We start from the raw sequence: 68,867 nt of genomic DNA, 5'->3' as shown, positions 1-68,867 counted from the left end.
GGCTCCGCACAGCGCAGGAGGTCATCCAGGCCAGCGCAAGCAGGTACCCGTACCGAGAGGGGGGGCCCAGGGAGGCTTCCGGGGTGGCTTTCCGCCCGGCTCTTCCGGATCTGACCCAGATCTGGGTTTAAAACCTTTCCCCCGGAAAAGGGCAAATTGGCCCCCCCTCAGGGGGGTTTTCCCTTCCCAAAAATCCCAAAGGGGGCCTCCCCGGTCTATCCCCCAATCCCGGGGGCCCCCCTCCCAGGGGCGCTCCACCACAAGGCCCCTTCCCGCCTCCGGCCCGGACAGTGCCGCCCTGCCCTCGGCCCCCCCACCCTACCTCCCCCACCCCACCCCCCCTGTGGCCCCGCCCCCGACCCCACACTCCCCCTGTCCTCCCGCTCCGCCCCGCGGGTTTCGCGGGGAGGCTCCGGAACTCGGCCCTGTTAAGAACCTTCATGACGCCCTCCTTCCCTGTCCCCAATGGGCCTCAACCGCACCCCCCCCTGGCGGTGTTCCAGTTCCACCTCCCCTTCCCAAGCGGAATGCGCGTGACCGCTGAAACGAAACCTCGGCCTGGCCCGCTCAAACTCGTCCTCACTCTCACATTCTCCTTCATCCATAAACCCCACCCCCACCCCGGCCCGCCTTCCTCCCTGCCCCCATTTTTCCTCTTTTTCTGCTTATAGAAACTCAGGAAGGCCAGAGGCGGCAGGGCACCGCGGCGGGACTCGCTGAGGTCCTGCGCGGCCGCGCCCTCTCGAGGCCCCCGGGAGAGGACCGGTTAAGCCCCCTTGGCCTGCCTTCCAGCCTATTCGCCTGATAGTTCGGACTGGGGGCAGGGCCTACGGTAAAGGGAAAGAAGGCAAGCGTCTTCCCCCGGCTGCTCTCCTGGTCCGGAGAACCACCCCCGCCGGGCCAGCCCTCGAAGTGCCCCGGCGGCAACATGCCGGACGCGGATGCAGCGCCCTCCACGGGCTCAGAACCCCGGGCCCCGGCCAAGCCCATGCCACGCCCGTCCTTGTCCCCATCCCCATCCTAAAATGTGAAACAGACCGCGAAGGAAGGACGCCGTCAGGGTCCGGCCCACCGGCCCTCGCGAACCTCGACAGGCCCTAGACCGTCAGGAGGCCCCTGGCCCAGTTATGGGGACCGTGCCCACTGGTCTCCCGGCGCCTCCCCCGCTAGTTCCGGGGCCGAGCTAGCCTTTGTCCAGAGTTAGAGCTCCGGGTGGGGCCGCTGAGGGCGCCCCGGAGCCCCCCTCTGTCTGGCCAGCATCGGCTAAGCGCCCCTTTACCGCACCGCGCTCGCGGGGGGAAGGGGCACCCGCCCTCAGGGAGCCGGATGGGAGGCAGCGCCGCCCGGCGTCAGGGGAGCGAGGGAGGCAGGATGGGGGGCCGCGGCAGAAACCAGGGCCCGGGGTTCGGGGAGGGTCGTGGGAAAAGTCCCGGAATCCTGGCTCGGCGGGGGGGGGACCACCCCCCCCCCATGCAAATGAAGGATGAACGGTTCCGGCGCCGCGCCATCGGCACCAGGGTGACTCATCCCCACCACCGCCTCCGGCTCAAATCCTGAATAAGGCGCCCGGGCTGCGGCCCGGGCGGGGAGCCCAGGGCGGGGCCCGGGCTGCGGAGGCCGGGCGGGGAGCCCGGGCCAGGCCGGGGCTGGGGGGGGGGCTGGGGGCCCAGGGCTGCGGAGCCCGGGGCTGGGGAGCCCGGGGCTGGGGGCGGGCTGGGGGCCGGGGCTGCGGGAGCCGGGCTGGGGACCAGGGTGGGGGCCCGGGCGGGGCCCCGGGGCTGGGACCCAGGCCGGGGCCGGGGCCCCCACCCCCCACCCGGGGCTGGGAAACCACCCCCCCAAAACCCCCTACCACAAGGGGAACCCAAAAAACGGGGGAAATCCCTCAACCCCAACATAAAACTCTCAACCATCTCCACCAAAACAAAGGGAAAACGCTGCAAACCTCAAAACTTTAAACCCTTTTAAAAAAAGGGGCCCTCCTAATACCTTTCTCCCCTTCCCCACCCCAAACTTCCCCCGGCCCGTCCTCCCCGTCATAAAGCCCAAACATGGGAAAACGGGAAACAAATAACAACAAAACCACAATTAGGCTGGGGGGGGTCCCTATCCTGGGGTCTACGTAAACGTCCTCCCCACAGCCTGGCCCACCTCTGTGAGGATGAGCGTCTCTGCTCTCCGGCTGCCTTTTTTCCTAGGGCCGGGCGTGGTTGGAATCCGCCCCTGGGCCCTTGGCCCCAGTGAAGGCCCTGGGGTGGGGCCAGACTCAGGCTGCGGAGAACCGGGGGGGGGGCCAGCATTACATGGGGGTCCCAAGCTGGGGGACAGGTGCTGATCACTGGGGTGTCTCCCCTCTCAGTCCGATTCTGCCAATGAAACTGATGGAGTAAGATTTTGTGGCCCCCTGATTTGGGGAGGAGTAGGTGATTCTGCATTTTCTGGCTTTGGAGCCTGCCTCAGAAAGCTCCCACACCCAACCGGATTCTGAGCCCTCCCCTCATAACCTCCTGGCCTCCCAATGGTCGCCCGATCAAACTGGAGACAGCCGAGATCCCGACCCCTCCTCAACTCACTGCTGACTGGTACCCTGGCGGCAATCATCTGGCCAAGGAGAACCACATTCCTTCCTACCTACAGCCGCAGAATCAGCCCATCAGTGCCAGAAGCTGGATGAATGTCTCCTTGCTTCTCTGCTCGTTTCCTTTAGAAATCCAAGGCCGCTTTGTAAGGTTACAATAAACTTTGCCCCTTGATAGGAGATGGATTCAAGCCTGCAAATTCTTTTGAGACGCCTCGGGACACCGGTCTGTGACCCCGTACTTTTGGGGTCCCCTTTCCCAACCTCAACAAAATGATGGGAAGAAATACACGTCAGTACAATTGGCTCCACAAGGACAGGACATGGGAGATGCAGCAGGATGGGGGCGGGGAGAGGATTAGCTCAGGATGAGTCAAGTCTGGTTTGAGAGCCAAGAAAATGAAAGCACGCTTGGCAGCCCTAACAAATGGAGCGGCCGGAACAAGGGAGTGATGGCCCTACCATCACTGGTATTGTGCTCGTTTTAGGAAGGGCGGTGAGATGAATGATTATCTGTGGGAGGCCGATCGGGTGAAGAAAATATCTTTTGCCAAACAGGAGTAGATCAAGACCTCTACGTGGAGCTCAGGATGAATTAGTTTTCCCTGAATAATGAAGGAAAAAACAACCCGTATTTGATTAAATATTTTCTTCCTCCTTTTTAGAGGGAATGATGGTAAAGAAATTCAAGTAGGATTAGAAATATTCACTGAATTTATAGCTATGTAGAGCTCTGAAGAGGCCACTGATGAAAAAAAGCAATTGTGTGAAAATATTGAAAAAGCAGTCCCACAGAAAGCAAACATAAGATCAGAGGAAAGGTGGCTGGAGTGCTTCATGACCTGGGAACCCTTTTTATCTCACATGAATTAATATTTGTAAAGTTTTTAGGATAGTGCCTACTAGGCACTTAATAAATGCTGCTTCTCTTCCCCTTTCCTTTCCCTCCCGTGATTCTAGGGTCTTCCCTCGGCTGATCATCTCTAGGCCATCAGGTCTACAGCTTGTTTGTACATAGTAGTGTCATCAAAAGGCTCCTGGAAGCACGACAGGATTGGGGAGCAAGCCTGGAAGGAGCTGCCGTTGCCCAATGCTTCCCCAGAGTAGAGTTATAGCCAGGCCTCCTATAAGTGACAGAAGAGTCCTTTATTCAGAGATTCTCAGGAGAAGAGGTGTGGTCCCCAATGGACACTCCTTCCCTTCAAGGCTCCCTTTGGTCCGAATTATAATTAGTCAGATTGTCAGTTACCATCCTCCATATTGGCCCATTCCATATACCAGAAAATGGCGGATTTCTTCTCTGCACAGGGGTGGAGGGGATCAACTTTGCAGAAGGCTTGGGTCCTGTCATGGACCCTTTTATCAGGAACTTTGTGGTCTAGCCAGTGGGTTGGAGCAAGAACAACAGCTCATCCAGCAGTGATGGGGGAAACCTAGGACTTCGAGGTCCAAACAGGAGATGGGAGAACAGAAGTAGCCTTTTCTTGGGAGACTTGTGATTGCCCCCATTATGTCTCTCTCAGATCCATTTTCTTCAATATCCCAGTCACCCTTCCTCCTCCACCTTCCATCTCTCTCCCCCTACCATCCTAATTCCCTTGGAGGGCCTTAGTTGGAACTTTCTGACTGTTCAAACATTTCACTGACTCAGTGTTTTTATGCATAGTCCTAGAGATGTGACTGGCTCCCAATCTTCACAAGAAATTTTCTGCCTTTCATCCAATGGCTCAGCCTTGTGATCCTTCCCATCGATTGAGGTCTTCTCCTTACATGGTGGTGAGGTAGAGGAAAGTTCTTTAACACCAGGCTTAGTTGAGTGGTTAGCTGGGTTTGGCATAGAATCGCTCCTCTATATTCACAGGGAGCTGTACTGCCTTCCCGTGACTTGCAAGATTCTAGGATTTTCCTGTCAAATGTCTAGTGTGTGAATAGTCGATGTGCTGTGGATATTATCCCCAATTGCTCCCCCCAAAAATTGGACCCTCACCATTCCCATCCCACTCTGGGTCCCTGGGATCCAGGGGGTCCCGGGACCCACAGTCCACAAAGATCTTTCACAAACTGTCAGGACATATCACACAAGAAAGAAAGAAGTCAAGGTTGGCTTAAAAATAAGATACATTGTGTGTTCTCCAGTTAGGATGAATTAGAAACTCTATTTGGTTGTTCTACACATGTGTGGAGCAGTGGATAGAGTACTGGGCAATCAAGAAGCCTCATCACCCTGAGTTCAATCCAGGCTCAGACCCTTCCTAGCTGTGGGCCCCTAAACAATTCACTTAACCCTGTTTGCCTCAGTTTATTCATCTGTAAAACAAGCTGGAAAAGAAAATGGGAAATCGCTCTAGTATCTTTGCCAACAAAACTCCAAAATGGGATTGTGAAGAATCAGATACGACTGGAAAATAAGAATAAGTTTTTCTTTTGATATGGGAAGTCTGATTTTCTTTTCCTTTCACCTAAACTTTTTTTTTAATGGGTGGGGGCTCGGGGAAAGTTTTTTGCAAGCACCAAGAGAGACCTACTTGAAGATCTTTCGCCTGAGAATTTTGTAGAAGGATATCTGTATTTGGAAGTTTTTTTTTCTTTTCTGAAGCAATTGAGGTTAAGTGACTTGCCCAGGGTCATACAGCTGGGAAGTGTTAAGTGTCTGAGGTCGGTTTTGAACACAGGTCCTCCTGACTTTAGGGCTGGGGCTCTAGCCACTGTGCCCCCTAGCTGCCCAAAGTGGCAGTTTTTAAAAGAAGAAATCAAAACCATTGATAGACACATAAAAAATGCTCTAAATCACTATTGATCAGAGAAATACAAATGAAAATGACTCTAAAGTACCACCTCGCACATAGCAGATGTCTAATATGACAGAAAAGGAAAATGACCAATGTTTGAGGGGATGTGGGAAAATTGGGAAATTAATGCATTGCTGGTGAAGTTGTGGAGCGATCTAACCACTTTGGGGGAAATTTGGAACTACGTCCAAAAAGCTAGAAAACCATGGATTCCCTTTGACTCAGCAGGATGACGGCTAGGTCTGTATTCCAAAGAGAGAAAACCAAAAAAGACCCATTCGTTCAAAAACATTCCAGAAGGTCTTTGAGTGGTGGCAGAAAGGTGGAAGTTGAGGGGATGCCCCTCGAGCGGGGATGGCTGAGCACGGGATGGAATACGACTGTGCTCTAAGAAAGGCTGATGAGGAGGCTTGCCAAGTGAAATGAGCAGAACCAGGACACTAGTGTCCAAGGGAATAGCGATGCTGCCACAGAGGGTTAACTGTGAGCGACCGAGCGATCTGCAGCAGCAAAATGATCCGGGGCCATTCTGATGGGCTCATGATGAAAAATACCACCCATAGGGGCAGCTAGGGGGCGCAGCACCCCCTGAAGTCAGAAGAACCTGAGTTCAAATTTGGCCTCAGACACTTAACACTTCCTGGCTGTGTGGCCCTGAGCAAGTCATTCAGCCTCAATTACTTCAGGGAAAAAAAAAAAAAAAGATAAGAAAAAAGACAGAAAAATGCCATCCATCTCTGGGAAAGAACGGATGGAGTCTGTGCACTTTTTAGCTTCATTTTTCTCCTGTTTGTTGCCTGGGCTGCGTTTTCTCTCACAACACAGCCTGGAAGTGTTTTGTGTGACTTCCTACGTCCTTCTATGTCCTCTTTGATTGGGGCCAGAACTTTGACGATTACTAACAAATGGGGAACACATCCCAGTCCGCAGTGGGAAGGGTCGGCGGTGGGGAAGGCCTCCAGGCTTGGGAATGCCCCGAGAGCCCCCTTAGGCCTGTCCAGAAAGAGCCCAGGGGGGGAGTCCCAGGGACTTGTCCCCTGGGCCCTTGGTCCATGTCACTGGATACGGGAGTGGGAGAATTCGACCCAGACCCCGGAGGAGGGCAAAACACGGGGACCACCATCCGGGGAGGAAGCGGACTATAAAAGAAGGTTGGCCTGGAAGCAGTCCAGGATTTTCATCCGTTAACGTTTCCCAGGTCCCAAAGGGGCCCACGACAACGTCTTGGGGGTGGGAGGATCCCGAGCCCTGGTACCCCATCTTGGGGATCAGAATTCCGGTGAGGGGAAGGCCCAGGAGGAAAAAACCCCAATTTTTTCCCCAGGGTGGAACCAAGGCAAGGCGGGGGTCCTCCGCCCGGACAGAAGGCCAACCTGGACTCTTGGGAGGTGGGTGGAAGAGCCTCCGGCCCCTTTGGGGGCGGGGGCAGCTTGAACCCGGGCCCGGCGGGACCAGAAAAGGGGGCCCGGGGGCAGGCCACTTGCGAAACATGCTGGCCAGGAACCTGAAAAACAGGGCCCCTCCCTCCCTCTCCCTCCGTGGTCAGGGAACCTTTTCCTTGACCCCACCCACCTCCCCTCCCCCCCCCCATCATCGGCCCTTCTTCCTCCCCCAACACGGGGGTACCGCCGGAGGGGGGGCCTGTGCCATTCCCCTCCCCCTCCTCTGGGCCCCCTTCCCCAGCCCCGGCCTAAAAACACGGTTCCTGTTTTGGATCCTCCTGGCCACTTCCCTTTCCCCTGGAGGGCCCCTGAGGGCACCTTTGACAGGGAGGACAAATGGGGGAGCACTGAAAAAACTGGGGTCCCCCCTTGGGCTCCCTCCCCTTTCAAATCCAAAACCAATCCCACACAAAATTTCTTTGGGTTTTCCCCTCAGGGTTAGCTTTACCCAAACCTCCCCTCCCTGGACCCTCCTGTCCCTTTTCCCGTCCTGCAGACTCCCCCCTTCCCTACCCCCATCCCTCCACTCCAAAAGGCAAATTTCCCCAGGTGTGACGTGTCTGTTCCCTGGGCCTGTGCCCCCTCACTGGGCTGGGAGCTCTTTGAAGGCAGGGACCTGGTCCCGGTCTTTTTCCCCCCACTGCCCTGGGAAGTCGGGAGGACTAATGGGGCCCTGTAAACATCCCCAAGGACCCAACCGGGGGTGGGGGCGACTGGCCGGGGGCATAACCCCCCCTTCTGGCTCCCTGTTCCAGTCTCCCAGACCAGAGGCACCTGGGGTCATGTCCAGGGCCTCCTCCAGCCTGGGACCCCGTCCGCTCCCCAGGCTGTCTCTAGGGACTGGGCCGGACAAACCAGATGGGGGAGGGGTATTCAGACCAGAGCATCTGGACACTTCCATCCTCCCAGCATGATTCTAGAAATGTTTCCCCTCAAGCCGCCCGGGTGGCCCTTCTGGGGGGGGCCTGCCTCACCGGGCCTCCCCGAAACTTTTCCCTACATGGCAGGCGGATCCTGGCGGACCGTTTGGGGGCGGGGGAGGGAGGGGGGTACTGTCCAGGATCACCATCATAGGACTGTGTTTTGCCGGGGGGTCAGTCTTTGCTGCTGTGGCCTGGAGCTTGGAGATTTCATACCCACTTTTATAGAAAGTGAGTCCGCTTTCACCGGAGGCTCCGCTGCCCCGGTCCCCTGCCATAGCTCCACAGGACCAGCGGACAGAATGCCAGGTGAATGTCCTTGGGGGCTCCCGCCCTAGGGCCTTCCTGTTCCATTTGTTTGAGATGATAAAGGTGTGGGGGAGCAAATTTAAAAGCTAAGGAAAAAGCAAAGACCTTGACAGACCCCCCCTGCCCTGAGTAGGGCAGAGGGGCTGCGAGCCCCCGGGGGCGGGGGGAAAAAGGGCGGCCAAATGGTCCCCGCTCTTATTAAAAACCTTTTATTTTGGACAGTGAGAAAGGTCCCCCTCTAGTGCGGCCCTCCTTGGCCGGCACTCCTAGGCTCCTTCCCACATAGATCCAGAGCCACCCGGCCCGGAAAGCCCCTGCCCCGGGCCTCCACCTGCAAAGCTCTGGAACAGGCCAAAGGCAGATGGCACCGACTCACAGCACAACATAACAAAGACCGCACAGCTCAGGTTGCATAGTTAGCCAAGAGAAGCCCGGGCAGCTGCCACCTCCTCCCGCCCGACCCAGCACCGTGGACATCAGTGGCTGGGAAGCTCCCCAACGGGGGTCGCAGCTCGGTGTGGGTCAGAAGGTGACAAATGGAGAAGGCTGTGCCCGCCCATCCCTGGCTCCCTCACCTCCATGTCCGCCTCATCGGCCTCTCCTGGTGCCCCGAGGATGGGATCATCCCTTCCGCTGGCCCAGCGGAGCAGGGGAACCTTTCTTCTCGATGAACAAAGACACTGCTCGGAAAACCCGATGTGGAGCGACAGACACCCTCCCAGACGTCTGAGAACAGCCCCTGACACCCGTCAGGCTGGGGACCAGGCCCTCCCTGCTTAACCCCCCCCTCACTGGGTTTCCAGACCCCCAGGCATCTCTCATCCCACCCCCACAGGAAAGGGCGGCCCAAACCCAGCCCTGTGGGGGAAGGCCCCTTTCTCAGGCTCAACATAAGACTCAACTCAGGGACCTTTTGGCAAGGGGCTTGGGCCAAGCCTTTAATCTTTTCAATCCTTAAATTCAAATGGCAATAAAAAAAACCTAGTTTTCCTTTTTCAAAATTTGCCCCTTTTCGGCCTCCGGCCTTTGCTTTTAAAGGTAGTGCTTTGACGCCGTGTGTCCGGCCCTGGCTGACCCGGTGGGAACGGAGAGGGAATCTCGAGGCAGCCGGAGAAGAAACCCGGGGGTCAGAAGGGCCCTCCAAACTCGGGCCCTTGCACCCGCCCGGGCCCAGGCTTAATTTCCCGGCCGGGGCGGCCCTTCCTGCCGGGAACTTCACCTTCTTCCTCCGGTCCCGGGGGCAAAAAAGAACATGATTTGGGTTGTGTCCGGAAATCCATCCCCAGGGAAAGCAAGTTCCAAGGTCTGTTGGTGACTTGAACTGAAAAACATTAGGATCAACATTCATTCACAGACATTTAAGGCAATGGGGTCAATCAATCACTGGTTGGATGAATGGCTGAAGGCTGACCACCCACGAAAGGAGCGCCCGTTCTGGGCCCGCGTCACGCCCGCTGGAGGCATTTTGGAGGAAAGGTTCTTGTCCTGTCAATACAAATTAAAGCAAAACACCGGTTCTGAACTCTGCTGGACTGCACGTGACCTGGGCTCTCCCGTCCCCTCTTCTCCACCAGAGATCTCCAGGAGAAAAGCGGGACAAGGGCCACTGATAAATCGTTCTTTGGGAAACTAGTCCAGATGGCCTTTTTCTGCAGTGAGGGCAAAGGGCTGGGGGGAATGAGGGCCTGGCCCGGGTGACCAAATCGGAGGGCCGTTCCCAAAAGTCTCAAGGGCCGCTCTTCTTCCCCTGTTGTTTGGCACGAGGGGGGCCCCGGTGGGGAGGACTCTCTACCACAAAACGGATGCCATGGAGGTGCTTTTTTTGTCCTTAGCTCCCAGAGGGACGGAACACCCGGGTCGGGGTCTCCCATATTGGCAGATCAAAGCAAGTGGGTTTTGGTGTGGCCGGTGGCAAGAACATATCACACCCGAAGGGTTCCGCCAAAGGGCCGTAAATGAAAAAAGCTCCCGAAAGCTCGGGGTGATATCCACTTTGGGGCCATTTGAAAGGGACTTGTAGAAGTTTTTTTGGCCTCAAAGAAAATGGGGTTTTGAGGTTTAAAAGGGCTCCAGATGGCGGTGGGGGCGGGGAAGCATGGGGCCACGCCCCGGGCGGGAGGGAAGGGATCGGAAGCCCGATCTGTGCCCGCTGCAAAAACACCAACCCCACACCTCCCCGCCTGGGGACATTCCCTGGAGCGCTTGGGCCGACAACCGGGAAACCTCCGGGCCGGCCCCGGATGGAGTGAAACGGAACCGGGGAAGCCCGGAAAGATTCCCAGGGAAGGCCGGCTAAAAGGGAGTCCGCCCCGCATCGGGCCCCCTTCTTTCTGCCTTTTTTATATATTCAATGCTCATAAAATTCCTTTTTTTTTTTTTTAAAAGAAAATAAAGTTAAAAGATGTCTGGAAATACGCAGTATACAAAAATTAACTTTTATCTCAAAATAACATTCCAAAGGCACTTCATTCAGTAGGAAAGAAACTCAGAGTCCGTTCAACTGCTCTGTGCAGGAACAGGAGGGAGAAGGTCTGGATGTCAAATCGGAAGAAGGACAGTCAGGAGCAGGGGTTCAACTGCTGAAACACATCAAGATTCATTCATTTTTTTGGTATGTTTTAAGAAAAAGCGATCCAGGGAAACGTGTTTCTATTTATGAAATTCATGAAAAGAGGTCCTTTTAAAATAGTGATTTTCTTTTCCTTTTTAAAAAGAGGCATGATCAACTACACCGCAGGAGACAGACAGGAAGCTCGGCGGGGCCCCGAGGGCCGCCCGCCAGCCCGCCCGCCCCTGCTCATCTTCCTTCCAGGTCTGGCAGAGCCCGCCTCCTCCCAGCGTCCATTCCCAAGCGGAGACGGCGGAGATGGTCGGAGCCCGCGTGCGACTTCAGCAGCAGCCACGGCCGGGTGGAAGGAGGGACGAGACCAGGGCTACCTGGGGCCGAACTTCTGCAGCATGCCGTAGACGTCCTCCTCTCGGCTCAGCCCTTCGAAGAAGGGGATCAGATCCAGCAGCTCGGTGTCGTTCATGTCGTCAAACCAGGACTGCACGGGAACCTGGAACAGAGCCCGCAATGGCCGGTCAGCCAACGCCCGGGGCCTGGGGAGGCCACCGGGGCCCGGCTCGCTTACCTGCCTCATCTCTGCCGGGGGCTGGACTCAGGGCCTCCAAGACCTCTAAGGGGACCCCTGAGGAGCAGGCTTGACCCCCTTCATTTATCTGCTTTGCTGACAAACTCTGGTCTTTTCTGTTGCGACAGGGGGGACCTGAGCCCGCCAACCCAGTGACTCCCCCCACGCCGTGGCCTTGGAGGGGCTTCCTGGAAACGTGGACACGGTGACAGATGTGGAATCAGGGAGCCATTCAGGCACTCTGAGCCTCTTCTTGCCCAGCCCCCACCCTACTCCTTTCTCTTGGGGAAGCCCATCACCCAAAAGACTTTCACCTCTCCACCTGCCTCTTCCCGACGGACATTTTATTTGGGGAGGGCCCTCCTAATATCAGGAATCGAGTGGCAAAATGGGAAAGGAAGGGACGAGCCCTGCTCGGGCTCCCCCAGGAGTCACGGGCACGGGGAGACGGCCACACCCAGCCCCAGGTGGGGGAGGGAGCATTCCTTCATCCAGAACATTTCCTGTCCCTGAGGCCTCCCAGGGACTCCCCAGACTGACATAAAAAAGGGGAGCGGGAGGGCTGGGTTCTGGGTTACTCTTCCCCGCAGCCCCCTGACCCCACCTTCAGCCCCTCCAACCACGGCCCAGCTTCTGCACTTCCTCTGTCCCTTCACTGAGAGCCTCGGTTTACCCACTGTCATAGGGGAGCACTGGCCTTGGGGGCCCCTTCTGGGGCTGGGAAGTAGGCAGGTGGCCAAAGCGGGGCCACAGGGCCTGGGGGGAGCTACCGGTGCCAACCTCCCTGACCACGGTGCAGCCCCTCCTTTAAATGCAGAAGATGGGGCCGGGCCAAGCCCGAGGAGCCCCTGCCAGTCTGGGAGGGGAGCTCGGGGAGGCCTAAGAGCTGCAGAAGCCTTCACTGCTCTCTGGGTGGAAGATGTAAGAGGCTGGAGAGTTGTCGATGATGATCACTTTGCTCAGCTCCCGCCCAGCTGGCTCGGTCCTCCGAGTTTTCGTGGAAACAAGGACCTGGAAGAGCCGGGCCGAACAGCCCGCTGGTCCAGCAGGCTCGCCACGGGTCTCGACTTTAGGGAAAAAGAGAGGTTGAGGGCGGGCTGGGGAGGGGCCGCCTGGCCCGGCCTGAGCTGAAGGGGCGGAGGAGGAATAAGCCCTAGCTCTAGGAGAGCACGGAACGCGAGGGCCCGTCACCACGGGCATGACGTCTTTGTCTGGTCTCATATCTGAGAAGACCATTTCCTAGACTCCTCGAGGGCCACCGGGGGACCAAGGGGACACGGTGTACTTTTCCGTCTCTTATTCCTGGACAGACCAATAGAAGGGGCCAGGGTCCAGGGGACCGGAACTCCACGAGGTCCTTCCCCCTAACCAGCAGTCACCCCTTGGATTGAGGGAGCAGGAAGGGCTTCTGCCTGAGAGAGGCCCGAGTGGGGCCCCTGGGGAAGCACTCCCTCAGGTGGCAGTTTCTGCCAGTCCCTAAGGGCTGGAGTCAGCTGCTGAGCCCTCAGTTCAGGGCAAGCAAAGGCCGGGACGGCACGAGCCCGTCCTGCAGCTCAGGGGCCTGATCCTGGGCCTCTGAGGGCCACAGAGCCCAGACAAGTGACCACAGCATGTTCCACGGAGGAACAGAGCGGGAGGGAGGCCAGAGGCTGGCGGGAGCGGCCGCCCCCCGAGCCCTGGGCCCCGCTGCCTGCCGAGGCTGCCCAACCCCCCACGGGAGGGATGGCTCACCAGGCCTGGCTGGGGAAGGGAAGGTACGTGCTGGAACGGCCGGACTCTTCGGCGCCGAGAGCCCAGCTTCTCCAGCTGTGGCCCCACATGGGGCCCCTCAGAACTGAAGGGGGGGGTCGCAAAATGATGCTTTGAATTGCCTAGTGTATGGCCTCTGGGCAAGAAGGAAAAAGTCTGGGGGAAAACCTGACCTGCCCAAGTCCAGAGCGTGTCCGGAGCGTTCCCTCGCGGGGCCCAGGCCCACACCAACCTCCCCTCCCTTGGGCCCGTCCCGTCCAGCCCACGTCTGTGACACTGCCCAGCCAGCTGGTCCCCAACACCCTTGCGGCAGTTGTGCCGGAGGCGGGGAGGCCCCCAGGAGCAGCTGTGGGCGGCCAGCCGGCAAGAGCGGCCCAAACAAGGCAAAGGCTAGCCATTGCTACCCGCACAGGGGCCCCCATTGTCACTCTGCCTTCCAGGACCCAGGATGCCCCAAGAGGAGAGCTGGGCCCTCCCTTCCCCCTCTTCTCAGACCCAGCTCTCCAATCAGGCAGATGGGGTGGGGGGGGGCCCGCAGCATTTATTTGGGGTTCCATTTCCCATGGCTCTGCTAGACCCTGCGAGAGAGAAAGGGGGCCCTCCCGGGGGCTTCTGCACACAGACACGGCAGCCCGAGCTCTAGCCTCAAAGGGGCAAGCGCTTTTCCAAATGAGTGGGGGCCCCCCGGGGGCCTCCTCCACGCTGGGCCCAGCAGAAATTGGGGAGGGAAGCAGCTCCCGGGCTGCCTTGGGATGCCGCCGGTCCCTGGCCTCCCCCACGTGGGGTCCCTGCCGAGGACGCCCCCAGAGCACCTGCCGGCTGAGCTCATGCCCTTGGCTGTGGGCAGCCCGCGCCCCTCAGGGGCTTCCCTGGCTTCCCCGCCCCGTGGCAAGGCCCATGTGTTCCTGCCCTGCAGAGCTCCCAGGGCCGCCCTTAACCTCTTTGGGCTGCTTCTCCGTGGGCAGTGGGAGCGATCCCCCAGTCACTAACGAGTACTCAGCGGGCACTATGGTCGGCTGGTGCGGAAGCAGGCCCAGCACCTGGACACGGGCACTTTGAGGGGCCAGAAGCCCCCGGCACCCCTCCCCACTGTCCGGCTCGCTCCCCCCACTGCCCGGCTTGCCCCCCAGGGTGGCCCCCCGTAGCTCCACCAGGAGTCCCTGCCACGGCAGCACGGCACTAATCCCAGGGTGCACCTTCTGTGGCGCGCCCTCGAGGCCTTAGGGGCTCCTCTGTCTGACCGCTGCTAGGTAACCACAGACCGCTCAGCCTGTGTCTCAAGGCCCCCAGCACCAACAGAGGCCCCATTGTAAGCCAAGCCTGGGTGGGCAGGGATCCGGTCCCCATGGAAACCCCCAAGGCACATGCTGCCGGAACACACCCCTGCCCGACACAGAGGGAGGGAGGAAGGAGGAGGAAGGGTGGAAGGAGGAGGGAGGGAGGGAGATGGAGGGGGAGGCATTAAGAGGCCCCCCAGGAGAAGGGCAGAGCCCTTCCTCCAGAATCCAGCCCCACCCCCTGCCCTCAGGACAAACCTTCGCCAGGCTGGCCGTGAAAAGCACACACTCAAAAAGCTGTCCCATTCTCTGAAGAAATTCATCCACGTGTGGTCGTTTCAAAACGTAGACCTGGGAAAAGAGGGGGCCGATTAGTGACCAGGACCGGGGGAGGCTGAGCAGGGGCAGGGCCGGCCCTGGGCCGCTCCCTCAGAGAGAGCCCCTGGCCTTCACCTGGCCGGGCCTGGGAAATGATGTGGCTGGGGGAAGTCTGGCAAGCCCCCCTCCTGGCTCATTCCTGGGGCCATCTTTGCTACTCTGGAGAAAGGAAGGGCCCTGACCGTGGCTCTGTGCTGCAGGTGCCAGCCTGGCTCCCTGTGCCCACTGTGCCAAGCGCTGTGCCAGAAGCAGCGGCTCCAAACGCATGATCCATGCTCACAAGAACTTCCATTCTGAGGGGGAGGTCACGGAAGAGGGGCCTCAACGACAGTGGGGCTGGGGTCCGAGCCAGACAAGCGGCAGCCGGAGAAAGGGAGCGCCTCCTCCACGCTCCGGCTCCTTAGAGGAAGCCGCCTCGTTCTTGCCTCCGCCCCGGCCTGGCCAAACCCACACCTCGGACGGCGGAACCGACAGTTCCCAGAGCCGGGCCCGGGAGGCCCCACACCCGTTTCTGTTTCACATTTGGGTGCCAGGGGACTCGCGGAGGATACAGTGGACAACGGAACCACGAGACGGGTGGGCACGATGGGTCGCAATGGGCACCGGTGGAGGAAGCTCCTCAGTCAGTGAGACCCCAAGTCCGCGGAAGCATTTGAAAATGGAATAATTTTAGTGCCGCTGAATCAGAAGCTGCATAAGCTCAGTGGGGTCATACAGGGAAGGGAACCGAACACTAAAAAGGTGACTTAGCCAAGATCACATAGCAACAAACTAGAAGACCCAGGATGGAAATCCGAGGCCTTTGGCGCCCAAGCAGAGGCTCTGTCCATGGGAGATCCCGGGCTGCACCCCGCACCTCCCCCTCCCCCAGTATCGCTGCCCTGCATCAGTCTGTGAAACGAACCTGGGCCTCCTGCCCAGCTCCCCTGGGCGCCAGTGCTCAAGCAAGTTGGGGCCACAGGGATGCTTCCCATCTGTGGGAGGGGGTCTGCTTCCTCTCGGGTTGAGCCATGAAGACCCCTAAGAAGGTGTGGACTCACACCTGTGGACCTGGATGAACTCAGCTAGAGAGGGGACCCCAGGCCAAAGGGGAAGGGGGTGGGGGAAACCCCCAAAGCAAAAAACCCAAACTCCCCAAACGCCAGAATTTGCAGCAATTAGAGATGGAATTCTAGTCTTTTTCAAACTGGAAAAACAAAAAAGAGAGGAGGCATTCAAGACCCCCAGACCAGTGAGCTCTGAGGCCTGCTCAGGTGCCAGAGCCCAGCCAGACACAGGGAGCCAGAGGAACCTCATCTCCTCTCTCTGAGCAAATCAGCTCTGGGCCCGGCCTCTGGCTCCCTCAGACACTCACACTGGCCTGGGCCCGGCCTCCCCACTCACCGGCCTGGGCCCAGTCTCCCCTGCATGTTCACACTGGCCCGGGCCCGGCCTCCCCTGCATGTTCACAGCGGCCTGGGCCCGGCCTCCCCTGTGCGCTCACACTCATTTGCGGACAGAGCAGGCTGGAAAGGGCTCGGCTGCCTCTCCCACTCTGAACTTTTGCAGGGATGTGGGCAGCGTGGCCCTTGTCCGTGGCCTGCAGGGAAGACCTTTCACATGACACGGTTTCACTATCCCCGCCTCCGCAGCGTGACTCGCCCATGCAGGCTGGGCCCCCGGCCAAGGGCCGGCTCCTGCTCCTCTGCGTCAGCCGGCCGTCCTCGGGGGTGTCCACCGGCGTTCCGGGCCTCCCGCCGCTGGTGCCGCTTAGCGTGGCCGTGCCCGAGTGCAAGTAACCAAGAATAGGCCAATGAGAATGGGCCCAGCCTATCCTGGATTACTTGAACCAGGTCACAGCCTTTTCCAGGAGGACGGCTCCCGTGGCCTTATCGACGACGTGGCTTAGCTCGTGGTAAACTCGGCCTTCGGTGACGCTTGCCACAGCTGCCCCGGCCTGTGCCGCATCCCAGCTCCGGTCAGCGCCCGGGCCCCTCCCCCAGCAAACGTGGTCTCGGGCCTCTCCCCCGGAAGGTATTCTAAAGCACCACCTCTTGCAGTGCTGACATGATTGCTTTTGGGAAACAGAGCCTGGCTTTCCTTGGCTGAACCCACACAGAGGTCACAGGGGGCAGGGGCACGGGGCAGCCGCCGCTTAGCCTGAGTCCAGCTCCCCGTAGTCTTGCTGAATTGTGGGGAACAGACAACCGTTCTCCCACAGCCAGCGTGCCCCGTGACTTTCTGTGGCCGGGTATTTCGAGTGGCCTGAATGACCAGTGGGCGGCGCGTGTTACAAACAAGAACGAGACTATTTTTGCCGCTGCCACAAAGGCCAGGCGAGAGACACTGCCACGAATGTGCACACCTGCACCCGTCCCTGGTTTAAACACTGGAGAGAACGTGGTCCTTGGAAGTAAACCTGGGGCCGAGTGCCCTCCGGCTCTGAGCCGGGCGAGCCTGCCTCCCAGAGCATCCCCGTCTGGAGGTCACCCCGAAGACCTGCAGAGAGCGCTCCCCATCCAGCCCAGGTGTCGGCCCAGCCTCCTTCTGCGGCTTCAGGCCGGGGCAGGGGGATCGTCTCGGACGCAGGAAGTTTCCCTCCTCCCCATGGCCCCCGACTCCACCCCATCACAGACTCATGGGTCAGTGGCGGCGGAAGGGACCCAGAGGCTCTCCCTGGGGTCTGCGGCAGGGCCCCCAAACACCCCCCCCCGTGCTGTCTGCATTTGACCCCAGCTCTGCGGTGTGTGATGGGTAGCCAGGCTGTGCCAGCTCCCAGGGGCCCCTCTGCTTTGGTGTCCCATCGGCAGCTTTGAGATTGAGTCCCAGGACCTGAGACTCACCCTCCCCGAGCTTCTGCCCTACAAAAGTCCGTCCAAAAAGTCGGCCTTGAATTCGAAAAGAAAAATCAGCCATCTTGTTCCCTCTGCCGTCACTCAAATCCCTCCAAGTTCTACTTGAGGAATAAAGCCCAACTAAGGGTGGGAGAGCTGTTTTTGTTTGGGGGGCCAACGATTGCAGGGCGGGGGGGCCCAGAACGCTGCTCTAGCTGAGGCTCCCACTTTCCCCCCATGGCCGGCCCGCTGCTCGGGCTTCTGGGCCGAGAACGCTGCTCTAGCCCTCCACCTGTCGACAGGCCCGAAGCAGGGAGCGCCTCCTCCATTAAGGGAGGCCCCCGTGGCCCCATCCCCACCCGTCCTTGGCACTCCAAGCCCATGCATGTTGCCCCCGGGTCACACCCCCAGAGGGAAGGGCCTCCTTCACGCCTCTGCTTACCGCTGGCTGGGCAGCCGGGCCCAACGAGGCGGGGCAGGCCCGGGGCCCTCCAGGGACTCAGCCCCGAGTTTTCTGCCTGCAAGGCCCCCGCCCTGGCTGCAAGGGTCAGCCACTCACCCAGGTTCTCTCCCCCTGTTTCTAGATCTGTGAAATGGAGCTACCAGCTCCTCTGAAAGGGCTCTGGCCAAGTCCGATATGAAAACGTATCCAAGGGGTTAGAGAAGGTCAAGGAGGGACAGATCCGAGAGGAGGGACGGCCACGGCCCAGACCAGCCCCGGGCGGCCTTCTCTCTGCCGGGGGCCACGGATAGACATCGCCTGGCCCCTCCAGCCCAGGGAGAGGAGGGGTCCTTGCCCGAGCTCAGACCTGGAGCCCTATGCCGTGGCAATGCTAACCGGAGCAGGCATGTATCCAGTGCCTGGGGGCCGGGCACGGGTTGAAGGGCTCCTCACACATTCTCATTTGATCCCCATGACACCCCTAGGCGCTATCACGTCCATTTTACATTTGAGGAAACTGAGGCAAACCGATTAAATGACCTGCCTGAGACTCCCAGCTCGTGTTTGAGGCCAGACTCAAGCTCGGGATGTGGGCACCGCTCAGGGACCAAACCCCACCAATCCCGGGTGAAGCTAGAAAGGCCAGAGACCTGTCAGAGGCAGGTCTCGGAGAGGAAGGTTCAAGCAAAGCCAGCCCTCGGCCGACTGAACCTCGCTCCGTTTCCCGCACTTGGTCTGGTTCTGAGGCTCGGACCGAGCCGAGGTCAAGGGGCCTTGGCGTTAGAGCCGAGCGGACGGATGGGGCCGAGGAAGCCGTGGCCCGTGGGGAGTGGGCGGCCGTCAGAGGCTCTGAGTGCGAATCGGGCAGTCAGAAGGAAAGATGCCCATCAACCTCCGACCGGACATTGGGGAAGGGAAACTGAGGGGGGAGGGGTATCTCCCACCCACCTTGCTCAGCCACACCCAAGAGCAGGCAGGGGAACGTCCATCTGGGGCTCTCGGGATGATCTCCCAAGCCAGACTCATGGGTTAGCCCAGAAGGTCCCCAGCGAGGGAGGGGCCAGGGCCTCCTGGGGCACATGGGGCATCCCGTGGCTCCTCCCGGAGGCTCCAGCTCTTCCCAAGCACGGCCCGGGTCAGGGAAGGAGGGAGAGGTCCAAGGGGAGGGTGCGTGGCCCCGGCAGGAGAAGCGCTGGCCGCACTGCCCGGCCCGGGTACTTACTTGGTGTACGGTTCCATCGATTTCAACCGGAACAATAAAGTCGGCGTTACTGATGGGCTGGACAAAAAGAGAGAAACAGGAGTGAGCCCGGAGGCGGCTCAGAACCATGGGCCTGGTGGGGCGTCCCTCGGGGGGCGGGAGGGGCCCGAGGCGGCCTTTCCTGAGGGTTCCCTCCGTGATCCCGGGGCCCCAGGAGACACCTGAGCAGCGCCATGAGCCTTGGCTTTAACCCCAGGACCCGGGGCTGGAGGGGGGCGGGGCGGCCCTTCCTCTTCAGACCCAGGTCCTGGGCTCCGGGAGCCGGTCAGAGACTGGCCTGAGCTGCCCAGCCACAGCCTCGGACCCAGGACTTCCCAGCAAGCCTGGCCCTGGTCCGGAGTGGGGTGCGAGTCTCCCCCAGGGCTGTGCCCTCCGTGGGTGCCACGTGGCCGGCGCCCTAAGTCACTGCAGGAATGGGCCCAGTTCCTGGGACTGGGTGCGGGCAGACAGAGTTCAAGGCTTTCTCCCGCCCAGGGTCCGAGCGCCTCCGGCCTGCCCTGAACCCACCTTGGCTCCTCTGCCAGGAGGGCGCAAGCTAAAGGCTCGGGGCCCGGCCCCAGTCAGAGGGAAGACCCTCACCGGTCCGGGTCTGGGCGCCCGGGGGAGAAGAGAAGGCCTGTGCCCTCAGCGGCGGAGCCGGATCAGCAGGCAGCAAAGCTCAGGGCCCACAGCCTCGCCGGGAGGCCTCCCCGGTCCCGGAAGCAAGCCACCGCTTCTGGGACCTGGCCCGGGCCCTCAAGCCTTCGGCGCCTCGCATCTCTCCACTCCCTGCTCTTCTGCTCCTCCCTCTTTCTTCCTCCTTCTCTCCTTCCCTCACTCTCCCCTTCCCTTCCTTTATTTTTCTTTCTTCCTTCTCCTCCCTTTGTTTCTTCTCTTTCTCCTTTCTCTCCCTCCCTTCTCTCTCCTTTTTTCTTCCTCTTTTCCTTCTTTCTTCCTCCCTCTCTTCTTTTCTCTTCTTCTCTTTGTTCCTCCCTCATTCTTCCTTTCTCTCCCTTTGTCTCTTTCTCCCTACTTCTTCTTCCCTTTTTCTTCCTTCTTTCTCCTTTCCTTCCTCCTCTTTCCTTTCCTTTCTGTCCCTTCCTTCCTTCTTTCCTTCCATCTTTCCTTCCTTCCTTCCTTCCTCCCTTCTCTTTCCTTTCCTCTTTCCTCTTTTCTTCTTTCCTCCCTCCTTTTCTTCCTCTCTTCCTTCCCCTCTTCTTTCCTCTGTCCCTTCTTCTTTCTTTCTCCCTCCCTCCTCCTCCTCTCTCCCTTCATCGGACCTTCCATTCATCGAGGACTCCGATATCCCGGACTTTCCATTCCTCGGGCTTTCCCAGTGCTCCCAGGCCTTCTCAACACCCAGATGGGGGTAAGGACAAAAGCCACCCATTGAGGTTAAGGAAACTCAATAACAATGGAAACGCTCCTTTAACCTGGGAAACCTCTGAGATACAAGAGGGCACCATCCCGAGGCTGGACACCCCCTGGAGCGCCGGGCCAGCCCAACCACGGCCACCCAGAAACCCCGGCCCAGTGGCCAAGAGAGATATGACAAGGTCCCATTTTTGGAGACGAGAAAGCAGTCGGCCCGGCCCCCGGCTCCGCCTGGCAAGTTTGTGGTCATTTCGCCCTGAGTCGATACCCGGGGAGGTCTGGGAAGCCCCGGGGGGCTCCTGGTGGCCCCTCCCCGCGCCCCACAAGACCAGGCTCCCCCGCTCACCTTGAAGGAGCTGTGCACCAAGGTCTCATCGAGGTCGATGACCATGCACTTCTTGCCGTAGTCCGACAGCTTCAGCTCTGGGAGGAGGTACTTGGCGGACGGCTACAGGGAGAGAGACGGCCCACGGTGAAATAGCGCCACCGGCGGGTGGCCGGGCCAGCGCTCACCTGTGCCCCTGTGCCAGGGAGCCCTGAGCCACAGGGCAACCCCGACGCCCCCACAGAGCAAGTGGCAGGCGGGCTCTGCCGGGGCTCCTGGGGATGGGTTCGTGCACGTGCTCACACACAGAGACGGCCTCGTGCATGCACATGCACATCTCCACACATGCACTCACACGTGCACACAATAATCACACACATTCGGCCCCACTGCACACACGTGCACACCTCACACACACATGAGCATGTAATACTCACACAGAGACAGCCTCATGCACACACATGCACACCTCACACACACATGAGCACACAATACTCACACACACAATGACCTCATGCACACACGTGCACACACTCACACATAAGTGTCCTGTGCCCTTCCCCATTCCACCACTCTGTCCACCATTCCATGTCTTCCTCCAGTTTCCACCACCGTTCCTATCCACTCCTTCCCTCATTCACCTCCACATCCCTGGTGGCTCCCAGTGCCACCAGCTGGACCATCCCCTCCATGTGCCCTTGTAACAAGCTGGCTCACACTCTTCCTGCTGAACACACTGCTGGGGCTCAGGGCCCGGGATGGAGACGGGGGTTCCAGGGGAGACCCCTTAAAGTCAGGAGCCAGCCACGGGGGAGGAATTGAGAGCAAGGCCCCAGGCACGGGGTCCCTCTGGGCCCTTCAGGCCCATGCTGGCCGCCGGCTTCTGACTCTCCAGAGAGGTGTGGGCCGGGCCGGACCTCCGAGGCCGCCTCTCTCCCCAGCCTGTGGCAAGAGCGCCTGTAAACCCCGAGTGGCCACAGGAGGCCGCGAGCAGAGTGTGTGTGGGGAACCTGGGGTGACTTTGGGGCAAACTTTCCCTGGGCCTCCGTTTCCCCTCCACAGCATGGACCCCGAGGGTCTCTTAGGCCTTGCTGCTGGGGGTGCCCGCCCTGGCTGAGGGCCTGGTCCTGTCGGCCCTTTGCCCCGTTGGGGCAGGAACTGTCCAGCACACCGGGTAAGCAGAGAGGGGAGGCTATTTGCCGTCCCCCAGCTCAGACCGGACCAGGGCAGCCACCCGCCAGAAGAGAGGAGGGAGAAGAGGCCAATTTAGGCTCCAGGGGGACAACAGCTGGGAGGGGCCTCCCGCAGAGCCGCTGGTATCTGAGTGTGGGGGCAGGAGCAGCACCTTCCATGGGGAGCACTCCCGGGCTGAGCCCACACAAGCAGGTTTACAATGGAGCCATGGGAGGAACAGCCCAATGACACACGGGAGTTGGGAGCAGAGGGTTTGGAGACGAGAGCTTTGGGGAGGAGGACCTGGGGAGGTCTGTGAAGCCTCCTCACTGTGGCGGCCCCTGGGGGGGTCCTCAGCCGGCTGCCCGAGCCCCTTGCCTGTCATGTCGCCCGCTCTAAGGGGGCAGAGATTCGCGCCCAGTGTGGAAAAGGCTCGGCCCCTGGGAGGGCGGCCATCAGAATTCTCCTGGTTCACATTCAGCGAGAAGCACAAAGCCGGGCAAGTCGCCCCCACCCTGAACGCTTGCCCACAGGCACTGTCTGACTGCGGGGGCCAAGGGAGGGACTAGAGTCCGTGAGACATCCTAGGAAGCCCAGGCCGTCCCAGCCCGGCCGCTTGTTCCCAGACATCAGCCTCCCTGGGGGTGGGGGAGAACCCTCAAACGGGGAAAAGCCAGTTCTGGGATGCCTGAGGCAAGCCCCAGAGGATCATGGACAGAGGGATCAAAGCCCTGGCCCAGGGTGGAAGGACTTCCCTTGGATCCTGTGGGGGGTTTGGGGAGTAACAAGGCAAGAGGTCCCATTTAGGACCAGAATAAATCTCAAAGAGGCCCCTGAGACCAAGTGCCCAAAGGCCAGGAAGTGAGCGAGTCAAGTCACAGAGGGGGAAACTGAGGCCAGGAGAGGTGGTGCCGTGCCTCAGGTTACACTAGTGAGCGGCGGGGATGTGCCCGGCCCACTCTGCCATCCTTCTAACGGGCGCCCAAAACAGGGAACGCCAACTGGGCCTGTGGGACAAGGACAAGGATGCCCAGTCAGTGACCGTGTCAGTGCCCGCGGGGCAGCCTGGCCCAAGGATCGTGCAGAGGCGTAAGTCCTCAGGGCGCTCCGAGACTCTGAGACTAGCAAAGGAGACTGGACCTGCACTGCTGAGGAGGAGGAGAAGCAGGGAGGAGGAGGAGAGGGACTAAGAGGAGGGGGGGGGTGAGAAAGAGGAGGAAGAGGGAGGAATAGGAGGAAGAGAGGAGAAGAGAAGGAGGAGGAGGAAGAGAGGAGAAGAAGAGGAGGAGGAGGGAGAGGAGGAAAAAGAGGGAAGAGGAGGAGGAGGAGAAAAGGAGAAGGAAGAGGAGAATAAGGAGGAAGAGAAGGAAGAGGAGGAGGCAGAAAAGGAGGAAAAGGGGAGAGGGGAGGAGGAAGGGGAAGGAAGAAGAAAAGGAGGGAGAAGAGGAGGGGGAGGAAAAGAAGGGAGGGAGGAGGAGAAGGGGAGGAAACAGGAGGAACAGGAGGAGGGGAGGAAGAGGAAGAGGAGGAGAGAGAAACAGGACGGGGATGAAAAGAAGGGGAGGGAGGAGGAGGGGGGAGGAAGAGGAGAAGGAGGAGAGAGAAACAAGAAGAAGAGAAGAGGAGAACGAAGGAATAAGAGGAGAAGAGGAGGAAGAAGAGAAGGAAGAGCAGGAGGAGCAGAAGGAGGATGAGGAAGAGACAGAGAAGAGGAGGAGAAGGAAGAGGAGGGGGAGGGGAGGAGGAAGAGGGAGGAATAGGAGGAAGAGAAGAGGAGGAGGAAGGAATAAGACGAGGAGAAGAGGAGGAGGAAGGGAAGGAAGAGCAGGAGGAGTAGAGGGAGGATAAGGAAGAGGCAGAGAAGAGGAGGAGAAGGAAAAGGATAGGGAGGGGAGGGAGGAATAGGAGGAAGAGAAGAGGAGGAGGAAGAGAAGGAAGAGCAAGAAGAGTAGAGGGAGGATAAGGAAGAGCAGGAAGAGTAGAGGGAGGATGAGGAAGAGGCAGAGAAGAGGAGAAGGAAGAGGAGGGAGAAGGGGAGGAGGAGGGAGGAATAAGGAGAAAAGAAGAGGAGGAGAAGAGGAGGAGGAAGAGAAGGAAGAGCAGGAGTAGAGGGAGGATGAGGAAGAGGCAGAGAAGAGGAGGAGAAGGAAGAAGAGGGGAGGGGGAGGAAGAGGAGGGAGGAATAGGAGGAAGAAGGAATATAAGAAGAGGAGGAGGAAGAGAAGGAAGAGTAGGAGGAGTAGAGGAGGATGAGGAAGAGGCAAAGAAGAGGAGAAGGAAGAGGGAGGAGGAGGAGGGAGGAATAGGAGGAAGAGAAGAGGAAAAGGAGGACCTCCACATCTGTGCAGAAGGATGTGCCACGTGGCCAGAGGAAGCCCCTGGTCTCCACGGGGCCCACCCCTGTCCAGGGCACAGCCCTAGAGAATTGGGACCGGCTCTCCCTAAGGGCCGCCGGCAGCCTGGGAGTCTGACCCCCACAGGATCCTCAGCCCCGCTTTACGGGGCGGGACATGGTCTCAGAGAGCTCGAGCCACTTGCCTATGGTCAGCCTGGAACCCAGGGCCCCCGACCTCACGTCTCGGTCATGGTACTGACGGACGCAGGGGAGGTAACCAGAGCTGCCGGGGCCCGGCGCCAGGCCGGAGGCCCCTCCGGGCGCTGGCACCCTGGGGACACACCCCCTGGGGGGGCCCAGCATCACTGGCCTGTGTCGTGAGCGCTCCCTCCTTAACGTCCTCTTGAGGGCCGCCCCCAGAGCTAAGAGGGCTGAGCCTGGGCGGGATGGGCATTTCTGCAGGCTGAGGCTGAGGCTGGAGCGAGGAAGACGGCCCCTCGGGCTTTGGGCCGGGCTTTGATTCCTGAAATTGGCGCGCTCGCCGTCCCTGTTTGAAACAACAGCTCCATGTCACAGCTCGTGGGGCGAGCCGCCTGACTAGGGGCCGAATCGCGGCCGGAGCCCAGAGCAAGCGCACCCGGGAACGGGAGGGAGATACGTACACTCGGGATGGGGATGACTTGCCGCTGGTCGCCCTGTGGAAAGAACAGACAAGGTCCAGGTCAGTCTTGCAGCCTGCTGGGGGGAACAGGGGCACACGGGGGCACAGGCCTTTGCCTGTGGGACACCAAAGAATAGCAGCCGGAGGCAAACGTGACGGCCTTGATGTTCTTGTGGCCAATGGATGGGATCACTGAGTAAGCTCTCACAGACACAGAGGGAGGCTGGGCAGGGATGCAGGGTGAGCTGGAATCAGGCACTGGTGGCCCTGGGGGCACTGACAGAACCAGGGGGCACTGGTGGCCCTTTTCTTGGGCTGAAGGGCATCAGCGTGGGCCACTGTGGGAGCCAGCGAGGACCCCAGCCCTCGCAGTGCCCTCAGCTCCTGCCCAACCTGGGGTGCGCTGGTAACTAAGACCCCATCAGGACTAAAGGAGGTGGGAATTCATCATCCTCTGGCCAGAATCGTCCCCGCAACCCACAGCCATGTCAGCGGGCTGGGGTTTAACCATGCCTAAAGTCCCTAGGAAGAAGAGAGGACTTTGCAAACTTGGAAATCCTCTCCTGAGTCCCCCCTCCCCCAAACCTGGCTCCCCACTCTGGCGCTGCGCCACCAAAGATGCCACAAGCACTCCCCTGATCCCCCTGGGGCTTCCAAGTCTGTGAAGAAGCAAAGCGATCCCTGAGAAGGTCCCCCTTCCCTTCAGGGTCTGTTTGGGGCCATCAGCCCCTAGTTCGCCAGGAGGAGGAGTGGGAAGCATCTTAGGCCTGCTGCAGCCATAGAAACAAACAGTAAACAGCCTTGTCTGCCCCTGAAAGACTTGGAGCAGTCGGACTTCAAGCTGGAAGTCCCCGGGGGCCTCCTACAAGCAACTTGGATGCCATCAGGTGACTTATCCCAAGTCACACAGCTAGCGTGGTAGGAAGGTCCGGGTCTGGAACCCAGGACTTCTGGGCCCCAGACAATGCTCGGGGGCCACACGGCGGCTGCCAAGGCTGTTTGGGGGCTGAGGATGCTCAGGACCGGGGAGCTTCTCTTCTACAGAGTGGAGGAAGCAGAGCCTTCCTAGAGCCGCGCCACCGTGCCCTACGTCTCCCAAATGGCTGGATCAGGGGGCCAGGGTGTTGGCCACATTAAGAGCCGTAAGCCCCAAATGCCTTTATCCATGGCAGGAGGCCCGGGGCCAAGCACAGCCTCTCTGCTTCTGCACTAAGGGGTCTCCATTTCATTTCAAGGCCCTGTATGCCAGCCGGCCCGGCGGGCAAAGCTAGGGGGTGGGTGGGGAGGCTTCGACCTCAGAAGCACATTAGACTGTGCCGGTCCACGTCCGGCCTTCAGCTTCAGCCTCCATTCTCCCTTCCCAGATGAACTTGTTCCTAACAGATTCCTCGGGGTGCACTGAAACAGCCAGAAAGGCTCCCCACCTGCCCCCTCTGAAAAGGGCTTTTGTTTTCTCTGCCCTCAGCAGGCCGGCCGGGCAGTGCCGCTGGAGGAAGTGGGCTGAGCAGAGGCCCTGCCTCAGTCACTCCCAAATCCATTAAAGGCTTTGTCCCTGAGGCTGAGTGCCAGATGGGACCTTGGGAATCATTAGAAATAAGAGCCTGTGTCTCATTTATAGCTGAGGTCTTCTTGTAGTGGTGCAGAACTGGAACCTGAGCGGCTGCCCGTCGGTGAGCCTCAAACCCCGAGCCTGCCTCGAACCCTGAGCCCACCTCGAACCCTGAGCCCGCCTTGAATCCCGAGCCTGGCCCCAGAGGTCTGGGGAGAACTGACCTTCTGAAGCCCCCCGTTCTCCTCCACCATCGGGGGCAGCACATTTGTGCTGTGGATGGCTGTGGTGTCGACATTGTAGTTGCGGAAGCAGCAGAACAAGGAGCTGAAGATGCTTCGGCTTCGCTGCTTCTTCAGGCTGATGCTGCTCTGGGAGGCTGTGGGGGAGACAGAGAGAGAGGGGTGAAGGCGCCTGCCACCATGGCAGAGGGGGAGGGGACTCCATGTGGAGATGCCCAAAGAGCAGGGTTAGAGGCTCCTCTAGTGCTCACATCCGAGACACTTGGGGGTCCCTGCCCCCCAAAACCTTTTAAATAAAAACCCATGGATAGGGCGGTGCCCTTGGTCCGTCCCCCCTCCCCCCAGAGAAGCGAGAGCTGCTCCCACTGTCTGTCCCCGGGGACCGGCATCGTTCAGAACCGGCCTTGCTGCTGGTTGGGGACGGGTCTGAGCCTTGGGAGCACCGAGAGGCTCCTCGGCACAGGAGTGGGGCAAGGGTTAGGGAAGGCGGGGGTGGCCCCCTCCCTGGAAAGTGGGCCTTGGGCTGGGCCTTCAGAAAGTCTCCCCAGAGGCAGCTCAAGGAGGAGAGCATTCCAGGCCCGGGGACCGAGGTGCTTGGAAACCAAAGGGTGGATGTGGCCGGGAGCAACCGCTGGGATGGTGAGGGGCCGGAACCCGGGGGGCCTCCAACACCCTTAAAGCCCAAAGGAAAATGTGCCGGGCAACAAAGGAAACAGCTCTCTGGAAATATGGGTATACATGGAGGCCAGGAGGGATGAGAGGTCTCCGCTACAGCAAGCCTGGCACAGCAAGACTGAAACAAGGAAAGGGCCCGGAGCAGGGTGCCCGCAGGGAACTGGGAGGGGAAGGGCCCGGTGACCCCGGGGGGAGAGTCCCCACTGTGAGCGGGGGAAGAGCCCAGTGTCCCCTCGAGGAGAGTCTCCCCTGACGAGCAGAAGGGGCACACTTTGGCTTAAAGTGGTGACTTTCCCGGGGTGGGCTTGGGCAGGGACTGTGTGTGTGTGTGTGCAGATGTGTCATGTACCTGGTAGTGACCCCCATAAGGATATGGGCCCCGCCCATATAACACACAAACGTGAGTACCAGAGGCCAAGCTGCCCCACAAGCCCCACATGGTGCCTCTGCCCACAGAGACCCCGTGTGGATGGCAGCGACATGTGGAGCACAGAGGGGGACAGGGACCCTAGAGGCGGGACTATCTGCCCTCACCCATTCGGGCCCTCGCTCTCTGGATGCATGCCCGGCACACGGGCGCAGCCTGGCTCCCGCCAGCTTCCTCTCCGGCTGTCTGGGCCCCAAGAGCCTTGGGGAGCCCGACACTGAGCGGCCGATGCTACCCCTGGCTCCTCCTTGTCCCCGTGGCCGCCGTCGAGGCCACAGGCCCGCGCCCCCGGTGAGCACTGCCACGGTTTCTGACGGGACCGGACTCCGGAGGTCACGCGCCCACCTGGGCAGATGCTATGAGTGATCTTTCACCTCTGCCTCTGCTCCCGGGATGTTCAGTGACCCTCAGTGGGAAACACGTCCCCCACCCGGCTTCACTGTATTAAGTAAAAGCACAACATTTGAATGCCGGAGAGAAGGCCGAGCTCCCGCAACATCCCAGTGTCCCAAAGCATCGATGCCCACAAGCTTTCCTTCCCCACACAGATGAGCCCCCAAATCAGCTCTAAGGAAAAACAGGTGCAGACCCCGTCTTCCTGGCGCCCGCTCAACCAGCACCAGGGTAGGGCTCTGGCAGGACTCCAGCGCGCCTCTAGCAGCCCTGCTGGGTGGCTGGCTATCTCTCGGGGGGACAGGGCCTTCCATGCTCCCAAGAGGCTGCCTGAAGGAGAGCTGGAAGCCAGGAAAACCTGGGTCCAAGACTGCCTCTGAACCGGCCAGTCATGCGACCAGGGGAGCCTCGGTCTGCCCTTTGTGCTTGGACCAAACAGGGTTCCCGGGAGCCTCGAATGGCATCACGTCTCCGGCCACCCTTCCTGGGGATTCCCTTTGGATCCTTTGTATTATCATGACCCCGGCACAGGCTTCCAAAGGCTTCTCTTCACCAAGCGAATGTTTCCACTTGCTGGGTTCCCCCCAAGCTCACAATCTCCCGACTTTATTTTTGTTTAAATGTTGCAACCACAAATCAGACGCATTTCTTCCTGGGGAAGATCTAAGGCCCCTGAGCCAGGCGAGCAGCAAAGGTGGGGCGGTGAGCAGCACGCTTTCACTCCCTAGTCTGGGAGGGAGCGTCCCCTGCTGGAGCCTGAGGCTCCTGGAGGGCAGCACCCGCTGTGGGGGCTTCTCTGGCAGGGCAGGCTGGCACCACTCCCCGCTCCGTGAGGGCTGGCAGGGACGCCGAGGAGGGATTCTGCTTCCCACCGCCCGGCCGAGGCGGGATGGAGGGGGGACCTTTCCTTGATCCTGGAACACGGAGACAATTGCCTGAGCCGTCCCTAACCACCAGCCGTCCCAGGTAGAAGAGCAGGCTTCCCTGCTGTCCCTGCACCAGGGCTGGCTTGTCCAGGACATCCCATTCTCTGCTCTGGCAGACGAGGCGGGAGCGTCGGGCGGTCTGAAGATGCTTCCCTTCCAGATCTAGGCCCCTGCATCCCCTTCAATGACGATGATGGATCGGCCGCCCCGGGGCCCGCTCGGTCCCGCCTGGTTCCCAGGTGAGCATCTCGGGCCAGGGATGCAGTGAGCCGGAGACAAAGCCCAGGGGCCTTTGGGCGCGCTGCAGGGAAGTTCCAGGTAAGTCTCGGCCTGCCCAAAGTGCTCATGCTCCTCTCTTGGGGGAGAATCACCCCTGGCGGCTGGCAGAGTGAGGAAGAGCTCCCCACTCTCCCAGGGAGCCAGGGCATCCACGGGCACCAGGCAGGGCACGGTGCCCACCAAGGGTCTGGCCCTGTGGAGCCGGACCAGGGCCGAGCTTCCGAAGTCCAAGTGCTCCCGGGCATCCAGGAGGCGAAGCCCCGCGGGTCGCCCAGGATGGGCTCGGGTGGGCCGAGGAATCCCCAGGGGCTTAAAACTGGGCCTGCGAACCGGACAGCTGAGCCCCAAAGCCAGACACAGCCCGTGGCCCGATGCCCTCGTGGCCGGATGTCCAGGCTGCCGGCTCAGACGCTGGCACGTCCCGGACCGACCCACTGTGCTCACATGTGGGCTGCAGGTGTGGACAGCGACGGAGCAGGGTCTCCTGGCCATCCACAGCTCGGCTCCCTACAGTGCCGCCGGCCCAGCCCGGAACCAGCCCAGCCCGGTGCGGGGCAAAGGAAGGCCTCCTTTCTTCCTGGGGCGGTGGCTTGGGAGCCTGGAACTGCTGCCAGGGCCGTGGTCTGGAACGGGGCCGGCCCAGGAAATTCTGTGCACTCTGAGCATACGCCACATTCCTCCCCTGTGGGGAGGGGCCAAACAAAGAGTACTTTCTGCTCCTTATGGAAAAAAGGGCAAAACGCATGTCCTAGAGACTGCGAAAGGCCATTCCAGCTGGGGAGGAGATGCCCCGGTTGCAGCCCCCGCTCCTAGGCATGAGGTACCCCTCAGCAGGGACAGTCACAGTGGCTCCTCTGCTCTGGCCTCTGCCCGGCTCTGGCTTCTGAGGGTCCCAGGTGCCCCTGGGGCCGGGGCCACTGTCCGAGGGCTTCTGGGACATAGCTGACAAAGGCGCCGCCTCCGGGGTCCTCGGACTCTGGGACGACAGTCGTGGCATCTTTGAGCGCCGGCTCCAGACACCACGAGCCGGAGCGCCCCCGGCCCAGCCCCCAGCTCCTGGCAGTGCCTTGGGACGACCTCAGGAGGGGGAGCACAGGCACGTTAGTGACAGGGACGCTGGGGCTCAGTGTGACCCAAGGCCACAAAGCTTGGAGCGTCTGAGGAGGGATTCCAGTCCTGGCCCCGGCCCCCCCCACCTCAGCCCCCATGTTGGCTTCTCTCTGCCGTGGTGCCTCCATGTGGTCTCCGCACCTGCTCTGGCTCAGTCCCTCCACTCCTGGACTTTCACCCGCCAGGCTGACCCCCTCAAGCCCTGCCTGAAGAAGTCAAGCCCCTCCATTTTCTTCAGCACCCAATGGCTCTCTTGCTTTACACACCCTAAGGCAGTTGGGATGTTTGGAAGGATCCTGGGGAAGGATCCCAGGGAAAGATCCCGGGGAAGGATCCCAGGGAAAGATCCCGGGGAAGGATCCCTGGGGAAGGATCCCGGGGAAAGAGAGCCCACAGGATGTTCAAAAGATCTAAGAATCCCCCAAACTGAAATACCAAAAGGCAATCTATATGGAGGGCTGATGGGGGAAGCCAGAGTCACATCCATTTTTCTATTTCACAAAGAAATCTGAGGCAAGGAAGAGAAAAACCAAGAAATCTGCTCTGTCCAGAAGCTGGATGCGGATGCACACGAGCCCCGGAGTCCCCCAGGAAGCACAGTGGCCTCCGAGGCAGAAGCCTTGGCCTGGAATCTGGGACTCCCTTGCCGGGGCCTCTAATTTGCCCCTCTGCAAAATGGGCAGACTGAAGCCTACAGCCGCCGCCTTACCAGGGGGTCGAGAGGGGACGCTGTGGTACAGGCTCCATCTGGCATCTGGCCAAGCCGACCTGATGACTTAGAGGGGTTCCAATCAGCGTACACATTTATTATGCTCCTGCTGAAGATGGCCACGCCCCTCCCACTGGGTCAGATTCAGCTGCGGGAAGTCAGGATCTGCGGGAGCATAATTGAGGGAAATGAACAGAGGGAGACCAGTCCTGTTGGGCCCCCAGAGGAGGCCCTGAAACGCTCCTGAAGGGAGTCACAAATGTTAAAAACGGATCAATGGAACAGACGGGAGAACCTGGAGCAAAACCCAGTGGCAGCTGGAGGAGGCCGAGGGTCGGAACGGGAGGGAACAGGAACGATTCTGGGAAAATGGACTCGTGGTCGGACCACGCCACCAACCGCTGTCTACGGCAACCAACTTCCTGTGGAACCATGGACTGGGAGAGAAGGAAAAACATCCCAGGCAGGAGCAATCCACAGGGAGAGAGTACCTTGGTCTTGATTGTGCGAATAAAAAGAACTTCCCGAGCAAACAGACCAAAAAGAGAGGAACTTTATTATACAGAAGGGTTTCGTATCTCCCCTCCTCCCCCCCAACAAAAAATAGACGCACCAAAAATTAAGGAGAGAAACCACATTGGGGGATTTGCTGCAGAACCCAGGTGCTCCCGAATGCAAAAGCGCCAGCTCCCTTCCCCCAACCGTCAACGGCCAAGGCTCCAGAGCAACAATCCCTACGTCCAAGGGGCGGGGACTGCTAATGAATCTGCCAAGTTCAGACGGCACCGGAGGCGCGTAGTAGGTTGTTTCTGCCTTTTTTCTTTCTCTTGCAATGTTTGGAGTCAAGGGCTCCTTCCACCAACTGGCTGGTAGTTTGGAGTTGTTGAAACTAAGTTTCAAATAAAATTCTTATAAAGAAAAAGGCAAAGCAGCAGAATGTCCTTTAAAAAGAAACAGGCAGGTCGGATGGCAGACCCAGGAGGGCTGAGCCGGCGCTGTTCTGGAAGGGCAGAGCAGAGGCTTGTAGCCTAGGGGGGGCCCTGGCTGGAGAAAGCCGAGGGAGAGAGCCTCAGCAGGTCAAGCGGCAACTTGGAGGAGTTTCCCAGGGGAGTCACGGAGTCTCCATTTTCCCCTCCACTTAACCGAAGCTTCACTGGGCCCAGGAGGTGACCCCAAGCTCTGGAAGGCCCGAGGCTGCCGGCTGGGCTCCGGCAGAGTTAAATGCGAAGAGGCGGCGCTGGGGGAGAGGCTCCCGTGCCGGTGACCGCCGAAGACCACTCCCATACTGCCAAGGGGCTGCCGGCATCGGTGGTGGGACCGAGGCCGATTCGTTCCCGGATGCTCAGAGCACGAAGACACTTTGCAGAGGCGACGCCATTTTGATTTCCTCCTCAGAAAGGGTTCCCTCCGGAAGGTTTTCTCAAACTGTTTGCTTCAGCTCAGTACGATCCCTGTTCCCGGAGCTTCTGTTCCTCCAAGAAGTCCCGCCGTGGCCCCGAGTCGGCTCGGGCCGGGTGGTCGGAGGCCGAGTCCGGGAGGTCGGAGGCCGGGTCCGGGCGAGTCGGAGGCCAGGTCTGGGGTGGTCAGAGGCTGAGTCCGGGTGGTTGGAGGCCGAGTCCAGCCCTGGCTTTCTTAGGCTCCCACTGGCCCAAGTGCCGCGTTTAGACCTTGGTCCTTTCTGTGCCTACAAGCGGCAGCTGTGACTGGAGAGTCCAGGTGAGCTCCTCCAGGCCTTGCCCTCCCAGGGACAGAATGCAGCTGTCTCCTTAATGCCACATGGGCACCTTGGACCCCTGTAGGTAGCATCGGAAGCTCTCTGGGCCAGGGACCTTTCCTGGAAAACACCGGGCCCTGCGTTTCTCAGGTGCAGGAGAAACCTGAGATAAATCACCGATAACGAGGAGAAAGCCCATCTCCCAGGCAACTGAATCCCAAAGCTTAAAGCCGCCTGACAACCTGCTTTCTGTTTACAAGCATCATGGCCCACATGCCTCCTTTCCCACAGAGTCCCGGCTCCCTGTCTCTCCTGCTGGGCCTGTGGCCGTGTTCTCCCCTCGTAATTCTTGTCTTGTCCAGATCATAATCCTCTGCCCATCCCCAGACTCTCCCACCCCCCACGCCGGCATCCACCAGTGCAGGAAAGCCGGCAACCCAAGGGGGCCGGACTCGGCCTACAAGCGCCCGACCCTGGCCTCCAACTGCCTGGCCCGAGCCGACCTGGGGCCGTGGCGGGACTTTCAGAGGAACAGAAGCTCCAGGAACAGGGACGGTTCCTCCGCCTCTGAAACAGTGGGGAGTTTGGTGATTATTTGTTAAATTGTATTGAGTTAAACCAAATATAGTTTAAGAAAATCTTCTGGAGGAAAAATCATCTAAATATGTAAATTCTCCTTTGCTTCTGCCACTTTGGGGGGGGGAGCCCCCCAGCTCTAAAGCTATGATTCTGTGTATAAGCCAGATTCCTCTGGAATAAGGCCGGGGCACTAATTCGCGGGACCCTGGAGCCCTTGTCTAGGGCACGTGGCTCTGGCGGTCTTCCACAGGGGTGTGACGGCCCCTCCGCCGGGGGCCTCCTGCCTCTGATGCCACGAGGGGCTGAACCGGCTCCCCAGCAAAGTCAGTCTGGCTTCTGCCTGACTGAACTCGTGTCCTGCAGACAATGTCACTGGAATGGCAGAGTCTTCACAGAACAATGAGCTGGAGAAGTAAAGTGCCGGAAGCTCAATTAAGACGTCAATGTCTCCTCCTCGGTGCTGTGGGGGTGGCTGCTAGGTGGGCACAGCCCGCTCCCGTTGCCGCTTCCAGCAAACCCTCCCTGGTCTGGGCGCTTGCCAGAGACCCCGGGACGTGGCCCCCGGGCCCGTGTGCAGGCCCGCCCAGTCCTTGCTCCGGGGGCCGGACACCTCCCGGGCCCAAGTCCAGCACCCAGCACCGCGGTGCACTCTGGAACGCAGCCAGGAGAGGCCACAGGCGGGAGGGGATGCTGGTTCCCAGAGCGCTGGGCCGGGGCCGAGAAGACCCCAGACCCAGCCTGACCTCAGACACTAACCAGGGGAATAACCCAGGCCCCCCATTTCACCTCTGCTCGCCCCAGTTTTCTTAACTGTAAAATGGAGGACATAAGAGCTTCAACTTCCTGGGAGGATTTCCCTATGGTCTGGCACTAGTGGGTCCTCAATAAAGTGACTTAGATGAGGGCGAGTCAAGCGATGGGGGGCGCCTCAAATCCCCCGGGTCCTTCTGAGCCTCAAAGTGATCAACCAGTCCTCCACAGACTCACACAAAGACACACACACACCCTTGCCTCCTCACACACAGTCCCACACCTCTCACACACACCCCGCCTGGTCCTTGAAGGGGCGGGGCTTCCTTCCCCAGGCACCGAGGAGCTGGCAGGGGGCTGGGGCGGAAGCTGGCGGCCCATGCCCCGGCGCGGCAGAGGAAGGGCACGGACCGGGGCTTTGGGGTTTTTTTGCAGGGCCACAGAAGCAGGAAGTGCAGGGGAGGATTCTAAAAATGAAGCAGCAAGGGGGGACTGGCGGGAGGGGCCCCCTTTCAAGCCCCGACATTCCTCCCTGGCCCATCAAAAAATCACGGATTCGTCCCGAGCGAAGCTGCGGGGCTGGAGGGGCGGAGGGTCCCTCGTGGAAGGCCCTCGCCCGGGGCAGAGGTGGAGGCCAAGGGAAAACCCCGATCCTGGGGGGCCTGCGCCTCTTGCAGCTGCGAGTGAGGGCCAGGGCAGCCCGTGCTGGAGTGAAAGCCTGGGAAGGCCTCCGGGGGATGGGAGGATTCTGGGAGTACTTCCAGGCGTGATCTGACAAGCACCCTGGGGCGCTTGGGCTAGGACTGTCCTGTTTTGGGAAATTGAGGCGGCCCCCGGCTGGGGATCAGGTGGGTTGGAACCAGCCCCTGGAACCAGGGGCAGGCAACAGGCTGGCCCTCCAGGCCCATGCCCTGCCAACTGAAAAAAACAACCCCAGGTTGGATCCTCCCTCACCAGCGCGGGGACCCCCAAGCCCCCTTTTAGGAACAACCCCAAAATTTTAAAATGAACGGAACCTCTCACTCCCCGGGGGGGGACACTTTCTTCGTAATCTTTTAAAATTTGGAAAATTTTAAACAGCTGGTAAAAATTAGGAAAAAGTGCGCCTCCCTCAAAGGCCTATGCCCCAACCCCAGTCCTTCCCAGGAAGGGGTGATGGAAATTTGTCCCCTTTGGGGGGGCCCCCCTAGAGGCCCCTGGGTTTTCCCCCTGAGCTTGGCGCTGGGCTCCTTCAGCCCAGCTGGTGGATGTCGGGCCTGGGAACTTCAAAGAACTTCCCGCTGCTTCCTTAAGTGTTATTTCAAAGGTCCAGCTGTCCAAAGCCTTGACTCTCTTCCTCTTTAAGAGGGAAAGGGAAAGGGGGATGGGGCACGTCAGAACTGGAAGACTCTTGGTTGGGGAGGGGCCGGGCAGGAAGAGGACCCTGGGGTGGCGTTCCTCAGGTGCAGGGGCACTGTCGGCGCCCTGGTTCCGAGCCCCGGGCACAGGGGTGGGGTCTGCGGGGCTCTGGTCTTCTGACCCCCGGTCCCCCCAAATTGGGGGGAGGGGGCGATGGGGGCCGGGCCCTTTTCTCTTACTGGAGGTCTGGGGCCAGAGCATGGGGCTCGGGCCCTTCACTCGTGGCTCTTCCGTCACCGTTCCATTCGAGTCCGTGGCTCAGGTGTGGCCAGGAAGCTACGTCTAAACGTGTCCAGGTCGATCCAGGCATTTGCTTCTGGGTAGGGTGCTGAGGGAGGGATGGGGAGCCACAGGCACCCCAACCCGAGCTCCTTCTCCCCTGCCCCTCAGGAGCTGACCGGATCCGGAATTAGCTTTGTGGGGCAACAATGCGGGCAGAAGGCCTCAGCGGGGCGGCCCCGGCCGGTCACTAAGGATGGCAGGCCCGGGGTCTCTCATGTGCCAGGAGGGCATGGAACTCCGCGGTGGCCCTGGGTTCTCTCCCACGGGGGCACCTCCCCTTCCGGGGGGACAATCCTGCTCCACGGCGCTTTCTCATCCGGAGCGCAACCCTGGCAGACGTCCCGACGTGTCGGGGGAGCTCCTGCCACAGATGTCGGAGGGAATAAAGCCAAGACCATGCCCTGCTGGAGCCGGAGGCGCCCGGATCCGGCCAGACCCACTGCACCCCCAGGGGATAGACCAAGAAGGCCAGTCCCCTGCCATGGAGGCTTCCCCGCGGGGAGGCTGCGTCTTCCTGACCTTCCTTCCTGCCTGCAGACAGGCCTCCAGCCGGGCTGGGAGGCGTCCAGGGAGGGGGGATGTCCAGGGAGGGGAGCCCGGGGCGGGGGCCTCTGGGGAAGGGGGCAGCTTCTCCCCTGGCTCCTAGTTGGTGCAGAACCGTGGTGATCCCGGCCCCGCCATCTCCATTCTGGCTTCTCCTCACCCTGCCCGGCCCGGCTGTTTCCCACTGCCCGCCTCGTGAGCCCGTCTGACCCCCCTCGGTAATCTTCCCCCCAGCTTTCAGGTCCCCGTTGCCAAGTTCACATTTGTCACCCGTTCCTTATTCCCAGGCGGCGACAAAACTGGCCGATTCCCACAGAACTAAAAGAGCACCTCCTGCCCCATGGGCTCTTTCCTCCATGGCCTTTCCTGGACCTCGACTGTTTCTTCCAAAGGCCCTTGGGTGGGGGAACACCTCTGGGCGCCCCCCAGGAAAACCGGAGGAAGGAAGTGAACTCCCGAGGGCCCCGTCCGCTCCCCCAACTCAGGGGGCCCAATCCCCTCCCCTCTCTGGGGCCTCCGAAACGCCCGTGAAAGGCTCCCCGGCTCTTAGGCAAGGGCTTTTGGGGACCCCCGGGGCCCTGCTCCCCTCCCCGGGCCTTCCTCCGGCCCGTTTTAACTCCTCCTTCCCCCCCCCCGGGGCTGGCCGACTGTGGGAACCCGGCCCTCTGGGAGGGGCCCAGGCCCCGGCAGGGGGGAGGCCGGGCCCCCCAGGGCAGAGAACACGGGGTGGGAGGGGCCCCAGCAGCCTCACTCTTGGGGGACTCAGTTTCTCCATCCATAGAATGGAGATAATCATTGCACTATCTAGGTGAGAAGTGGGTGGTTAGGCGCCTAAGTCTTCTCCTTGACATGTGATCCCTGGGAGGAGGGAGGCTGGGGTCCCAGGCATGGGGCGCGGGACCAGGCCAGTCAGGAGCGTCACCCGGTAACCACCTACCTTTGCGGGCAGGGCCAGGGAATCGGAGAAAGGTGCCCGGCCTGCCCTGGGGCCCTGGACCGTTAAAAACCCGAGTTCCCGCGGGGTCGGGGGCTACCTTCTTGCACAAAGCAGGACTCCAGCCGGGGAAGCTGGCAAGTGGGGCCAGAGGGGGGGATCCCAGGCCCGTTTGCTCGGGAATCCCATGGCGGGGGAAGGGGGGGCCCAGGGGAGGAGGGATGGGGACTGCACCCCAAAACTCCCAGGAAATGCGGGAACGGCGGGTGCTAGTGGTGGGTGCCGGTGCTGGGGCGAGGGGTCCCCAAAATGGAGCTGCCCTGCCCTTGGGGCTCCCCCCTCCAACGGGCGAGTATCAGGCCCTGCTCAAAGACAAGAAGGGGCGGGGACATTGTGGAAGCCGGGGGTCCCGACTCTGAGCGGTTCGGGGTTGGGTGGGCAGGGAAGGAGGGGCTGGGGGGCCCACGGGCCCCAGGCCCCGGCCGGCGACTCCCCTCCCCCAAACCCCACAGAGCCCGGCCCCACCTGCCTCTCACCAGGCACCTCCTCGCTCGACCAAAATAATCCCGGTGTTTATAAAATTTTCCCACCCGATAAAGAAAGTCACAGAAGCCCCAGGTGCTGGAGACCCAGCCCTCGGGGCCTCTCAGTGCGCGCCTGGAAGTCCTGTCCTTGCTGGAGGCCGGCTCCTCGCTTCAAGTGGCCTCCGGCCGCCACCCCAAGTCGGGGACTCCCCGACCCGGCCGCACAAACCAGGAAGCGCAAACAACGACCGTGGTGGACTTTTCTCCCCTGGGAGGACAAAAGGTCACGAGGGGGTCGCGCCTCGGGACAGACAGTCCTGCCTTGGGGCCAAGGGGCCATAAAAGGGGGGGACGGCTGGGCCGGCCCCGGGCGAAGGGGGTAAACTCGCTCCTCGTTGGCCCCACCTCCCTCCCCGGGGGCCGGCCACCCCTGCCAGGGCTCCTTTAGCCCAGGACCCAAGGGCCGCCCCTCCCTTGGGCATTTCCGTCCCCCTCTTTCCCTCGATCCACATGGGGACCCTGTTCTACAGAGCCTGCCTCTCCCCTGGCACCTACAGGCTGCAAGGTGATCCCGGGGAACGGCCGGGAAGCCTCCTGCCAGGGGCTCAGTCAGCCCCGGGTCTGTCTGTGCTGAGCCAGCCGGACGCGGAGTTGGGCCCCGTGGGCCTCCCTGGCCAGTGCCCGCCGGGGCCGCGGCTTCCCCCTGCGCCGCCAACCCCTCCTCATCCCTGATTGGCCACAGGCAGCCCAGCTTGCCCAAAGCGGTCACCGTCCGAGCACGGTGAGAGCCGGCGAGTACCCGCTTCTCCTCAGCGCAGGGAGGCGGGTCCCTGGCACTGGGAGGACCCATCCACCTTCGGCTACCGTCCGTCCACAGCAGAGACCATGGGAGTGTGACGAGAATGGGCAGAGGCGTGGCCAAACGTGGCCGAGGCTGGCGGGCCGGCAGAAACGTGGCCGAAGGAGATTCCCAGCCTTCTGCTCCCTCCCACGCCTTCCTGCCACCAGAGAGGCCGGTCCAGCCCCGCAGCCTCCTGCTCACGCAGCTCTTTGCTGCCTTTCCCGGGAAACACAAATAATGGAAGGCAGGAAAAAGCTCCTGCAGGGAGGGGCCACGCCCGGGGCACAGCTGGGGGCCTGCATTGGCCCCGGACCCCCGGCCAAGCCTTCTGGGGTTCAATGACAAGAAGAGGCGGGGAAGGGGGGCAACAGGGAAATGATTTTTCCAGCTAAATCCCTGAGGCCCTTTTTTCGGTGCTTTTCTAGCATAAAGAAATGACTTCTCCTGGCCCTCCTTCCCCAAACAGGCCTCCTCAACGAGAGCCCCGGCCCACTGGGGTCTGCCCATTGCCCCAAAAGCAGCCCCACCCTCCCTCCCAGGAGCGCGCCTCCCCCTTCCCAGACACAAGGCCTCCAAAGGCATCTCCAGCCCCTTGACCCTCACCAGGGCCCATCCCCACCGGGCCTTTCTTGTGTCATCCTCTTCCCCGCTCCCCGGCCCATTGGTCCCCTTCCTCGGGTTGGGCCCTTTTTGAACCATTACAACCAGGGCTGGACACAGTAAATCAAAACCCCTAAACTGTCCTCCTAAAAACTCACAAAGGGGGGAAAAACACACAAACAACTTTCTCAAACCTCCACAAGGGACAAACGGGTCCACAAAAACCCCCCCAGGGGATCACAAACAAGGGAAACAAATCCAACTAACTTTGGGTACAAGGCAAAACACCCCCTAAAATACCCAAAATATAAACAAGGGAGGAAACTCTTCCTAACCCCTCACCTCAAACTCCGGACCAGGTCTACACTTCTCTTCTTTCCTCAATTTCCTTCCTTCAAACCTCAGTCCTCACCACACCGTCCCCCTCCCTCCCAACCATTCCCGGGGCTCCAAATTCCTCCAGGGGCCCACCGGGGGAAACTCGGCTGGGTGCCTCCCCTCCCTCCGGGGATGCGCCTCCTCCCCTTTAAGTCCGGGCAGGATCAGAGGCTCGGCCTTCCCTAAATAAAAGTTAAAAACCACAAACCGCTTCCCTTCCCCAAGAGACTTTTACTTTCTTCAGAATAGAAACAAGTCACTTCCTTGGTTTGGGCACTGCCATAAAGGGGCAACAACAAAACAACCGAAATTTTCACCTCTTCTGGGGGTGCTGACAGAGGGCCCCATCCCCATTCCCTTCTCCACGGGCCCCGACCCCGTCCCCTTCCCCACAGGCCCAGGAGGCCTCTCTCCACCCGGACGGCTGCGGGCCACACTGAGGACAGGGGCACAGCAGCCGCTCAGGGAGGTTTCTGGGAAGTGCAAGGTGAACATTCCGAACTCCTCACGGCTCTCGCCGTGGTGTCTGGTGAGCCCGGGAGCTCTCAGACACAGCTCCTGGGCCCGTGATGAACGCACCATGCATTTATTAAGCGCTTACTATGTGTGAAGGTTTTGGCTCATTGGCCGGGGCCAAAGCCCCTCCTTTCTGGGTCCCTCCGGGACGCTGGGCGAGGGCGGTCCCTACCAGGGTCCGAGGGAGCTGGGGGTCCAGCCCCCCATCGGGCCGCCTTCAGCCCTTCGCTATGAGGCCGTGGGACCTGGGCAAACTGCGCGCCTCCCCGCCTGTTCCCACAGCGCAGCGGGAATGACTGACGGGACATCTCCCAGAGACCTCGGGGTCATGGACGGCTTCCATTAGACAGAGGCCGAGGGCCACTCGGAGGCCACCCAAAGGGCCGGACTCTGCCCCGCCCCACTGAGGCTCCCGGGGGACTGGCGGGAAGCCCCCTTCTTCTCCCCGTCTGAGACGCTCTGAGGCTCTTGCCCAAGAACAGCCCAACAGCCGCCTGGCACTGCCCCAGCCCTTTGGGCAAAGCCCCCCAGAAGCTGCCGCCCAAACGGCAGTGGAACCTCCGCCCAGCACTCGTGGACCCGTCCCGGGGCAGGAAGTCGGCCCGGCGGGAGGGGCCGCCAGGCTCTGTTTGTCCCATCAGCCTCCTGGCTCACTCGGAGGTTCGGAATGTACCCGAAGCCAAGGCCCTGCTTCCTCCCCACGTTCAGCTCGCTCTGCCCCGCCCCGGGCTCGGTGCCAGCAGCTCCCCCTCCCGGGAGAGGAACGGCCCCAGGCAGGGGCAGGCGGGACTGAGGCAGCGCTGGCGGCCGGCCTCGGGCCTGGGCCGCAGACAGGACAGCCGGCCGGGAGAGCTGCAGGCGCCTCCCCGGGCCCCCAGGGGCCCTCCCCCGAGATGGCCCCTCCCCGTCCGTGGAGGGGCCCAGGAAAGGGGCAGGGGCCCCGACTCCTCGGAAACCGTAATCCTCCACAGGGACCGCTGGGGGTGCCAGGCACTCCCGCTCCCACCTCTCTTCCCCTCCCTTCTCCCTCTCTCTTCTTTTCTCTCTCCTTCCCCTACTTCTCCCCCTTCTTTTGCTTTTTCTCTCCCTCCCTCCCTTCCTCTCCTCTCTCCTTCCCTTAGCTCTCCTTCTGTCTCTTCCTTCCCCCTTCCCTCACCTTCCTCCCTCCCTCCCTCCTTCCCTTAGCTCTTCTCTTCTCTCTCTCTCTCTCTCTCCCCTTCTGTCTTTTTTCTCTCCCTCCCTCCTTCTCTCCTTCCTTCTCCTCTCTCCCTCCCCCTTCCCTCACCTTTCTCCCTCCCTCCCTCTCCTCTTTTTTCTCTCCTTCCCCTAGCTCTCCCTCCCTCTCCTCCCCCCACCCCTCCCTCCCCTCCCTCTCTCTCAGTCCCCCGCCCCCATCTCCCACTATCTCGGCTCCCGCCCTCTCCAGGCATTTCATCAGCCTTTTTAAATGAGGCCGCAGCAGCCGGTGCAATCTCCGGCAGAGCTGGGGCAGCTGAGCCTCCCTCACTAGAATCGGGTTTTCATGTTCTAGGCTGGGGATAGCCCGGGCCAGGTTACTGAAGCCCCTCTAAAGAACGGCCCGGCTCCCTTGGGGGTCCGCATGGCAGAAGGAGAGGAAGCCAGGATCCGGGCCCAGTGGGGCCTCCCGGCCACTGCCCATGGCCACTGTGGTGTGGCCTTCTGGGGTTAAAAAAAGCCAATCGACCGTCGGGGGTCAGGCCCTGCAGCAGGTGTGGGCAGCTGGCTGCCAGCCCCCCCTCCCAGGCCCCCGTGGGCCTCTGGCCTCTCCTGGGCGCCTCCAGCTCCCTCCTAAAAGGGGCCGCCTGCTGCTTCAGAGACAGTCTGACCCGGGGCCTTCCCCTGCCCGGGCTCTGCCCCTGTGGGTGGCCTGGAAGGTTCCCTTTGTGAGGCTGCAGCGTCGGGGGAGTGAGGCCTTGTGGGCAGGCCCTGGCGGGGGACCCACCCGGCCGGGCTCCACTGGGGAGAGGGGCGCTGGCTTGCCGGGCCCCTGCCCGACCCAGTGTCCGACCCTCCCAAATCTCGTGGGACCTCGCCCGTCACCCCACGCTCCCGGGTTGGGCCAGGTCAAGAGATGGAATGAAACTTCCCCAGCGCTGAGAATAACAACTGCCGTGTATATAAGGCCTTCAAGGTCACAAAAGCCTCTTATCTCCCTCATGTCCCTCCACAACCAGGGAGGTGGAAACTGCAGACATTGTTTACATGCTACAGATAAGGAGACCAGGAGACTTGTCCATGGTCCTGTTACTCCCGGGTGGCGGGGGCAGGAGCCACAGGCTGCCAGTGAGTCTCCAAGGGCTTTCCCACTTTCTCCTGGCCTCCTGAAGGCTCCAACCCCCTGCTAGAGAGCCCGAAGCGGACTTGGCCGGCCTGAGCCCGTCTGGCCAAACCGGACCAGCCCCCCCGTTCTCAGAGCCCACTGACCCTCCCCTCACATGAACGGGATCCCCATTCCCCCCCCCCCCCCCCCCCCCCCCCCCCGGGGCCCCCCCCCCCCCCCCCCCCCCCCCCCCCCCGAGGAGGGAAACTCCTGGCCAGGCCCGAAGGGCCCTCCACATCCTACGAGCCATCAATACCTTGGCCTGTGTCCCAAAGAGACTAAAAAAGGAAAAGGACCCATTTGGACAGAATATTTCTCGGGCTCAGAACTGGAATCCCCGTGCGCTGGGGAAAGGCCCAACAAGCTGCGCACGTGATTGTGACAGAACATCCAGGGACCGGGGCACACGCAGCATGTTTCAGAAAAACCCGGAGAGCCTGACACGTCCTGATGCAGAGGGAAGTGAGCCGGGCCGGGAGAACATGTACGGGGCAACAGCTGCTCAGTGGGAGCTGGGAGTGACTCAGCCGCTGGGTGATACGATGATCCCAGCCCAGCCCGAGGGACTCATGAGGAAGCCTGCTGTCCCCTCCAGAGAAAGACCAGATATTGTCTAAGCACAAACTGAAGCTCGTTCTCACTTTTTCTTTTTCTTCCTTTCCCCCTTCCTCCCTCCTTTCCTTCCTCCTTTTCCTTTCCTCTTTTTTCTTCCTTTCTCTCTTCCTTTTTTCTTCTCTTTATTTTTCCTTTTCTTTCTTCTTTCTTTCTCTTCCTTCTCTCCCTTTCCCTTTTTTCCTTCCCTTTTTATCCCTGCCTTGCTTCCCTTTCTATCCCTTCCTTCCTTCTCTTTCTTTCTTTTCCTCCCTCCCTCTCTTTCTTCCTTCTTCTTTCCAAAATGACCAATATGGAAACATTTACACAGATGTATAACCTATATTGGACGGCACCTGAGGGAGGGGAAAGGGGAAAGTCGGAGGAAGGGACAGAATTTGAAGCTCAAAGCTTAAAAAAAAATTAACTAAAAATCTTAACATGTAAATAGGGAAAAAACTTAATCTTATTAAAAAATAAAAAGGAAGCAGCATCCACCGAGCTACTGGCACCACCCCCCCCCTCCCTGGCCGGCCCTGTTAGGAAATTCTCTGAAGCAACGCAAGCCACAGAGGCCTCCTGGACCTCTGGGCCTCCTCCTGGGCTCGAGCTGAGGGCAGCCGGGTCCCCACCTCTGCTTCACCTCCCTTTGCTCTCTATCTATTGGGAAACCTCCTCTTCTTGGAGCTCATCCTCTCCAAAAGTTCTGACCCACAAGGAGAGAACTGCCAAAAGGCCAAGGCATCACATGACAAACATGGGTCCAGATCTGGCTAAAGTCATTCACTGGATGCGCGTCCAAACCGGCCCGAGAGCGCCGGGCCCAGGACAGGCGGCTCCCCAAGCCCTTATGGGGCCTGGACCCGCTGCCATGGACACGTGAGTCCAATGGTCTCTCAGCCCCACTCCCGGCCGGTCAGCCGGGCTCTAGAAGGGGAAATCCGGAGTCCATGGCCAGCTCCTGAATAAGCTACAGAACCCTCACCCTGGCAAGGAGGCAGCTGCTGCAAGGGGCCAGCAGTGGGGACGGGCCCTTCCCTCGGTGACTGGCTCCCCCTGGCCCGCCCTTCGGCTCTCTGGGCCACAGAAGGAGCGAGGGGGCCGGAGTCCAAGCCCTGCCACGGCCCTCTCTGCGGAGGCCCAAAGTGGATGAGCTCCTCACTCGGCGGGCCCGCCCTCTGTGCTAGGGTTCTCCCGGGCTCCGCGGCCGCAGCTTGGCCCTTTGCCAGCCTCTCGGTCACGAGCCCATCGGCGAGCGCTCCTTCCGCAGAGGAGCTGACCTTTACAATGTGTCATTCACTGCTGCCCAAAGTGGGCTGGGAGGCTGGGCCTAGAAGGCTTCCCACCGGCGGCCGAGGGCTGACGGTCCTGTCGTCTGGACCCCCGATCCAGCGGAACAATTCATCCCTGACCAGCGGGGGAGCCGGCTGAGCCCGAACCCTACCCTTTGGCCCGAGTGGCCCGGAGGGAGCCCGCCAAGGCCGGGCCTCGGCTCTAGGACTCTGGCCTTGGCTCTAGGTCCGTCCACACAAGGAGCGTCCGAGGCAAGAGCCGCCCAGTTCGCGGCCAGCGTCTGCCAGCGCCTTCTCTTCCCTTCCGGCCACTTCATTTCCTCCAACTGTTGCCGAGTCCCGGGCTCCGAGGGCCCACCTGTCACAGCGCAGGAAGTCCCCGGGTCTCTTTCCCCGGCGCTTGCGCCTCCCCCTTGGAAAACAGGGATCCCAGAAGGGCTGTCACCCCCTCCCCCACCCCCACAGCTGCTTCCTAAGCCTCCCCAGGGTGGTTTGACTGGCAAACTTCCAACTGTGGCCTTCCCCTCCTCCCACTCCCCAATCCCTGGCAGGAGCCGGTCCCCCCCCTCGCTCAGGGTATCCCCGCCCCCAGGGAGGGGGACAACTGGGGTGGTCTTTGGGCCGGCGAAGAGCAGGGGGAAGAGTCATCCAGGCCGTGGCTCTCCCCGGTGTCGGATGGCAGCCCCCGAGGCCGGCCACAAAGGAGCAGAGGGGAAACGTTCAGAGCAGCTGCTGGGGCCGCCACCAGCCTCTGCCCGGAAGACCCGGGAGCAGCTGGAGGGGGGAGAAGGCGGGGGGGGAGCCCGTGGGGCAGAGATCAGTGAGGCAGAAGGGACCCTGGAAGGGTGAGGGTCCTGCCGGCCCTCTCCTGCTGGGCTCAGGCCGAACCCCGGACGGACCCCCGCCTGGCACCTGGCCTCCCTCCCTTCTGCGGGGCCCACGTGCACGAATGCGAGCGGCTTTTCTGATGGGAAACCGAAGAGAGTGACGTCACCTCTCAGGGCCCCGCCGGCTCGGAACAGCAAGGAGGAGGCCCGGCTGTGTGGGCGAGGATTACATCATGGGTCAGGCCCGCCCCCGCCCCTCCTCCCCCCAGCAAGGAGCCCGGTCTCATCATCCCATCTCAAGGACCTTCAGGACATCTGCACGTCTGGCCTCCTTCCTCCCAGGAAAACAGGCCCTCTCCCAGGGGAGAGGGAAGGACGCAGGCCAAAGGGGCAAAGTTCACCTCTCCCTCCAGCTCCGTCCGAGAACAAAGGCCCCGGGACGTTGGCGGCTTTATGTCAGAGCTCTGGCCATCCTGAGGTCCCAGACCTGGGTCGTGCTGATGAAAGGGGGAAACGGCCCCGATGGGGCGCAAGGACCGGGCCCAAAGGGGGCTCTCGAAACACGGCCTGATGTGCTCCGGGATCCCGGTGACACTGTGGCTCAGGGGCCCGATCTGGGGGTGCCCCACAGAAAGGCCCCGTGTGGATGAGCTGTGGCCCAGCTGCTGGGGGGCCCATCAGGAGCTCCCTGGGCCATGGCCCCAGAAAGATGGGAGCCGACTCCAGAGGAAGCGGGCGGGCACCACACTGGGGGCTGAGAATATCTCTGCGGGCAGGATCCCGTGCCACACTCTCCTCTGAAGTACGGAGACGCCCTGAGAAGGGCAGGAGCCGGGCCAAGGGCACCCCCCCCCCAGTGCTCTGCAGCTCTCTGGGAGAAGGGAGAGGACCACCGGCAGGAGCGCGGGGGGCTCCCCTGCAGCTAGGGCCCTCATCCGGATGTCCCTCTTCCTGGCCTGGTGTGGCCCTTTGCCCAGGTCCTGGGCTCTCTGCAGGACCCCGGGAGCCCACACGGGGCCGGGGCTTTGCCCAAAGCAGCCGTCCGGGCAAGCTTGGCCATAGCCCACGGGGGCTGCTCACTCCCCAGAGCACAGAGAACACCCCCCTTCCCCAGCTGCCTGTGCGGCTGCTAACACGTCCGGCCCCTCTGGGGGTCCCGCGTGCTTGTGGCCTCCTGGGAAGTTTGTGTGCTCTCAGCTTCCCTACTAAGAAAGGCTTAGTACATGGGGAGGGCTGCGATCAGCAGGAACCACTGCCCATTCCTTAGGTTCTGGCGGGGGGAGGTGCCAGCCCTAGCTAAGTTACCCCCACAGGCTTCCTGCACACACACTGGCACCCAACGCCAGGCCGCGGAGGGCAGCACTCTGCCCCAAGGACATGGCGGGCTCTTCCTGGCAAAGCAAGACCTCCCTCTGTGACGTAGACGAGCCTTGCACAGTGCAGATCACAGCCGTCCGTTTGTCATGGGGGCTGAGGAGCTGCTTGGGAGGTGGGCTGGACAGGGCCTCGAAGGTCCCCGGGCATTGTGGTGCTGGCCCCTTCTAGCTGATGAAGAAACTGGGTCTTTGGAGCCCAGAGGCGGCCACGGAGCCCCATCAGGATCCTGGGACGTAGCCTCCGGCCTCCACGTTGGGCCCCTGGCCCTGCAGGCGCATCTTTCCTCCCCGGCCCCAGTTTTGGATTGGGGGCGACCTCCAAGGCACCAGGCGCAGGATTTGGGAGAACTCCCAGGGCAGCAGAGGCCGCGCTGGGCCGAGACTCATCAGCAAACAGGCGGCAATTTGGTCCCCAGCTACCAGGGTGTGCCAGGTGTGAAGCGACCGGGAGAGCTCACATTCTCTCAGGGAAACAGTATGTGGCAGACTAAGGAGTCCAGAGCTCTGCCGGGCAGGGAACGCGGGGTGGCAGACGGGGGGCACGAGGAGCCGGGTGGCCGGGGGGGCCTTCTAGGCGGGAGCTGAGGAGATCCTCAAAGGGAATGTAAGGTGGGGCATGTCAAGTAAAGGGCACAGCAAGGGCAAAAGTGCCAGGGCAGGAGGGAGTCTGGCTGGAGCCCCGGGCCAAGAGAAGTCCCAGGCCCCAAGTCTGCAAGTCTGAGGCAAGAACCGTTTCTCACTGGCCTTTGCTTTTCCGGCACCTAAGAATGCCCAACGACCAGACTGAGGCAGGAGGAACCCGACGGCCCGCACCTGAGCAGGAGCTGTGGGGCAAGGGAGCACCCTGCTGTGAGGCGGTCCCCGGCCCCCCACGCGCGGTCAGCGCCGAAGCACCGGCCCCACCTCTTAGAGCCCAGAGAGCCCCTCCTCACTTCCTGAGTGCTGGGGACTTGGGGAAATCCTGGCCCCCGCCAGCCCCTCGAGCCCCAGGGCTCCTTCCAAGGTTGGCACGGTAATTCTTGCTGCTGAGCACGGCCCCTCGAGCCGAGAAGCCACTTGGTGACGAGAGACAGGCCGGCACTCAGTCAATCAACAAGCCTTTCTCAAGCATCCCTCTGAGCTGTGCACTGGTGTAAACAAAGGCAGACCCCCAAGCCGCCCCCGAGAGACCTTGGGACACAAGAGAGGGAAGCAGAGCCCATGTGGACCCACTGGCGCAGTGCGAGAGCCAGCTTTACCAAGCGCCGACCAGGAAGGAGCGAGCCCCCGGGGAAGACCCCCAGGCCTCAGTCTTCTCTTCTGTAAAATGGCCCCTACTCTAAATTTCCAGATCTAAATGCAAACCATGTTTCATGAGTGCTTCATATACATTACACCATTGGACAATCACAGAACTTTATATACATTTGATAAACATAGAAGAAGTAACTGGCAAGGATGGGTCCATCTCTGAAGCAGCAGGTCCTAGCTCAAGCAGCAGAGTGCCAGACCTGGAGTCAGAGGGACCCGAGTTCAAATCCAGGCACGGTCACTTCCTAGCTGTATGCCCCTGGCTGTCATCTCTGTCTCAGTTTCTTCACCTGTAAAATGTGTATAACAATAGCACCTTCTTCCCAGGGCTGTTGTAGGGCCAAAGTAAGCATTTCTGTAAAATGTTTAGCACATAGTAGGTGCTACAAAAATGTCTTTCCCCTCCCCCGTCTCTTCTTACTAAAAAGAAGAGCCCAAGGTCAGGGAGCTGAAGGGGCCTGTAAGATCACACAGGGATGGATGGAATGAACGGAACCAGAGCCACCCGGCCAGCTCTCTCCAACCTCCGGCCAGCTCTCTCCAACCTCCGACTGTCCTGCCTCCCTCTGCCCCTCCCACTCTCTCTGGGCCCCTGCCCCCATCCACATGCATGCACACGCCACACCCACACTCACGCACATTCATGTAAAAGTTACTTGGTCCATGTTAACCCTCCCTCCCAACCTGTGCCTAGCCCAAGCAAAATGAAGCCAGGGCAAGAATCAGGTCCCAGCCTTGGAGGGAGGCAATCTGGGTGAACTCCCTCAAAGCCCTTCAGGAGGGCGGCCCTGACCTTTCTGGGCTTTGGGGCAGAAAGAATAGCAGACCTAAAGGAATCTTCTCAATCATCAGCAAGTATTAATTAAGCTCCTACTGGATACACAGAAGCCCCAAGCAAACTTATCGTCTTCAAGGAGCTCCTGAAAAGTGCTCCCTGGCCTGTGGGCAAAGTCAGACTAAGGAAGGACAGCTGAGCTCTGGCACGGGATTCGCAGTTGGTTCTTAGAATAGCTCCTCCCCAAGTTATTCCCCTCCTACCAAACACTGGCAGGTCCCCAAGGATTACTCCTAGTTGGAAACGCCGGCCCAGAGACCTCTGTCCCCTGCTCTCCTCACCCCCTCCCCGCGACCTCCCCTGGACACACCAATACTCAGCCAAGACACAGCCTCCAGCTTGGTAACTCCTACCCCCATCCTCCCAGTTCTCTTATAAAGTCGAGCCGCCAACCTGTGCTCCCCCTACCCTCCCAAGAATGGGACTCTAGGGAGGCTTCAGTCGCTAACGAAACGACCCCCTTCAGAAAGCCCTTCCTCAGTCTGAATCGGGGGGCCGGCCCCCTAGATGTTACCACCCCATCAGTCTCTTCCTGCCTACCAGGGCGGTGCCCCCCTCCTCGCCCAGGCTTCTCATGCTGAAAGAAGCCCCAGATACCCCCCACCACCACCACCACACACACACATTTATACGTGCACCACGAGGACAAACCTGGGGCCCGGACTCTCAATCCCAGTGGAGGCAAACACTGCACCTCAGGGCCTGCATTTTTATTATGAATAAAGTCTTTGATGGAGACTCTACTTCCCCCTGCACACATTTCTTGGTGGTTCTTCTCTCTTGCCAGAGCACAGACCTCAAAAACTTCAGTCACTTTATTCAGAAGCAAAGCCCCAGCCAGACAAGAGGAGCACTGAGAAAGGCAGGAGGGGAAGGCAGTCCAGAAGTCAGCCCATTCGGCCCACAGCTGGTCCACGTTGCCTCACCTCGAACTCTCAGCAAGTGGGATGGCCTGGCTTGGCAAGGTTCATCCTTCTTTGACAGGAGGGTACTTCCAGTACGTGTATATAACGCTTCCTTTTCACCTCTGAGCTAAATGAGCTCAGATCTCGACGCCCTCAGCCCAGCACAGTCTGGACACCTCCACCATCTCCACTTCTCTTTAGACCCTCTAACCTTGTCCAAGTCCTTCCCCAGAAAGGACCACAATACCCCGGCTCTAATGGTTCTGGCCTGACTCCTCCCACCCTGGGGACTCGGGCTCTCACAGGGCGGCCCACGCAATGCCTGCCTCCGGGTGAGTCTGCCTAGATGTCATCAACAGCTCATTCACTATCAAACCAAGCTAGTCTTGTGATTAAACATCTGAACTGCCCATCCAAACCTGGCATGGTGCCCGCTGAGCGGGCTGGGATGCCCAACAGGCTGGTTTCCCTAACGCACTGAGGGACAGGGCTGGGTTTGCGGCAAACCCTCTTACATTGCTTAGAAAACTCCTTTATCAAGTTTCCCTTGAGAAATTCCTACACAAATTCCAAAAGAAAGACAGGCCCCGGCAGTCCCGGTGCATTCGCCAGGAAGGACCCATCTGCCTTCTCCTACGATGGAACGAACACATGGAGAAACATTTGCTTTGTTACCTAATGAATTTCCATGACATTGAAAAACAATCTGGAATTCTCCTGCAACAAGTGGAGAAGATTCCATTCCCACCAAGTAGGACCCAGAGCCAGAGAAGTGGGTTGTGAGCATTGTCCAGGACAAAAAGGGAACAGGAGAAAAGTCTGGGACACAAAGGGGGGAAGGACACTGGCAAGCAGCGGGGAGAAGTCCATCTACCATCACCCAGTAAAAGTGATGGTCAAGGTCCTGTCCAGACCCAGTGTAGAGACATCGACAAACTGTTTCAAGGACGCTCCCACCCCCACCTCCCAGTTCTCTTATACAGTCGAGCTGCCAACCTGTGCCAAATAACTAGATACTGCATCAAGAGTATTTCTTTAATAGGGTCCAGAATGTCCCATAATTCTCATTTCTTCTCCTCCCAACTCCATGTGTGGGAGCATGAGGCCAGCAGGAGCTGAACAGACCAAATTTTGCCCCATTGCTTTGGGCTCCCATCTAGCCATCCGTCCAGCCCCATCTCAGAAACGCTCTGTTTGGGGAAAATGGGGAATTTTACCCTTGGTCTGTCCCTCTTTCTGTTGAGAGCCTCCATTATACTTCTCCCGGGTCTGTTCCCTGAACCCCCAAAATCCATCTCCAAGTCTTCCCTCTCCTTCAGCTCCCTATCACTCAGTGTCCCATCTTCACTCCCACAGGGAGCAGCTACTTCTGGGCCCGGCCCTGCAGATGAATACCACGGCCACCTCCTCGGCCTCCGGGTTTCCTGCCTCCACCCTCTGCAATCAGGTCCCCCTCCAGATGCCAAAGCAGGCCGAGGAGACCTCAAACCAAGCCACATAACTGTGGCCTCTCTGCTAGAGCCTCCTCCTAGACTCCTGCTGCCTCCAGGATCAAAAGCCTGACATTTAAAGGCTTTACAAGCCGGCCCCCACTCTAGTGCCCATGGCCTCCTGCGTGCACTCAGGGCTGTAGCAGACTGGCCTCCCTTGCCTCCTCACCTCTGCCTCAGCCCTGCCAGAGGGCCCAGCCTCCTGCAAGGCTCAGCTCAGTGCTATGTCCTCTGGAAGGCCCCAAACCTGGAGCCATTGGATCCCCCCCCTCCCCATGTGCTTCTAAATGTACATGATGCATCATCTCTACAGGATGCGAGATCCTGGAAGGCAGGGCCTAGTTCATTTTTGTTTCTGGAGCCCTGGCACACAGTAGGCGTATAATAAATGCTTGTGGAAGGCCAAAGGAGGCGGAGGGTTTTATAAGGACAACACCAAACAGTCTGACAACAAAAATACGATGACCCCCCCCCCAACATACAGACACCTATGCCTTGGCCCCCCCCCCCCACTAATCCTCAGCACCCATGTTACCTCCTATATGAAGTCTAAAAGGCCCATGGCCAAATCCCAGACTCTCCGTGGCCTTCAAAGGGAAAGGAGGGCTGCCTCCCAATGCAGGCCCACTGACCAGAACTTCAGGGAGCTTAAAAGGCTCTCCCTCTCTGCTGCCTGAGGGGGCCGTCCAGCTGTTATCTTGGGGAGACTGACCTTCTCGCCTTTTCTTATTAAATGACTCCCCACGAGCAAGGGCAGGAAAGTCCCGATCCCCTGGAATCTGTCCCCCCCGAGTTAGAAAATGCTCTCCCAGCCTCTGCGGGCCTCCAAATCACAGAGACGGGGAGCAGCACAGGGAGGAAAAGCTGCTCTCCCCCCTTCAGGGGAACAGAAGGGCCTCGAGGAGCTCTCCCGGAGCTCGGCCCAGGGCCTGTCACACAGTAGGGCAACAGCAAACCAAGGAAAGGCCACTGGTGACATTCGTTTCCCCAGGAGGCTGAGAAAGTTTCCTAACAAGCGACTGCCTGCCCCCCGCCCCCTGCTCATGGCTGGGAAACTGCCTGGGAGAGGGAAGTGAGCGGAGGCCAGGAGTGAGCGGAGGCACCTTCTCTTTTCCTCTGAGAACACTGGTGCCTTTGAAAGCCAAGTCAGGGACTGGGAGTTCCATGGAGGGAGCCAAGTTATGTGGAAGGAAATTCTGGCACGCTGATGCCGGAGCCGGAGCCCGAGCCCTCCCTGGGGTCAGAAGTTGGGGGGATCCGTGCCCGAAAGGCCAGGCCTGGCATTCAGCAGGAGGCCGTCACCTCCGGGCCCCCCGGCCCCCTTTGGGAAGGCTGGGCTGAGGCGGCGGAGCCCCGACTGCCAGGCTGGCCCAGGGCCCCGAGGGGAGTCAGAGAGGGAAGCTCGCTCGGCGTCCGAGGGGCACCTCGGCGGATTGGCCAGAAATACGCCCGGGGCTCCGGCCTGGCAGCCAGAGTGGGCGCAGGCTGCCCGACAAAGGGACCATTCAGGCAGGGGCGGAGGCAGCCCCTCCCACTGGAGCAGGAGGCTCTGCTCGAGGCCCAGGGGCTCCGGCGACACACACGGGCCTGTTCACACTGGACTCCAGTGGGAAAAGTAAAGCTCTCCCCCCGCCGGCCCCTTCCGCGACGACATTTCTGGCCGGGGGATCGTTCCCTGCAAAAGGGCCCCTGCCCATGGGAACTGTTCCCCTTCCAGTGGCGCTGGCCCAGTCTGTGTTCCCACACAGACAGAATGGAGGCCGGGCTGTTCCTGTGTCAGCCAGGCAGCCCCGGTCACACATGCTGGGAGCCCCCGCTCTGTGCCACGGGCTTTACACGTCTGATCTATTTGATCTTCGCAGCTGCCCGGGGAGGGAGGTGCAGCGGCTACGCCCATTTTACAGCCAGGGAAACCAAGGCAGGCAGAGGTAAAACGACCGGCCACGGCAGGCCCGTTCCACGTGGCGAGGTTTGGGTGACTGTGCCCACGGTGCTGGGCCCGGGCAGGCTCCTTGGGAGGCAGAGCCGAGCAGCAGTCAGCTGCCTTCAGAGCCCAACGTCAGCCCACTGCCGGGGGGCCCTTTCTGAAACGGCGACAGGGAGACGGGCTCCTCCAGCAGGCCCGGAGCGGGTCTGGAAGGAACCGGAGGCTCACCGGACTAAAACTCCCACCGGGAAGTCGCTCACAGCACTTAGCCGAGAGGGCACGTGGGCGGTGGGCAGAGGAGCCAGAAAAGCTCAGACACCTTCACGACCTTGTCCCTGACCTCCTCTGAGCCTCAGTGTGTTGTCTGGAAAATGGGCACGACCCCAGCCCTGCCCTACTCAGGGAAGCCTTCAAAGCTGCGGTGTAGACGAGGCCCTCGATGCACCGCCCTCACTCCCAGCCCCCTGCACATCTCCCGCTGAGGGCTGCTTCTTGAAATGTTCTCAGCCTTAAATAACCCAAACCCCAGTGAGACTGGCACCTCCCACCAGGGATATTCTTTGCTTGCTTTGACTTGCCAGTTTATCTGGGGCTAAAAGGAAAGCCCCACTCCCAAGGGCCAGGGCTCCCAATGGTCAGGCCTGGCTGGAGGCAGGGCCCTGCTCAGGCCGGGACTAGGCTCCTCCTGAGGGCCCGGCCCAGTGCCCCGTTTTCTCTGGGCCCCAGAGCGGCCTCCATCCCGCCCATCTCCCTCCTCGCTGCTCAGAGGCCTTGGGGGGTCTCGTGGCCCCCCCCCCTTCAGTGTCCTGCCTTCCTCCTACTGGTCCGAGAGAGGGTCAGCCAGGCCAGGTTAGGAGCGCTGAGTGGAATCCCCAGCAGGTCACTCAGGTCTCTGAGCCTTAATTTACCCATCTGTAAATGAGAAGCCAGACCTGGGCACCAGCTGACCTCAGCTTCCGGCCTCCCCCCAGATGTCCCCAGCGTGGCCTAAAGGATGGTGCTGGAGGAGCCGCAGCCCGGGGCCTCGGCCACAGGCAGACTCGGCCGGCCAGAGCCCGGTCTGCCATTCCCAGCCCCCCTCTTCCCAGGCCTGGGCGGATCTCAGGCTCTTTACGCAAGCAGAACAGTGCTCCCAGGGCCCTGTCCTCCCTGCAGCCTTGTGCCCCTGCGAGGGCCCCCTCCTGCCCCGCCTCTCCTCTGCAGACGAGCTTGAACGACTCAGGCTGGGAGCCAGAGAACACACAGGGAGACTGGAGTCCAGGGGGTCAGGGGCCATTTGCTCTGCTCTCGCCGTGGAGACGAAGCCAACAGTCCCTGGCGCTTTCAGTATTATTGTCCGGGGCCGGGCCGTGGACTGGGCATAAAGGCGCTCATTGATTCCCAGCCTGCTTTTCTCAATAGTGGGCCCATTCTCCGGGGAGGGGGAAAGGCTGCTTTTCTCAGAAACCCAGCAAAGGCAACGTGCAGAATGTGTTCTGGGGCTCGCCATCGTCCACGTTCCTCACGCCCGGCTTAGCCAACCCTCGGACGGCCCCGGGGCCGGGCTCCTCCCTCCCCTGGTGGGCAGGCTGCTGGGTTGAGGAGAGAACCTGCCTCAGATTCCGTTCCTGCAGCCTGACCAAGTCAGCTGACCTCAGTGGTCCCAGAAGTCCTCTGGCCAGGAATCCCAGCACCAATGTTCTCTGGATCTGGGTGTTCTTAATTAAGCAATCAAGGTGAAGAGGAAAGGCTAAAATCTGCACCACAGAACGTCCAAGCCAGGAGGGCCAGGGGAGCTTCAACTCACTCAGATCAAACGTCCCCAAGTAAGGGCCTCAAAGACCAGAACCACCCCGCCAGCAACTCGCCGCAGCCCCCCGGACAGCTCCGGGCCATTTCCAAAGCTGCTCCCTCTACGCCCACTTCTCTGGAGCCACCGTGATCCTTCTCTCCTCAAACCCTTGAAGAAAGCCGGCAGCGTCAGCTTCCCCCACCTCAAGCCTGGGCATGTGGGTGAACCCGTCCCGGGACTGCAGCTCCAGTGCTTCTGGGAGGAAACCTTCTTCTGTAGCCCCAGGGCTTTTTAGATCAGCCAATGGTCCCACAGAGGAAGCAGTCAGTCAATAAACAGCTATGAAGTGCCTAGTAGGTGCTGGAGGACCCAAAGAAAGCCCCGAAACAGGTGCCCTGCCCTCCGGAAGCTCCCAGTCACAACATGCAGATAGATACAGACAACAAACAGGATAAATGGGAGAGAATCCAATATGGAGAAGCGTCCCATAAATGCCCAGGAATTGACTGCAATCCTTCAAGATTGCAGCCTCCCCTTCAAGGGGAGGGTCCCTATCTGTCCTATCTGTCCTCCTCTTGATGCGGTCAGTCTGACCTGGGGAGCCAGAGACTCACATTACGTTCCTCCCAGGGCTGCCCATCACAGCAGAACCCAGCGGGCCCGCTACCGGCATGATTCCAGAAACGACTTCTCTTCCACCAATGGGATCGTTAGCTTTTGCCATCCTCTTGGCAAATTTAACCAGAAGCAGATCGACTACAACCCCCCATGAGAACAAGTCGGACATCCTCAAGGCAACTTTCTGGGATTTCTTTGGTCCCAAGTGCAGAATTTTCCCTGGGTTCTGTTCCAGGCCTTCTAAGTGGACTCAGCCCACTGGGCAAAAGCTTGTGCTTTTGCGATTCGGTGAGCTAACATGTCCGCCTTCCCCCTCCCGCTTCGTGCTGGAAATTTTAAGTCTGCCATGCGGCCTTCACCTAAGCCATTGGTAAGAAAATGCTAAGTACCACGGGGCCAAGGATAGAGCAAGGCGGCGCTCTGCTCCCAAGACAACACCGCTCCATTCATCATCTCCCGGTCTGATCATCGGACGGAACTTGAACCTTCACCCACAATTATACCACGAACCAGCCCCCAGTTTCTCTCTTGCCTGCACCACGGCATGACAACCTTGGTCAGAGGAATAACTGTCCATCCCATCCATAGCGTCCCCTCACCTAGAAGCATCTGGCCCAGCGGAGAGACTCAGACTCAAGAACTGGGCTGGAATCCCACCACCGCCATTCCTAACTTAACTTCTTCCTCACCTCCTCTCCAAGGGTAGGTAGGATAACATGAGATAATGTCTACAAAGTTCTTTAAAACCTTAAAGAGACAGCGGAGCAGAGGAGTAAATCTCTCAAAAAAGACAGTAAGTGCCGTTGGCACGAGCTACTCTTGTTGAACCATATTTGGCTCCCGATGATCGCTGCTGCCTTCTCCAAGTACCCACTGACCATCTTACTAATAACATCATCTACAGTCTTGCTCAACAGGGTAGCTTTAGAAGAAGGAACAGTATATGTCTCCAGTCCCAGAGCATTACTCCTTTCTTCCCCGCTGACGCTGACAATCTCCTAGTCTGTGAAAGTTCATCTTTGGGACCTGGGAGCTCACCAAGGGCACCCCTACTCATCACCTCACTCATCTTGGGTCCCTACTCCCAGCAGCCACTTTGGCTACTTTTTGTCAGAAGCCCGTGCCCCAATTTCAGTCCTATCTCTTCAGCTCTTTCTCTTTTGTTTTCCTTAGCATGGGCCATAAGCTTTGATGCCTTCTGGGCATCAAAACAGGGCTCGGCCACCCTCCACGTTTCTCGCCATTTGGCTTAGTTAACCCTCGCATGGCTGCGGGGCCTTTAGGAGCCTTCCTAGCCTTATTTTAATAAGCAGAGGCCACGTTGTCCTTATTCTCAGTTTCCTTTATTGACTTCTACCTTCTACTTAATCTTCTTAAAAATCTTACTTGGTAAAAAGAGTTTCCTGTGCAGCCACATCAGTCTGTTTGGACAGCTCCCCCTTCTCTTCCTCCTCAAAACCATGCATTATATTATCTGAGCAGGATGTTGTCCTTGAGAGCCCCCATCCCTCTTGTACTTAGCACCTTTTTACAGTTCTACTGGGCTCCTCCTCATCTCTCTGCACCAGAAGTATTTGCCAGCTACAAAGCACTGCAAGAAATAACTAGAGATCACATTTCTTGCCTTCTCAATGGGTGAGGAAGGAGCGGGAGGAAAAGAATTCAGAACTCACAATTTAAAAAATAAATGCTTAAAAACAATGAATTGTTTTTAGAAAAGAACCGGCGACGCCATTCAGAGTGCTTAGGAATTCCAGAGTCAGTTTTCTCGGCGCAAAACTCAAATTTTAATTCTAGTTCTCAGCCCTGTCAGAAAAAAGTCCCCCCATTATCATAAGTCCTCCACAGCGCAGTGCTACTCAGCATCGAACCCTTCTAGTTTCTCCTCATGAAGATAATTAGACTTAAACAGAGCCCATTGAGCCAGACGGGAAGGCAAAACTCAGGGACTCTCCCTTTGAATTGCTCGATCCTAGCCAGAGAAAGGTCACGGACTCGGGACAAGCTCCCCTCTCCCCATCCATTTCACGAGCCTGACAAGCTAGGGGGCCGAGGAAGAAATTCGGTCATTAGAAGGAATGGCAGCTGGAGTGTCTCAGACAGGGGCCCTTCCACTTTGTCGCTCCCCCCCCCCCAAGGGGGACGGACAATGGCTGTCCCAAATTGGTGGAAATGGTCCAGAACTCGACCAGCTAGCAGAAGCTATCGTGTTCTGGCTCCGTGCAAATGAACTCCAATTCTTCCTTAGCAAATGGCACACGGTTGCTCTTCAAAAGCTAGGAATGTTGTTTGTTTGTTTGTTTGTCTTAATCTGCAGGATAACAACGTGACCCCGGACGTAGCCACAGGTCAAATCCAGTCTCTGAAATCAAGGCAAAACTAAACCCAACATTCTTCTGGGGGAAATCTTGGCAATGCCACCGGCCGATTTCCCAGAGTGGAGCGAGCGGGTCCCTCTCCCCAGCTTCCACCTTCCTCCAAAATGCAGGCGAGCATTCCAACCCAATGGCAAACAGTACAGAGGGGAACTTCCCCGGCCTGGAGAAGCAAGCTTGGCTTTTCCACCTGAACTCAATTGAAACCCCCCCCCCCCCCCCCCCCCCCCCCCCCCCCCCAGCAAAGTCCGAAACTAAATTGTTAGTGAATCCACCGAGGAGGAGATGAAGAGGATTTTAAGACAGGGGTGGCAAGGGCTGCCGGGCCATCCCACCCCCTCAGGAACAGGAAAGGCCTAAGTTTGGAATTTTCCTCAGCAGGCCTGGGGAGTCGCTAAAGAGAGACACAAGCAAAGGCTGCTTCCAAAACCCTACCCTGAAGACTCCAGCAGAGCATGCGGCCACCCCCCAAGCGCGGGCCTCTTTGGGCCTCCCTAAATAAATGTTAGCCTTCAGCGCTCCCCGCTGCCCGCAGCGGCGCTCAGAGCAGTTGGGAGAGAATGAAGCACTGTGTTCCCCTCTCTGGCACAAGAGGGAGGCCCCCTATCCCAGGCCCCACCGGTCCTGCTGGGCTCCCGCCGAGCAGCGGCGGGCTGGCAAAGTTTGGCCAGATCCCCTCCCTCGCCTGTGGGGGAGGGGCACAAGGAGTGGGAGGGAGAGGACCCAAGAGCCCAGGAGACCCGACTCGGGTCCCCCTGGCAGCCCAGCATCATTACTGGAGGACGCCCAGGGTGCCAGAGCCCGGGGGGAGATGCCCTGGTGGGTCTGCCACGGCCAGAACAGATGCCACCCCCTTCGGAAGCCTCCACGTGCCTCCGCGCCAGCCCATTTACCCAACCTGCGGTCCCACGGCCGGGAGAGCCAGGAATGCCGCCGGCTAGTACCAGGAGCAGGCCCTGGGGAGAGGGCAGGGCTCCCCTTGCCCACCTCACCCCTCTCTGGGCACATCAGAAAACACTCACACCCTTTGCCTGTACGCGCGTCCCCGCGGGGCCAGAGCTTCTCCCCACCCCTACTGCTGCTGCTGCTGCTGCTGCCACCCCACAAGCCGGCGGGGATTAGAGGGGGGCTGGGCCAAAGATCACAGTCAAAGGCTGGCTCAGGAGCCCCCTCCTCCTGCCCCTGGGGGAGGGGATAAGCCTACCCTGGCAGCTCATTACAAAAGCTTAGGGGTGGGGTGGGGGCGCTCCTCCCCCTCTGGCGAACAGTAACTTAGGAACTTGCCAGGGGCACTGACAGGTTCAGGAGCTCTCCCAGAGTCCCTGCGGCCTGACCCAATCGCCCCTCTCAAAGAAGGGATCCCAGAGGATCCCCCAAGGGGCCAGTCTTGTAGGAGGGGGAGGTGAGATGCAGATGGGCAGACTGCTGCCTCGGGAAGCAAGTCCCGGCTCCCTCTGGAGATCAATGTCCAGCCAGGCAGAGAGGGGCTGGGGGGGCAGGGGCTTCTCGGCCTCCCAAAGTGCAGGCAGCAGGTCGGAGGGGGTCACTGGCCCCTGTACCTCGGCCCCTCTGCAGAGAGGAGGCAGCAGGCGTCTGGCCAGCTTCCGCCGGCAGGGGAGAGGGGCCCTCTCCCCGACCCGTAGCCCGGAGATGGCTCTGGGGCTGAGGTCGCTCTCGGCGGAGCCCCCCAACCTGGCTGCGAGTGATCCCTTTCCGATGGGGGGAAGTCGCCACCCCCCCAAGGCTGGCACGAGGTGGGCTGAGGAAGCCGCTGACCCCCGCCTGGCACGCGGTGGGATGGGGGGAGCCGCCGACTCCCTCCTCCCCCCCCCGCTGGCACGCGGTGGAATGGGGGGAGCCGCTATGCCCCTCGGCTGGCGCTGGCCCCGCCCCCCGCCCCGGCGCCCCTCACCTTTGTCACGCCCGCTGCAGGAGGTCTGGGTGCTCTCGTCCTCCTTGGTCACCTGGGTGATAATGGACGGGGCGTCCATGGGCCCCGATCCCGGCCGCGGCGGCCCGGGGAGGGGGGGCCCCGGGAGGGGCGCGCTGGGCCGCCCCCGCCTCCGCCGCCTCCGCTTCGGCCGCCGCCCGCTCCGGCCGCCCGCTCAGCCGCCGCCCGGCCTCCAGCGCCCGTCTCCGCGCCCGTGCCCGCGTCCGTGTCCGCCGCCGCCGCTGCCGCTCCGCCCGGCCCGGCCCCGGCCCCGCCCCGCCGCCGCCGCCGCCGCCTCCCTCACCATGAATCCGGGCCGCGCCGCCGGGAGAGAGGCCGGCCCCGAGCCGAGCCCCGCGCCCCCGCCGCCGCCGCCGCCGCCGCCGCCGCCGCTGCCACAGGCCGGGCCCCGAGCCCAGGGGGAGGGGAAGGGAGCGAGCGGAGGGGAGCGGAGCCGAGATGGGCGGGGCCTGGAGGGGAGGGGCCTTGGGGGCGGGGACAGGGATAGGGGTGGGGCCTTCGCTCTCGGGGCTCCGAGGCTCAGGCAGGCTCGGGGGCGTGGCCGGGCTCCGAGCCGCTCTGGCCACGCCCCCAGGCTGACTCGGCCTTGGGGGAGGGAGGGAGAGCCGAGGCTCCAGAACTTGGTAAACAAGGGGCGGGCCGGAGGGGGCGGTTCGGGAGGAGCGTAACTCAGAGGGGTGGGCGGGGCTTGGAGTGGGAGGAGGCCTGGGGAGGGGCAGGGCCGAGGTGGCGGAGCCAGGGTTGGCTGCCGCGGGCCGTGCGGGAGGGAGCCTGGGCCTACTCCCTGCCGGGGCCCGTGGCATCTCCCTTGTGAGTGGGCTGGGTGCTTTAGTCCCGAGACCGCTCACACCTTGGGGGGGGGGCCGGGGTCCTCTCGGGTATGTCTATGGGGGCGTGGGCGGGAAAACACGCCCGAATACCGGCCGCCCGCCTGGGGCCCTTAGTCTGCGCTGGGTGGGGCTGGGGGAGGGGCCCTTGGTGGCAAGGGGCCGGAGGAGGGGCCCTCAGGAGAAGGGGTCCCTCAGCGGAAAGAGGGTGTTCTGCGGACCCCGGAGGTGGCCTCGGATCCGGGGCGTGGGGGCGCGCCGCCTTAGGGCTTTCGGGGCTCTGTATGTGGCGGAACCAAATTGCGGCTCAGAGGTCCCAGGCGCTGCCATTCACGCACACGGACCTTGGAGGCCCGAGGCAGGCCCCGGCCCCCTTCCCGCGCATTGGAATCCGGGCCTCGCCCCTTGCTCCCCATGGATCCCACCCCATTTGAAGGCCTCCAGCCAGTGGGCCGGCACCTGTGGAGGCGGTGCCAGCGCCAGCGGGGCCGCGGAAGGGAGAGGGGAGGGGAGGGGCGGGGAGGGGCGGGAACAGAGTGGGGGGGGGGGGCTCCTTTTTCTCTCCAGTTAAATGAGGCCCAGAAAGATCGAAGGACCTGCCCGGAGTTACACAGGGAGGCAAAAGCAGGTCCGCGCTCCAGCCCGCTCTGCAGAAAGGGTTGGGGTCCAATGCTGCGTTAGGAAGGACGGTGGAGGGGGAAGGGAGGCAATAGTAAAAATCTGTAATCGATGAAAAAAAGTCATTGGAAAGAGGCTTTGCTCAGTTCTCCCAAAAAGTGTTTCAAAAACAGCGAAGAACTTAGGACCATCCAGTCGCCCGAACAAAGATCCCGGCAGAGAGTTCCCGACACCGGGCGGTCCAACGCCAGAGCGCCTGGAGGGTCTCCTGGATACACTGTTCCGGGGCCTGGGCGGCCAGTAACAACTTCCCTTCCTCCAAGAGCTTCGTTCTATTGAGAACCGCGGGTTTGGGGGATACAAACTATCTGTGACCTAGATACAAAGTAATTCCTGGGAGAGCCGCTAGCTCCAGGCGCTTCGGCCTCCGGCAGACTTGGGGGGGAGCGCCTTTCTCCAAGCGGGAATATCTGCCCCCGCGGGCTCACCCGCAGCTCTCACTGGACTCCTGCACAGTCTCCTGTGCAGTGAGCAGCCACTTCATCTTCCACAGATCACACAAATCCGCAAAAGACATAACTTAATGCATTCAGTTCCACTAGTATTATTTATTAAGGGCTGGGCTGCGTGTCAGACAATCAATTAGCTGAGCTTCGCTTGGCAAGGGGCACTGTACAGACAGAAAACCCAGCAAGTCTCTGTTCTGGAGGGGCTGTGAGGAATATCCCATAATTCTTTGTAATTATGTATAGAATAAAAAGATATTTTTCCAGGTGAAGGAGGCACTCAAAGCTGGGGAGGGGTTTGGGGAAGGAATCCGGAAAGGGGGCTCACAGGAGGGGGTGGTGATGATCCCAGGAGGGGAAGGTGAGGGGGCAGAGTGTGGCCGAGACCCGGGACGAGCTTGTGGTGGAAGCTGCAGACCAGTTGGGCTGGGGCTTGGAGGCTGGAAGGCCAGAAGGGGAGTCTGGGGCCTCTGCTTGTGGCTCAGAGGATCCTAGAGATGATTGTCGAGTTAGCAGTGAGCCATCCTCTTGTTTCTGGGGCTTCCTTCACGAGACAGAGGTGATGGGTCTGGAACAGCCACTGCTTTGCGCCCCTCTCCCCCATATTTCACTCCTCCCCTGGGGTTCTTCAGGCCCATTAGTAGGTTGGGGGGAAAGGGAGTATTTTCTTGTCTTTGCCATTGGCTCAAGTCCCCACCAACTGTGTCCCCTCCCCCACTTTTAAGAGTTAAAATGGTTTCAGTTAACCAGCAAACAGCCAGGTTTCTTTTACAAAGGAATACTGGTTTCCAAGGTATCGCAAGAATACCCAAGCAGAGCCCTTACCAGCCAAGGGCATGCTTCCTCTCAGCCTGGGGGAGGGGGAGGAAGGGAAGGAGGGAGACAGAGACAGACACACACACACAGAGGGAGACACAGAGAGATGGAGAGACAGACAGACAGAGGCTCTTACAGTTGTTTTAAAGATGCAGTTCCATCTCGGGCAATGGAAAAAGACTTTTGCTGTGACTCTTCAGTCCATTTAAGTTGCACCAATCTCTGTGACCCCCTCTGGGGTTTTCCTGGCAAAAATACTGGAGTGATCTGTTGGGTCCTTCTCCGGCTCATTTACAGATGAGGAAACTGAGGCAAACGGGGTGAAGGGTCTCACAGCTAGAAGTGTCCGAGGCCAGAGTGGAACTCCCGGAGAGGAGTCTCCCTCACTAGCTGGGCACACTGGCCGCTGCCTCACCTCAGTGCCCTGGAGACATGCACCCAGGCGGTAGAGGACCGCAGAATGTCTCCTCCCAAAGCGGGTCCCGGCATCTCCCCCGTCTGCCTCCAACTGGGCGACTTAGGCCCGTGCAAAGCCTGACTGTCTGCAGGACAAGCCCCCGTTTCTGGGAATGGTCAATATGGAGCTCTCCGGGCGATGTTTATTTGTTGCAGGCACTTTTCTTTTTTCTTTTTCCAGTTAGGAGGGGGAGGGGAGGGGAAGAAGTGAAAAGAAATGCTTCTAATCAAAAATACTTTTTAAGAAGCGGGCCTTGGGCAAGAAGCCTTCCTTCTGTCACCTGCAGCTCCACCCCCACCCCCCGCTCCCGCCATGCTGTGTGACCTGTGGGAAAGGGCGATGTCTCTGAGTCCCACCAGACAAGCTTCCAGGACCATCTGGGTCCTGTGGCTTGTGATTCCAACAGGTCAAGGGCAGGGAGGACTTCCGGGCTTTGGAAGGGAGTAAGGGCATTTCTTAGCTAAGTTCCCAGGGTGCAACTTGCTTGAATTCCTGGGATCTTTCTGACTTGATCTTTGCCCTCCTTTTTACTTGCGTGTGCAGCATGTCAGGGACTGAGCTGCTCACGGCCAAATGCGGTGGCTCTGTTGTCATTGAGGAAGAAATGAAAATGTTAGAACACTGACAGATTGATTCCATTTTCCCCTCTGGGTCGTTTCTTCTTCTAGATTCACCCTTAAATGATCTGGGAGGATCAAGCCTTACTTGAGTCTCATGTGCAATTTTCCAAAGAAGACTCATTTTCCTCCCTCCACCATTTCTTTCTTTCTTTCTTTCTTTCTTTCTTTCTTTTTTAATAGCTTTTTATTTACAAATATATACATAATTAATTTTTCAGCACTGACAATTGCAAAACCTTTTATTCCACTCTTTCCCCTCCTTCCCCCCACCCCCTCCCCCAGATGGAAGGTTGACCAATACATGTTAAATATGTTAAAGTATAAATTAAATACAATATAAGTATCCATGTACAAACAGTCATTTTGCTGTATAAAAAGAGATGGACTTTGAAATAGTCCCTCCACCATTTCTGGCTCTGCTGTGGCTCCCTACTGCTTTCCATCTTCCACCAGCTTCTCTGCACCATCTTTGTTTTCCAAATGACCTTCTGTCCTATGCTGGTGGCACTTCTTGGCAAGGAGATGAAGGGCTTGCTGAAAGGGCTACTATTTCTGGGCTTTTGTGATTTCCTTAATGTGACATCCAAGTTGCATCAGCTGGACTTCCTTAGGAAACGGTGAGCTTCCATGTCAATGTCTTTTCCTTTATCCATTTATAATTTGTTGGCACCAGGAGCTTATTGGAATCAGATTTGAGCCGTAGTAATAGCCTGCAGTGAGTGGCCTCTTAAATGTCTTCTGTTTTCCTGTTTGATGGTGAACTTGATCTTTGCTCTGATGCTTGTCAGGACTTGACATCAGGAACCGGTCATTCCTTGTCTTTGGAACTAGAGCCAATTTCAGCTAGGTGGCTCAGTGGATAGAGCACAAGATCGGAGTTGAAATCTGGCCCCAGACATGTACCGGCTGGGCAAGTCACTTCACCCTATTTGCCTCAGTTTCCTCTTCTGTAAAATGAGTTGGAGAAGGACATGGCAAACCCCTACAGTATCTCTACTGAGAAAAGCCCATGGGCAGTATAATCTCTGGGGTCACAAAGAGTTGGACATGACTGAAGAACCCCAACCCCTCCATTTTCTGTCACGTTGTGTGGGACGCTCCATGTCCGGCACCTTCCAACTCTTGGCTTGATGCTATGGAGCATTTGGCCTTCTGCACTTGCCAAGATGCCCAGCACGTCCCCTTTCACTTTGAAGTCACAGGGGAGTCGTTGGCGGGTCATGACCACAGGCTGGAGTCTGTGTTCTGACCCATGTGACCATCCTGGGCTCCAGCCCCCAACAAGAGGGTGTTCCTTGTTGTCTCTCAGATGCTGGCTCCAGGGAATTCTGGGATTCCTTACAAGCTTGTGGCTTTGGAGCTGAATGCTCCTAGTGCCTTCTGTCAACATTAGTTTGGCTCGGCTTCTCCAGGAGCTGTCGGCTTGCTGGTCACTGGGCCACTAACAACCACGGGACCTGTGTAGCCTAGAAGTGAGCTTGGTGCGGTCAGCAGTCCCCCATCTTCCTTTACTCCGGGCTCCCTTCCTGCCTCTGGGCACTTGGCCAAGGTGACCTCCCCTACCCCCACTTTGCAGCTTCCTGCTTAGAAGCTTCCTTAGGGCAGGGGATGCCTCTTTTCACTAGTATTTGTTTTCCAGCATTTAGCACAGTGCCAGGCACAAATGAGCACATGAAAAATATTTGTTGACGAGCGCAGGAGGGATAGAATAGCTGGGCCGTACTGTTTACCCTTCTGTGGGCCACTGTGGCCAAAGAGGCAGCAGCCCCGGGCGGGCCGGCCAGGCCGGGACTGCCTCTCCACCTTTGGCACAGCTGGGCCTCAGGTGGCACAAAAGCTATGGCTCGGAGGATCCTCAAAGCCCAGCCTCGTGCCCGCAGTGGAAGATTGATTAGGAGGCAGCGTTCCCAAGCCATACCCTCAGCAGACCCTTATCAGGGACCCTGGTCAAGCTTACTGAGCTCAAGTTTGAAAAATCACTTCTCTTCCCTTGTTTGGAAACCAAGGAAAGCTACCAAGAAATGTTCAGCCTCAGCACCAACCCTCCTCCACCAGGATTTCACAAGCCTTGCCCATTGGCCCAGCCGCTGATCTGCCAGCGCTTTCAGTGTCCTGGACTGGAGTCTGGGCTGGAGGCCCCCAAGTGGAGGACACGGGGAGAAGTTGGAGGCAGATTCTTCCCTAGATTCTGCCTTCTGCTCTCCTCAGGTTAGCCTGCCCAGCAGCTCTCCCCTCCTCACCCATTCAAGGCCCCAAACTGGGCCCAATCTTACCTAAGATTCACCCTGAGCAGCAAGTCCCTGTGATGGGCTAAAATCTGACCCAGAATGACTTCCTCTCATCCCTTCTGCCGGGCTTTAAATAATGAAATGATCATTAGGGCGAATGAAGAATTCATCAGAGACTCTATTTTTAGCTGCGAGAGCTGGGCCAGGTTCCCAGAGAGCTGAAGTCCCCCACTGTAGCCAGTTTAGCTGAGGGTCTCTAGCTGGAGGATCTCCACTGTCTCCTATAGTGCAAGGTACCACACCCCTGGCATTCCCTGGGCGCTGACAGGGCGCCTTTGGCCTGTGCTTGTGTGGGTGCATTCATTGCCCACGTTCCAGGACGTCTGCATCCGTTGGGCCTTGTGTGCTCACCCCGCCCCTTTTCCAGCTCCCCTGTCTGTTTTGTCTTCCCCATTAGAACAGCAGCAACCAGAGGCAGGCAGGGAAGGGCTGGGTTGTTTTATTTAGTATCCTTAGTGCTCTAAGCAGATGCTTCATAAATGCTCTGTGTATCTCTCATGCCCTCCTTGGCAGTTCTTGGGGAGTCTGCCCTCCGCCTCACTTCTGCTAGGATCTACTAAACAGCTTGGCAACCGTTGGGGAAGACTCTGGCCCTAAGAGGTGCTTAAGCCAATCATGGCCACCTTAGTTAGGGGGGAGTCTTAGGCCTGGGCTTTTCCCCCTGCTGCTGAGGTAAGGGCCAGCAGCCTCAGCTGGAGGCTAGAATCAAGCTGGGCCTCTTATCCAAGTATCATGGAGATGGGCTCAAAATGAAAGGTCTCTTTTTTCATCTTCGTCAGTGGCTTCAGAGCAGCAATGATTTGATCCTGAGTCATTTGTTGCTGAGTCACCTGACTCTTCAAGACTTTGTGGGCCATATTGTCCATGGAGTTTTCTTAGCCAAGACGCTAGAGAGGTTTGCTATTTCCTCATCCAAAGTGTTAAGGCAAACAGAGGTTCGAGGGTCACACAACTAATTAGTATCTGAGATAGGATTTGAACTCAACTCTTTCTCTTAAGATTTGAATTCAGCTTTTCCTCACCCAACTCTATCCACTGAGTCATCTCGCTGCCTTATCTCTTATTTTGCTTTTATCTGATTTCAATGAACACGTATTTATGTTCTGTCCCTCCTATCTCCCCCCACCAATGGAAGAAAAAAGAAAAATCAAGATCTTATAACCAATGTGCAAAACAAGCCCAACTGTCCTGGCTGTGGTCAGGAAGGTCACTGTGCATCATGAGTTTGCCCGCTATCTGCCGGAAGGCAGGCAGCTGACTTCATCAGGAACCAATCATGGGCTGATCAGCCAGTTTGTTTCTTTATTTTTGTTCTTGTCATATGAATTGTCGTCCTACTTCTGCTCACTTTGAATGAAACTTCTTTGTTCAAATCCTTTGGCCATTGATCAGGGAGGAAATGGTCCTTATTCTTGTGAATCGAAATCAACAACTTGCTACAAAGAATTTCTCTTAGTAACTGTCTCCCTTCTAATTTTAGCTGCATTGATTTTGTTTGTATAAAAACTTTTTAATTGTGTGCAATAACATTTTTAGAATTGATAGAGAACAAATGGTTCGGTATATTGTACAAGGCCAACTTGTACTTTTTTGACACTTAGCCCATCTTATCCTTTTATTGTGTTAGCTACAACCACCAAATGAGAAAACATTGCTATTTTTGATGTATTTTAAAACCACGAGTGTAAACCTAATTTAATATCTACAAATATTAATTTATATATTATAAAGTTCAGGTTTTAAAATTAATTTTTAAAAATATTATTGGATCAAAAGAAATCTACTGTGCTACTGGCAATAACATCACAACACTTGGGAAAAATCATGTTTATTACAAGAGAAACAAACATGCGTGTGGAGCCCAAAGGCTCCACAGTGCTTACAGAAGTTTGCATGTTTATGACATGACAACAAAAGGAAGAGGAGAAAAAAACAGGAAGGGGCATGGCATGGGAGGGGGAAGAGGCATGGCATGGGAGAGAGAAGGGGCATGGCATGGGAGGGGGAAGGGGCATGGCATGGGAGGGGGAAGGGGCATGGCATGGGAGGGGGAAGGGGCTCTAAAGCTGTAAAGCAACAGCACCTTCTTTTTCCTTGGAACCACTAGACTGTGAAGATCCAGGGTCTGCTTATCTGCAAAGGGCCCCAGCTGTGCAAGCATTTTCCCCAGTCTGGCACAGACTGGCTGATACCTGTCCAAAGGCAGCTTGGGGTGCAAACAGCAAACTCTGTCAGCTGAGGGAGTTTCATCCTTGATACATTCAGGGCCTCCTGCATACTCTGGGCCCAGTGTTTCTGGAAAACATGGCAAAAAGAGAAGTCCAGGAGACCCGCTTAATGGCCCTTGCCACTGCAAAACTACATTTGTAAGGGAACTAGCAGTAGCATGATGGGTTAAATGGATTAAATCGAATGTATGCAGGGTTTTAAGTTGAGATAGTCATATTTGTAATATTGGAATAAAGGTGAATTTAAAAATTTTTTCATTATTAAAAAGATTCTGCATGAAAGGCAGGGCTTAGAAATCCTCTTTAACCATGACCCACTCAATCTTACAATTATTATTTATGGACTAAGCAATGTAAACTGTACAAATGTAAAAGCAAAATTTTTTAATACTCTTGAAAATAAAACAGCAAATAAGCAAAAAAAAAAATTATGCAGTCCAAATTGTCCACTTTTTAAATGACCTCTATTCTTTATTTACTTATAATTTTTTATTTACTTTATTTACTTATAATCTCTTCTATCCATAATTGTGAGAGGCGTTTCCTTCCTTGCTCCTGTAATTTGTTTATGACAAGTTTCTAATTTCTCCCAGACTGCTTTCTGCTCTGC

The 68,867-nt window shown here is 59.2% G+C and overlaps 1 protein-coding gene across 1 annotated transcript; it reads right to left on the bottom strand.

Annotated features, from left to right (window-relative positions):
* Positions 1 to 10,450: 10,450 nt before the first annotated feature.
* On the bottom strand, positions 10,451 to 60,024 carry CTDSPL (CTD small phosphatase like). Its single transcript, XM_031963691.1, has 11 exons — positions 59,859 to 60,024; positions 26,713 to 26,867; positions 24,941 to 24,973; positions 24,649 to 24,825; positions 20,792 to 20,893; positions 19,054 to 19,110; positions 14,242 to 14,549; positions 13,912 to 14,100; positions 13,188 to 13,267; positions 12,075 to 12,239; positions 10,451 to 11,198 (listed from the first exon to the last, which is right to left on the bottom strand). The coding sequence occupies exons 1-11, from the start codon at positions 59,935 to 59,937 to the stop codon at positions 10,972 to 10,974; spliced, it is 1,572 nt and encodes a 523-aa protein (XP_031819551.1). The 5' UTR covers positions 59,938 to 60,024; the 3' UTR covers positions 10,451 to 10,971.
* Between the last annotated feature and the right edge of the window lie 8,843 nt (positions 60,025 to 68,867).

Source organism: Sarcophilus harrisii, chromosome 1 (genome assembly GCF_902635505.1).
Source record: "Sarcophilus harrisii chromosome 1, mSarHar1.11, whole genome shotgun sequence".
NCBI lineage: Eukaryota > Metazoa > Chordata > Mammalia > Dasyuromorphia > Dasyuridae > Sarcophilus > Sarcophilus harrisii.
This window is presented reverse-complemented; position numbering and strand designations above follow the sequence as displayed.

What these genes read in the sequence shown, in the direction of transcription:
- CTDSPL (XM_031963691.1), bottom strand. Translation starts at nt 59,937, where the DNA reads ATGGACGCCCCGTCCATTATCACCCAGGTGACCAAGGAGGACGAGAGC. An exon ending in TGGTGCACAGCTCCTTCAAG is followed by an intron (nt 19,111 to 20,791) that starts GTGAGCGGGGGA and finishes CTTTTTGTCCAG; the next exon opens with CCCATCAGTAACGCCGACTT. An exon ending in CATCTTCCACCCAGAGAGCA is followed by an intron (nt 11,199 to 12,074) that starts GTGAAGGCTTCT and finishes GGAGGCCCTGAG; the next exon opens with TCCAGCCCCCGGCAGAGATG.